Genomic DNA, 72,089 nt, shown 5'->3' on the forward strand with positions numbered 1-72,089 from the left:
TCCAAACCCCTGGTGGCTCAGGCCCAATCACAACAGCGGGAGCCTGACAAGATGTGAACTCACAAATATCTCAAGAATATATTTCTTGTGGCATCAACTACCATGAAGATACACAACTTGACCTTTTTGTAGAGCATTCCAGACAAAACATTACATTATGGAGACAAGCAAGATGGAAGTACCTCCATAAAAAAAAATAAAAAAATAAAAAAATACAGAGTGACACTTTATTGTAAATATTTTTTAAATACAAACAGTGATAATGTATGTATTCACTTTCTGTCGGTGCAGTGAGGACACAAGAGCATTATTTAAAGAAGCCCTCCTGACTGTGTCTGATCCTTTGTTGTTGTGCCTGGCGTGATTAGCTCAAAATAGATTCAGAATCACAAAAGCAGCTTCAGAGCGGAGTAAACTACAAATGGCCTAAAGCACAGAGGGATATTAACACCGCAGGCCACATCTCATCCCCCTTCTCATTATTTCTATTTGTGATGCATCCAATAGCAAAGAGCTTAGGATACAAATATACCAAATAGCTATACCATTATACACAATAGGCAAGGTGAGATGAGGCTAAGAGGAGATAGAAGTGAACAGAAGGAACTCTCTCTTTATTAGTAATACTGAAGGATTGAAACGTGTAGGGTTATTGTTTGTAAATGATTCTACTATATATTGCAATTACTGCTATTAGTATTTAATATGCTTTTTGTCCCATGTTTACCTCAAATGTCATATTTGTCACAGCATTTACAGCTGAATCAGTTCACATCATTTTCATTAGCAGGCCTGTCGACAGAGGTTTGTGGGCCCAGGTCAAGAAACCTCCCCCACCCCTCCAATATAAATTAATAGGAAGAGGATTCTATTCTGGGCCCCTAAGACCCTGGGCCCTGGACAACATACTCTTTTACCCCCCTGCCGACTCATATAGGAGAGACGATGGGGGGTAAAGGAGCCTGAGTTACAATTAAATGACACAAAAAACACAAAATGACAAATTTGCCTTAAAGTTGCACTGTGTAAATCTTCTGGTGTAAATCTGACATTTTCTTGTTTCTTGTTTACCTGGAACGTTTCACAGTATGGCATTAACTTCATCTACCTTGCATCCCCTCTCCACAGATCTAATCTCTATTGAGATAGATTAGTTGAATGCCTTATAATGGAATGTTTGAGGCAAAGCAATAACATCAGATCAGACTTAAGTTATTACTATTGTTTAGCCCTTTCCTTTACTTTTTATAATGACAAAGAAGCATAATAAGCTTACAAGCCCCATATTATGTTTTTTGATCCATATTATAATGTTGTTTCCACATCACAAACATACCTGGAGTTGTGTTTTGTTTCATTCACATGTTTAACACACAAATCCTGCATTGAGCCATGCGATTCCAGCTTCCACACAAGAAAGATGGCGCCAGAGTGAGTGAGTAGGTCATGTCACATAAAACTGTCTCTCCATTCACCAACTATACCCACTACTCTGATCGCACTGACTGCACTTCAGTACTTGGATTAAAAGACGAAAATGCCAAACACAAAACTAGTGCGAATTGATCGTGAAGTAACAGAAGGCAGCACGGACAGCAAAGAGTATTTCTACGGCTGTGGCGGAGGAAGGGATGTGCATTCAAAAGGCCATGAAAGAGTCTTTTGATGAGTTTGAGTCTAAGGTGAACAATAAGCTGGATGGCCTCATAAAGCACATTGATGAAGTTGCCAAAATAACTGAGTCACTCATGGCTCGCCAAATCAAGTCCAAGACATGTATCTCTGGGCTAGAAGATGACATCGCACCGATAAAAAAGCGAGTGGATGAACTGGAAAAATTTAACAAGGAGCTAATGGAAAAAGTACTGGACTTGGAGGGGCGATCCCATTATACATTATTTGAATTTGAAGAACAAAATACCTGACCTATGCACAAAGAGAAAAGTGAAGGTTCTAAACAACAAAACACTTGCAAATCTGATTCTGCATCTTCAAATTAAAAGGTGGGACTCAGTATTCAATACCTCAGACCCCAACTGTGCATATAATTCATTAATTTCTGAAATAACAGATACTGTTACTAAAACTATTCCGGAAAAGATAATTAAACAGCATAGTACACATGCTAAACCACGGATAACAAAAGGAATTTAAAAGTCTATAAAAAAGAAAATGAAATTATATAAGCAGTATGTTAAAAATCCTAACACTCAAAAGAAAATGTTATATACTAAATACAAAAATAAATTGACAAAAATAATAAGAACAAGCAAACAAATGTATTTTACTGTCAAATTCAATAATGCTCTTGGGAATCAAAAGGAATCTTGGAAGGTGTTAAATGAGATCCTCAGCCGCACACAAAAACCTTCAGTCCTTCCTGACACTGTGGTGCAAAATGAACTAAATGGAAATACTAACTTATCTAATATCTTTAATAATTACTTTGCCTCTGTTGGTAAACAACTTTCTAAAAATATATGTCAACTAGGGGGCGCCCACTATGAGCATTATCTTCAGGGCTCCTATTCTAACTCACTCTTTTTCAAACCTACCTGTAAAGTAGAAGTTATCAACATCATAAACAAGCTAAAGTCTTCACATACTACTGGTGCTGATAACATCTGTAGCATAATCATTAAAGCCATAGTAAATGAAATTGCTGAGCCTCTTTCCTACACTATCAATCTTTCATTAGCACAAGGCATTGTGCCAAAATTAACCAAGATGGCAAAAATAATACCCATATACAAGTCTGGGGATAAAAATGACACTCAAAATTACAGACCTATATCCATCCTGCCAACTCTCTCTAAAGTATTAGAATGAGTAGTATACTCCAGACTTGTAGAATATTTGGATAAGTATAACATATTAGTACCCTCACAATATGGCTTTAGGAAAAACAGCACCACATGCATGGCTATTTTAGATCTTGTTGAGAAAATTAACGATGCTTTTGAAAAAGGAGATTACATATTAGATATTGGGGTGTTTCTAGATCTTTCAAAGGCATTTGATACCATAGATCATGAAACTGATGAGGAGTCCCACAAGGATCCATTATGGGGCCACTCTTATTTATTGTTTATATAAATGATTTTGTCTTTTGTTCCAACAACAATCATAAAGTACTATTTGCTGATGACACGAATCTGTTTATATCACATAAAAACCTGGATCAATTAGGGAAACTTCTAAATGAACATCTCGTAAAGGTAAATACCTGGTTCAAATGCAACAAACTGTCTTTAAATATTAACAAAACCTTCTTTATTGTCTTCCTGCCAAACAGACATAAATCCTGTGATGGGGACATATGCATAAAAATAGACGGCCAAGTTATCCAACAAGTTGATTCCACTAAATTCTTGGGAGTGTATATTGATAAATCTTTAAATTTCAAAAAACACATTGATGAGCTGGTTAAAAAATTATCCAAAATTGTTGGCCTACTGTTTAAAATAAGACATGTACTTCCATCAGAAACACTGCTGACACTGTATAGATCCTTGTTTGAGAAGCACCTGAATTATTGCAATGTGATATGGTGTAACACCTATCCCACTTACACTGCTAAACTCCAGATATTACAAAAAAAAAGCCATAAGGGCGATCACCTGGTCCTTGTCAAACTCCCCAACAAATCCACTCTTCCACAGATATGGCCTTCTAAAGCTATGTGAAAGTAACATATATCACAATGCTTGTACAATGTACAGTGTGGTTCACAAACTAAACAGTCGATTGTGTGACCTTATCCCGCTGCAATCATCCTCTCATCAGCACAACACAAGGAAAAAATGTATATTAAAAGGAAAATTTAGGAAATTAAAATGTACCAGCTTTAGTGTCTGCTATAGAGGTCCACAGATATGGAATGAATTAAGCATTGACATTAAACAGTCTCCCTCATTACATATATTTAAAAGAAATCTAAATGCAAACTACTGGGGAGCTATAGTGCCTGACCTACTTAGTGCGGCTCAAGTTCTGCATGCATTGGGTCTTCTCTCTGCTCATAACAGGTGTGTATGTAAACGTATGTGGATGTGTGTGTATTATACATATATTTATATGTGTGTGCAGTTGCATGTATATATGTATGCTATGCATGTGTCATTGTATATGTTGTATAGATCATATGTATGATGTATAGGTTGTGTATGTATATTGTGTGTATACATGTATGTATGTATATATATTATATATATATATATATATATATATATATATATATACACACACACACAATATATGGGTGTATATATGTATATATATATGTATGTGTTGGTGTGTGTATATGTGTATGTATGTGTGTATGTATATATATATAGATAGATATGTATATATATATATATATGTGTGTGTGTGTGTGTGTGTGTGTGTGTGTGTGTGTGTGTGTGTGTGTAGAGCAAAGTAAAAAGAAAAGAAAAACTTGCCAAGCCATCATTGGTGTTTCGCAGAGGGTGATGGACCCCATTACATAAGCTTTACAGCTTCTTGGGGTTCCATGTTTTTCACAGGGTCAACTGGGAATAGGTGAACGATATACACTTCCATATGTAGCATGTAAACGCAGAATTGTAGATGAGTATGTTGCTACGTGTGTGTATGTTGCTACATGTGTGTATTTATGTGCCTTACTAAACTTTGACCATTGTGAAAAATAAAATTGAATTGAATTGAATAATTCGACTAAGTTCGATAAAACAGAAAACACCCTGTTCCACCTTGTGATGTCATGTGGTAATACAGGAAGTGTGCCACTGTGTTTTTAAACTTTTTTAAACTCTAAACATTTGGGTAATTTCAGCCCTTGAATTTCAGCCCTAAACTTTTTTTTATTTTTTATTAAAGGTAAAAGGACAGTTAACTTGAAAAATACTCTGAGCTTTGAAGATGTAGACAGACTAATAATGCATTACTCAAACATGTGTGAATGAAACAAAACACAACTCCAGGTGTGTTTTTGAGGAAGTTACAGGATTCTACCATGGCTTAAAGCCCACATGTTTTGCATAACATAGTACATTTAATGTAATTATACTGATATAAAGAGGAGATGGTGAATTGCCCAGACAGGGTTTAACTGCATATGTGAATTATATATGATCACTTTACACTAAAATACGCTAGATGGCTCTGAAGGGAATACAGCAACCAAAAAAGCAAGATTTGTAATAAGCCTTGGACAACTCCAGTTCAGGGCCTATATATAAATGCATTTTTATCATTATATAGGAGGGTGAAATAGGGGTAAGAGGAGCTAAAAGGTAGTAAACAGCTGAATCCAAGGCGCAGACACTCGACGCTCATTAACAGGAGAAATGCTGTCACGGCTCACACTCCCACACAGGTGATCGCTGTCAGGTGCTCACTGAATCGGTGCTTATTGCAACCAGATTACATCAAAATTGTTCAACAAAGATTTCAAAGAGGAAACAGACAGCTGGATCTGACGAGCCCAAACAAGCAAAGATGATGCAGTGGCTAAAGACAAATTTCCATTCCAAAGTAAAGCTCACCCTTTCAAAGTTTGCAAAAAGATAAAGAAAATACAGTAAACATGTGAAGTGCATTTCTGTCATTGTTTCAGCAATACGCTACAATGACCTATGCTATCGAGATGCTATCATTTCTATTGACAACAGATTGAAGTGCAGTGTTAAAGGCCTATATGTTAAATGCATTCTGAGGCATTTATCCATGACTTATGATTTTACATTTTTATTAGATTTTTGATGTAATTTTATTTCATATGAAGCATTGATTTTCAACTAGTGTGCTGAGGAACTAGTGTGCCTTCAGGAATTCTCAGGTGCTCACATGCATTTAAATTAATAATCTACCACTTATGCAACTTCTAAACCAATTCAGAAAGCAAAACAATAGTCATTGCCAAAAAGAAAGAACCAGACCCAGGGGCAATGAAAAGATTTGCACCGTTTTTTAGAAATAAATTATGCAATTTGGTATTTTTTAGTGGGTGAAGTGCCATGTAATCTTTTGAATCAAAATAGTGTGTGACCCAAAAAGGTTGAAAATTATTGCGATAAACCAACTAAACTTCATAAATAAACTTTTGCAAATGTTTTCAAAAAGAAAACATAAATTGCAAATTGTATTTAACACATCTTAAAGAAGACTTATTGTACTTGTGTCTGTTCTAAATCTAAACATTAAAATATATATTCATCTAAAACCACTTAATGAAAGAAACACATCCACTGAAAACTACTCTGCCTAATGGGAGCTAATGTCATCAATTAAATTAAATTAAATTCATTTATTTTTGTAACGCCCAAAATCACAACAACAGTTGTCTCGAAGGGCGTTCATGTTTTGGTTGATGGGGGAAACCGGAGTACCCGGAAGAAACCCATCCAGACACGGGGAGAAACATGAAAAACTCCACACAGAAAGGCCTGGGCGACCCGGGGATCAAACCAAACCCTCTTGCTGTGAGGCATGAGTGTTGCCACTCAGCCACCGTGCTGCCTACACACAAAAACGCAACAAATCGCAACAAAGAGTCGGCACCTCCGATGGATAGCTGCAGATCACTCTAGCAAGTAGCAGATTTTTTTTCATTTGTATCAAAATTACTATGCAACGCTGCTGTGCACGTATCACCATTTAAGAAAATAAAATTGAAGTACAGAGCAGTGGGCATATAGCAGTGGAGGTGACAACAGGCACTGACCGGCAATATGACGTCTTGAAAAAAAGTGATTAAAGATTGCTCAAACATGCACAAACTCCAATACAATTCTGGGAGAGTAAATGGCGAAGGAAACAACTAACATGGTTAAAAGCTCAAAAAGTCGATGTTGCTTTAATAAGTGACTTCCTTTTAAAAGCTGCAGAAAATTATTCTCTGCTGCTGTCTGTGGAAATTACTCAAACATTTATCAATCAATGTAAAACTCCTGACAAACTTCGGTCAATTGTGCATATGTTTCCTTTAAAGGTGTACTTTGTACCTTTTCTCATTAGGGTCTGTCACCTGCTTGTCTCCATGTTGAGATGAGATGTTAGTGCTTTCCCTGGAATATATGGCATATCTTGCATTTATTCAATTACAGGTGTTTGAGTGTTAAAAGAAAATACCGTAGAAAAACATATATTCTGACTCTAAGGACATAAGTTTGATGCCATGCTGTGGAACATTCTAAGCAAATTACATCTTAATGGAGACAAGCAGGTGATGGACCCTCCATCAGAAAAATGACACAGTCCACCTTTAAGCTTATCTACAAAAACACACAATATCCAAATGTTAAAGCAGACCTGTTATGCAAAATGGACTTTTCAGAGGTTTTATCCCTGTTATAGTTGTTTCCCCTTCTTATTTCACCTCTCAAAGTTGTATATGGAGTGATTCATGCCTGTTTGAGCAATCTTGAATTGCTTATTTTCAAGATGCCATATTGCCGATCAGTCCCCAGTTTCACCGCCACTGGCCACAGCTCTGCCCTTACTTTGTTCTAGTATGATCTGTAGCTATCCATAGGAGGGGCTGACAATGGACTTGCTTTTTATGAAGTCGTTTTACATGAAAATTGCGATTTAAAAAGTACAAATTATAACATAAAGATGTACGGGTGTAATAGATTATAGCTATATAGCAGACACAAGTTCAATATGTCTTCTTTATGTCTTTTAGGGACCATGTTGTTGTGAGTCATCAGTCCTAACCCCTGGCACCTCACGTCTGCGCTGGCTTTTCTTCAGGATCAAGTCTAAACTGCTATAAAATGTGCGGTTAATTACAGGCTCAGAAAATGCTCGCTCATAACAAACTCGACAGTGACATTCAGGTTGTTTAAAGAGAGACGGAGGAGCCATCTATCACAGTTAAAATAATGTCCTCTCAGACTCTTCTCTCTGCCAACTCATCTCGTACTAGAACGAGGCAATATTCAAACGGACTGCCTCAGAGTACTATTCAAGAGAAATAAGCGATTTCCAAACAGCTTTCCGTGGCCGTATTTTCATAGCACAGTCGTCTGAAAGAACACATTGAAGCCTTGGGGAGGTACATTGAAGGATATGGATTATTTGAGCAACGTTGTGCTGCATAGACAGTGTAGTACTGCTCTCTGGCTTGTCTCCAGAGAGCAGTACTCGTCTGGAGCACTCCCCATAGGCTGTCGTCTTCTGCAAGTCTAAAACATATAAGACAAGAGAGAGTGAACAAGTGCAAATGTAGCCCGGCAGTACAGTGCCTGAGGAAACAGAGCACACTGGTGTAAGAATGTGAGAATAGAAATGGGGAAATGTGGTTTATATTGTGTAAAGTCTAGACATTTGAGGAGGTGCTCAGTCATAGGAGGGATTATTAACAAATAAATAAATTGTCTGTCTCAAATTTAGTCTTAAATCAAAAATTAATTTAAATTTGGCCCTTTGGAGGCTCTACTCCCTCTCCAGTGTCTGCATTCATGGTTTTGTAGACTGGGCCTGGTCTGATTACTGTTAAATCTAGATGTACACTTGGTTTAATCCTGTTCTAGACCTGCTTTTGTCCTATTCTAGTTTTAGTTTAGTCCTGGGTTTAATACTAATTTGACCTACAAGAACTATTATCATTACCATGTACTTTTTACAGACATTTATGCTTATGCAGATCATAGAAAAATGAGTGATGCATGAGAAAATGAATACCATTTTTCCTAAAGTGGCATTACAATTAGATTACAGTTTTGTATCTACATTTCACACACTATCCCAACTTGTTTAGTATTGTGACATGGGGAAACAGTTGTGATTAAAAAGGCGCTGTAACTTATTAATAGTGTATATCTATATCACAAAATCAGTTTTTAGAGTAAAAAGAAGACCACCAGTGTTTTTGTCATCTGCAAACTAGTAGACCTAAGTCAGGTTGCTGCACTGTTAGCATGCAAAGTTGTAGTTAGCAGTAGAATGGCGGTACACTCAGTTCAGGTCTTTGAATTTTGTGAAACATACTTATAAACTCCTTGCAGTGAAAAATTAAGATGCTAGGAATGCAGTAACAACTGGACAACTGGAAACCATCTAAAATGAACTAGCTCAGTTTTTCACGTTTTTTCAGACAGTAAAAATCATATACAGTGCCTTTAATACTAGATTTGTGGACTACTTAAGACCATACTTTCCAGATTGTGTAGCAGATTTATCAAAGGTTATGTTACAGCCAATTGAATAAGACTTTATGTGATAGTAGTATCGTGACTGCTGGCAGTACACACAACAAGTATACAATACCTCTCCTCGGCCCGGGTGCGCTGTACACATCACTTTCTTTATGTTGCTTGTAAAAGACCCATTTATAACTGTGAAATTCACTCAATACATTCTGCTGCCCTCTGCGGCCTCTCCTCCCTCAGTGGAACACATCACAAAATGTCACCAACAAACACTGGCTGAATATGCCTCCGAAACCTGCAATATCCAAACAAGTGGTAACATAAGTCACACTGCAAACACCTTGGGCCTTTTTTACACAATAGAATCATGCATTTTCCTCCTGGATCTAGGCAAGGCAAAGCAAGGCAAGTTTATTTGTATAGCACAATTCAAGTGTTTTACAGAATACGAAAGACATTAAAATCACAACACAAGCAACTCAAAATATAAATAATCATTATAAAATTAACATTAACAGTGAACAGTGCAGATAAAAAACTTTCAGCCGCATGCACAGCTAAACAGAACTGTTTTGAGCCTGGATTTAAACATTGTCAAAGTAGAGGCCTGTCTCACATCTGGAGGAGGCTATTCCAGGTTTTAGCTGCATAAAACTGGAATGCTGATTTCCCACGTTTAGTCCTGCACCAGCAGGAGGCCGATCCCTGAGGTCCCCGTGAGGTTCATATGGCACTAACATGTCGGAGCTATATTTTAGTATTAGGCCATGGGGAGACTTAGAGACAGTACACAAGTAGAGCTGCTTTATAATCTATTCTATGAACCACAGGGAGCCAGTGCAGAGACCTGAGCACAGGACTTATGTGCTGGTACTTCCTGGTTCTAGTCAGAACCTGAGCAGCAGCGTTTTGGATGTACTGCAGCTGATTTAACGCTCATTTGGAAAGACCAGTGACCAGGCCGTTACAGTAGTCTAACCTATTGCAAGTCTGGTTTAGACAGTATGCCTTTGATTTTTGCAATATATTTTAGATGATTAAAAGCTGCAGATGTTATTGATGTTGCTGTTAAAGTTTATGTTGGAGTCCATTATCACCCCTATAGATTTCTAGCCTGATTTGAAGGTTTTACTGACTGGAGGTGACTGCTGTTTATCTGAGTTTAGCTGGATAAAGTTGATCTGTTATATGCAGTAGTAGTGAATCCACTGGTCCATATCCACCTGATGCCAGTGACTGTCTTGTATTGGCCCCATTTTTACTCACTTGAAACCTATAGCTATTTACCATAAGATTTGTTTATCTGTTTTATTATTTATTATCTTTTTTGAAGGTGTACTAGCCTTTCTGGTTGGGTGTCTGCCATGGAAATGTATTAGAATGGAATAATCCACAATATGGCATTAAACTACTCAAGCTTGTATTGAATCAACTACAGATGTTTTATTGCTGAAAAACATGCTTTCTGACTATGAGCTGGATCACCTCTCCATAGATCTAACCTGTAAGCTTTGGAATCCTACCATTTCATTATAAAACATGAAAATCTAATTGAGGCCTCCACAAAGCTGGATGCATCCCTGTCTGTTTAGTCGTGAGCTAAAGTTGAGGTTTTGTCGGTGACTCCCCATCTCCTCCTCCACAACGCACAGGTTCAATAGGGTTTATGATGTGCTGACTTCACCCTTGACTGGTTTCATGAGGTATGGAGGTGACCGGGTCACCATATACAGGAAAGGTCTAAGGTACAGAGAGGGAGAGAAGTGCAGAATCAGCTGTAGTCACTGTGCGTTCTGTGACCCACTCATTCTTTATGGGCTGTACTGTTTTGTCCTGAAAATATAGAAGGAGGGATTCTGCTCAGTGCCTTTGAAATATGGCCATGCGCTTTAAACATTCTTTCCTATTCATTTTGGCTAAGTTTATTTGCAAATATCATTTTATTTTGGTTAGGTTGTCTAGCTTTTACATTATGAAGTTATGACATATGGTGTTAGCTATATGGACTCATCACCTAAATTAATGGTGTCCACTAGTTGACTCAAACTTTGCAACATTTCCACAACTATGTAATATATTGAACTTGTTTGTAGAACCTTATCAAATTAGCTGAAAATGGCTTGCTAACATGCTAATATTGTCTTGTTAGAATCTTCTTATTGGTTTTATTACTGGCATTTGGTGTTTTTTACTGTAAAGTCTATGGGACAAGTATTCAGTTATGTTTTCTTAACATTATCTGCAGTTACACAGGGATAAACATAACAGGATATCCATCCATCCATCCATTTTCTTCCGCTTATCCGGGGCCGGGTCGCGGGGGCAGCAGTCTAAGCAGGGACTCCCAGACTTCCCTCACCCCGGACACGTCCTCCAGCTCCTCCGGTGGGACCCCAAGGCGTTCCCAGGCCAGCCGAGAGACATAGTCCCTCCAGCGTGTCCTGGGTCTTCCCCGGGGCCTCCTCCCGGTGGGACATGCCCAGAACACCTCCCTAGGGAGGCGTCCAGGAGGCATCCTGAGCAGATGCCCGAGCCACCTCAGCTGGTTCCTCTCAACGTGTAGGAGCAGCGGCTCTACTCCGAGCTCCTCTCGTGTGACCGAGCTCCTCACCCTATCCCTAAGGGTGCGCCCGGCCACTCTGCGGAGGAAACCCATTTCAGCCGCTTGTATCCGCGATCTTGTCCTTTCGGTCATTACCCAAAGCTCATGACCATAGGTGAGGGTAGGAACGTAGATTGACCGGTAAATCGAGAGCTTCGCCTTCCGGCTCAGCTCCTTCTTTACCACAACGGACCGATACAGCGACCGCATCACTGCAGACGCTGCACCGATCCGCCTGTCAATCTCACGCTCCATCCTTCCCTCACTCGTGAACAAGACCCCGAGATACTTGAACTCCTCCACTTGGGGCAGAGACTCACCACCCACCCGGAGGGAGCAAACCACCTTTTTCCGGTCGAGAACCATGGCCTCGGATTTGGAGGAGCTGATTCTCATCCCAGCCGCTTCACACTCGGCTGCAAACCGCCCCAGTGCCTGCTGCAGGTCCTGGCTCGAAGAAGCCATCAGGACAACATCATCTGCAAACAGCAGAGATGAAATCCTGTGGTTCCCAAACCAGGCCCCCTCCGGCCCCTGACTGCGCCTAGAAATTCTGTCCATAAATATAATGAACAGAACCGGTGACAAAGGGCAGCCCTGGCGGAGTCCAACATGCACTGGGAACAGGTCTGACTTACTGCCGGCAATGCGAACACAGCTCCTGCTCCGGTCATACAGGGACCGGACAGCCCTTAGCAAAGAGCCCCGGACCCCATACTCCCAGAGCACCCCCCAAAGGACACCACGAGGGACACGGTCGAATGCCTTCTCCAGATCCACAAAACACATGTGGACTGGTTGGGCATACTCCCATGAGCCCTCGAGGACCCGATGGAGAGTATAGAGCTGGTCCAGTGTTCCACGACCAGGACGAAAACCACACTGCTCCTCCTGAATCCGAGGTTCGACTATCGGTCGGATTCTCCTCTCCAGCACCCTGGAATAGACCTTACCGGGAAGGCTGAGGAGTGTGATTCCCCTGTAATTGGAACACACCCTCCGGTCCCCCTTTTTATACAGAGGGACCACCACCCCGGTCTGCCATTCCACAGGTACTGTCCCCGACCGCCACGCGATGTTGCAGAGACGTGTCAGCCAAGACAGTCCCACAACATCCAGAGACTTGAGGTACTCAGGACGGATCTCATCCACCCCCGGAGCCTTGCCACCGAGGAGCTTGCCAACCACCTCAGTGACTTCAGCCAGGGTGATGGACGAGTCCGCCTCTGGGTCCCCATAACAGGATAGTCAAAGTTAAACAGAGCATTGGGAAGTAAAGTGAGTTTCCATGTTTCTGTCAACATCTGCAGCCGCAGCGTAGGCCCAGGTGTACACAAGCTGCACTTTTACTCTGCATAACTAATACATGAATACAAATACTGCACATCACCAGCCATTTTGTTTTATCGCAGTAATAAATAGATTTGCATACAAAGTATGACTATGCATACAAAATATGTTTTTCATAAAATATTAACTGGAAAATTAGACCTTGATAAATGTAACCTTAACTGTTACTGCAGTAAAGATTTTAGGCAGCCCCCAGTTAGAAAAGTTACATAGTGCATGTTTAAGTTGTCAAGAAATTATGATGGTTTACCCAACCAAAGGCCAGGGTGTGTGTGTGTGTGTGTGTGGGGGGGGGGGGGGGGGGGGGGGGGGGAGTGCGTTGGTGTGTGTGTGTGTGTGCAGGGGTGTGTGTGCAAGTGTGTTAAATATCTGTAAAATAAAGTCACTAAACAAAGAAAGGATGGAGGATAGAGATACTTACTCAATGATTTTAAGCGTTTTAAGAGTAATCATTGCTAAGTATTTGTTAGTTAACATAATTTAAGAGAACCTGTGTACTAACTCTGTGGATTATTAAGGTTACGTAATCCCTGTGTTACTAAGGTCAATTAGGGCAATATGTTTTCCCGAGTTTTACTTAGCAGTGATACTAATCAGGTAGAGAGGGTTTCAGCTGTGGTCATCTGGACACTGTTTTTCTAGAGGGTTCTGCTGCCATGCAGAAGCAGTTTTCAATTTGAAGCTCTGAGCTTTACTCTACTCTGAGTTAACAAAGTCCAGTCCCTCAGGGAGGAGTTTTAGAGAGAAACTGCCTTACCCTTGTGTACTGGCTAACATGATTATCAGCGGTTATGACCCTTTGTTTATTGGCTCACCTTCAGCATATTTAAGTACCTGACCATTTGGTTGGCTTGTTGGGGTTTTATTTGCACACTGTGACACATTTTTTCCGTGTCTGAGAGCATGTGCGTGTGTGCATGTGTGCATGTGAGGGATCTTTGGTGCTCACAGGTATCAATAGTGCAGACCCTTCTGTTCATCTACCCCAGGGCAGCTGTGGCAACAGAAGTAGTTCATCACAGGCTGTGCTGAGACTGGCGCTGAGGAAGAATAAATAAATTGCATTGTTTAAAAGTAAGGGAACACAAAATTGGGCTACAATCCAACACAATGAAGCAGGCTATAACGAGTTATCAAATAGGTCGTATGGAGTGACATATAGTATGTACAGATATGCACAAATGGACCATCTGGAATCTGTGTAATTACAGAAAAAAGCAAGAAAATTGTAAGCTCTGGGTCAGCAGACAATAATGGTGCATGGATATGGATTTGGCCAACACCAAGCTAGTTAACAAATGTGAATGTTATAGCACTTAGTCAATTTAAAATCCATTTACTGTTTCTTAAATACAGTAATGTTAAGTATTAATTGTCCATAAGAACATTCAACACAGCATATTGCGTAAGGAAGCGATTAAACATGCCCAGGCGATTTCTTAAGTATGCAATGACTCTTTCCAATTGCTTCATACAGACAAATAGTTGTTTTGCAGCAGTAGGCTTCAGGTTTAATAGCCCAAAACAGCTTTCAAAGGGCAACCAGTACATAAATAAAACCTTTGCATTCCAAATTCACGAAAAGGTTTATGCTGAATGCCTAACAAGCAAAGCAGAAGAAAATATGAAAAGTTAAAAAATATAAAGTTTGAACACCTGGGGCTTACTGCATCCAATTAAGCCCCTAAACAGGGCTGTGGCTCTGCATTTATTCATAATGGGCTCAGTTATAAGAGTCATAAGACATTTATTTATTTCTTCTTCGAGATCCAGAAAACATTCAACATGATGTAGATGGGAATAGAGATCTACCAATGTTTTTTTGGGGTTTTTTTGGCCGATGTTGATACCAGTTGTTCAGAATCCAGAGAAACTAATGGCCAATAAGCTAAGATATTTTTGGGCCAATATCTAAAGCCAATTTTGATCATTTTCCTTAAATTATGTAATTTAAATTCACCAAACTCACTCACAGCCCTTTTTTAGCACAGACAGATAAGAGCTGTGTACTGTGTGTCACATTGTGTGTGTTTTGTGTGTTCACCAGAACCAGACCAGATGGCTGGTCGAAACAAAAAAGAAAAAGCTGTTTCTGATGAACATTTCAGGCCACTAACTGATAAGTTATATATATTAGAGTCTATTTTTAGTGTATTTTTTAAGTCTATATATTTTTTTAATTATTTTAAGCTATATGTCTATTATCTTGTTTTATTGCATGTACCATTTTCCTTCTGTTCTAACTGCACGGTGCAATATTGGCATTTCTCCGCTGGCATTTTATTGGCATATATATATATATATATATATATATATATATATATATATATATATATATATATATAATCTAGGAATGAGTTAACGCCCTAATTCAAAAGTTCAGGATTTAACCACTGTTTGTTTTGTTTGACTGCCTTGGTCAGGCATTCATTTGTTACCCTGGAAACAGGAAAAGCATGGGAGGGTTTTGAACTTTAAAAATTAAATCAAGAACTAATAAGAAATAACTCTTCAAATCTGAACCTTTTTGACTTCTGTGTGCTTTTAATGTTGACAGCAAGACAGTCAGAAACACATGTCTATTCTTTGTACCATACAGCACCTAATATAATCTAGCATTTCATTATAATTTGAATATATTATCTTTTTGTGGAAGAATGGATGTTTTTCTTTATTTGAATTATGTATTTCTTCATATTTTTTCTATTTCAGTTTTATTTTAATAAGTGAACACACTCTAGACAGGCTACTTTATACCAAGACCATGTATTTACATTGTAATTAATTATTTATTTTATGGATTATTCTTTATATCACACTGTTGAGCAATGCCAATTTACAGTGACATCATAATTCAATTTTTATGCTAACCTTGCCTGAGATCCTTAATACACACTTCTCCTATACTTTAATAAAATGTAAGTACATCCATATCAAAACAAATGTGGCTGCTTACAAAATAAAAAAAATAAAATAAAATAAAACAAGAAAGGAAAGAAAACACAGGGGACTGGAAATCATAGTGGATTTTTGCAGAATCTACGAGCGAAGCATTACAGTCTGTCAGTAAAAGGTGAAAGACGTTTGTATTTGCTCGTTAATGTAGGTGACCAATGAGCTCCTTTGTTTCACATGCCTCCCTCTGCCTGTTAGATCTTTTCAGTGTTTAATGCAGCTTAAGACTAGAATGAAAACCCAATTCTTTTTCCTGGCGTTTTGTTATTGTACTTTTCCTACATCATGTTATCTGTATATATATATATTTTTTTTCCGTTACTTTTATTTGAAGCACTTTGGTCAGCTAAAGTTGTTTTAAATGTGATTTATATATATATATATATATATATATATATATATATATATATATATATATATATATATATATATATATATATATATATATATATATATATATATATATATAATATATGTTCTCCCACTTAGAAATCATGGAGGGTCTGAAATTTGTGAGAGACATAATCTAAAAAAAAATATCTGGAAATCACATTGTATGATTTTTAAATATTTTATTTGTGTGTTACTGCTGCAAATAAGTACTTGAACACCTGAGAAAATCAAATGTTTGCAATTGCAGAGGTCAAATGTTTCCTGTAGTTTTTCACCAGGTTTGCACACACTGCAGGCGGGATTTTGGCCCACTCCTCCACACAGATCTTCTCTAGATCAGTCAGGTTTCTGGAGTTTGAGCTCCCTCCAAAGATTTTCTATTGGGTTTTGGTCTGGAGACTGGCTAGGCCACTCCAGAACCTTGATATGCTTCTTATGGAGCCACTCCTTGGTTATCCTGGTTGTGTGCTTCGGATCATTGTCATGTTGAAAGACCCAGCCACGACCCATCTTCAATGCTCTAACTGAGGGAAGGAGGTTGTTCCCCAAAATCTCGCAATACATGGCCCCGGTCATCCTCTCCTTAATACAGTGCAGTCGTCCTGTCCCATGTGCAGAAAAACACCCCAAAGCATGGTGTTTCCACCCCCATGCTTCACAGTAGGGATGGTGTTCTTTGGATGGCACTCATCATTCTTCTTCTTCCAAACACGACGAGTGGAATTAAGACCAATAAGTTCAAGACCAAGGTTTCATTTGACCATAGGACTTTCTCCCATGATTCCTCTGGATCAACCAAATGGTCATTGGCAAACTCAAGACGGGTCTGGACATGTGCTGGTTTAAGCAGGGGAACCTTCCGTGCCATGCATGATTTTAATCCATTACGTCTTAGTGAATTACTAACAGTAACCTTGGAAACGGTGGTCCCAGCTCTTTTCAGGTCATTGACCAGCTCCTCCCGTGTAGTTCTGGGTTGATTCCTCACCTTTCTTAGGATCATTGAGACCCCACGGGGTGAGATCTTGCATGAAGCCCCAGTCTGAGGGAGATTGACAGTCATGTTTAGCTTCCATTTTCTAATAATTGCTCAGTGGACAGTGGATCTTTTTTCACCAAGCTGCTTGGCAATTGCTCCATAGCCCTTTCCAGCCTTGGTGAGGTCTACAATTTTGTCTCTTGTGCATTTTGACAGTTCTTTGGTCTTGGCCATGTTAGTAGTTGGAGTCTTACTGATTGTATGGGGTGGACAGGTGTCTTTATGCAGTTGACGACCTCAAACAGGTGCTTCTAATTTAGGATAATAAGTGGAGTGGAGGTGGACTTTTTAAAGGTGGACTAACAGGCCTTTGAGAGTCAGAATTCTAGCTGATAGACAGGTGTTCAAATACTTAGCAGTAACATACACATAAATTGTTTTAAAAATCATACAATGTGATTTCCAGATTTTTAGATTATGTCTCTCACAGTGGACATGCACCTAAGATGAACATTTCAGACCCCTCCATGATTTCTAAGAGGGAGAACTTGCAAAATCACAGGGTGTTCAAATACTTATTTGCCTCACTGTATATATACATATATACTGATTCAGAGCACACATGGAGATAAAGGCACAATGAGGAAGGTTTCTGCCAGACAAATACATCAGATTAAAAGAGCAGCTGCTAAAATGCCATCACAAAGAAGCAAACAGGTATTTGAAGCTACTGGTGGCTCTGGAGTCCTGCGAACATCAAGGTGTAGGATTCTCCAGAAGCTTTCAGTTATGCATAAACCTTCTATTCTGCCACCCTTAACCAATGCTCACGAGCAAAAATGGCACCAGTTGGCCCAGAAGTACATGAAGACTAATTTTCAAATAGTTTTATTCACTGATGAGTGCCGTGCAACCCTGGATGGTCCTGATGGATATAGTGGTGGAAGGTTGGTGGACGGCCACCATGTCCCAACAAGTCTGCAGCGTCAGCAAGGGGGTGGTGTAATCATGTTTTGGGCCGGAATCATGGGGAGAGAACTGACTGGCCCCTTTAGGGTCCCTTAAGGTGTGAAAATTATCTCTGTAAAGTATGTGGAGTTTCTGACTGACCACGTTGTTCCACAAAAAGAAGAACAGTGCTTTTTAGCAAAATCACCTTCATGTACATGTGTTGCAAGGAATACATCTGCATCATTGGCTGCTATGGGCAGAAAATAAGAAAAAGTCAAGGTGTGGCCCCCATCCTCCCCTGACCTCAACCCTACTGAAAACCTCTGAAGCATCCTCATGCGATAGTTCTATGAGGGCAGGAGGCAGTTCACATCCAAACAGCAGCTCTGGGAGGCTATTCTGACATCCTGCAAAAAAAATTCAAGCAGAAACTCTCCACAAACTCACAAGTTAAATGGATGTGAAGAATTGTGAAGCTCCTATCAAATAAAGAGTTCTACGTTAAAATGTAACTTCATCTGTTAAAATGTTTTAATGAAATAGCTTTTGATTTCAGTAATATGCAAATGCTTCTAAATGAAAAATAAACAAATGACCATTTTTAGTTCTTTACAACAGTAACATGGTTTGAAACTCTTGTGTGCGTAATAATTTGGAACAGTGCATTTTGAGTTTTCATTTTTGAAAACATACTGTTATCATTGGGAGGTTTGCTCAATAACATTTGAATTGTACTGTAAAGGTTGATGACTTGAAAATTATGATGACTGTCATTTATACTGACAATTTGGCAAAATCGGAGAAAAATATAATTTGCATAATAATATGGTCTGCAGTTTCCTCCGCAGAGTGGCTGGGCGCACCCTTAGGGATAGGGTGAGGAGCTCAGTCACACAGGAGGAGCTCGGACTAGAGCCGCTGCTCCTACACGTTGAGAGGAGCCAGCTGAGGTGGCTCGGGCATCTGCTCAGGATGCCTCCTGGACGCCTCCCTAGGGAGGTGTTCTGGGCATGTCCCACCGGGAGGAGGCCCCAGGGAAGACCCAGGACACGCTGGAGGGACTATGTCTCTTGGCTGGCCGGGGAACACCTTGGGATCCCACCGGAGGAGCTGGAGGACGTGTCTGGGGTGAGGGAAGTTTGGGAGTCCCTGCTTAGACTGCTGCCCCCACGACCCGGCTCCGGATAAGCGGAAGAAAATAGATGGATGGATGGATGGATAATAATTTGGAACACAGTGTAGATGATATCATGCACACCATAAGATCCTCTAATCACTGTATCAGGGTGTACTGTATACTGTTCTCCTGCATGGACCTGAGTGGAGCTGAGGAACAGTCGGAGCAGTTTGGACCACAGGCCTGCACGCTGACAGATGAGGTATGGCTCTATCCCGCAGACTGTGGATAACCCCGACCGACCTGCAGGAACATCAGTTTGTAGAACATTGTGTTAGAGAATCCTCCCGGGAGCCGAGAGGGAGCTCAGCAGCTAATAGGTACAGATATCCATTTTCTTCTCTGGCTGCACCCGCGCTCTCATTCCACCACACTGCAAAAAATGTCCATCTTCAAGCTGACAGCAACACATGGGAAGTGGCATCTGGACCAAATCATGTGTGGTTTTACTGGGTATTACTATACAAAAAATAGAGAAATTTAGTTTATCTAATCTTCCTCCAGTACAGCTAAATGAGACATAAATAAACAATAAACAGATAAGTGGAAGGAATGAAAATTTATTGTAAACATAAGTGCGACTTCATTAGTATTAAAGTATAGTCATTATTCATTCACTTTGCACTGAAGACACAGCTGCCCTAGGTTGACTGCTAGAAATGTGGCTGCCAATCTGTGCCAATGGTCTCTCCAACCACCATCAATTCCTCATTAATTCACAAAGACAGAATCGATAACTTGTCTTGCTCAAGGACAACAATATAATGGTTGGGCCTAGAACTGACTGTTTGTGGGTGACAGTAACTCAGTTGGTAGAGTGTTTATCCACTGATCTGAAGGCTGGTGGTTAGAAACCTGCTTCCACAGATGATTGCTGTTTTTGTGTCCTTGATGTAATGCGCTTTGAGTATATAGAAGGTATATAAGCTATATAACAAAGTGACCATGGCCATTTATTGTAATCTGCATTACTGTTACTTGTATTCTTCATGAATATATTTGTTACTACATTCATTTCATATTTATATTTCTACCATGTCAGCACACACCCTTTCAGTTCCGTGGAAAATCTGCCCATCTTAAAGCCTTACTATGTGGAGGGTCCAGCAGCTGTTATGTCGTTGTTTGTGCTTTTTCTAGAATGGTCCGCAGTATGGCATTAAGTGTATCTATCTTCATGGAGACCAGCAGGTTGTGCCACCAGGTCTATTGATTACAGGTCAGGAACCACTCACCCATTCACACACACATTCATACACCAGTGTACGCAGACTCTGGTGTCTTCATGCATTCATCTGTGGGAGCTGGAATCGCATCATGGAATCACATCTGTAGTTCAGTGGATCTGACTACTCTACAAATGATGTTTATGTCAAGAGTGGGATTTGAACCGCCAACCTTCAGATTAGAGAACATTCTACCAACTGAGCTACTGTCACCCAAACCCACCCATCCTCAGCAAGGCATTAATATCTCCATCTCCAAGCAACAAGTCTACGCTGTATAGATCCCACTCTCGTTGCACTGATTGAGGCTAATCATTATGAAGTGTTAGGTTGGCATTTGGGGTTCATGTGGGTAATGTAATGGGATTAAAAGCACTGTAAACGAAATAGCTCTGATGCTGCACATTAAATAGAAACTTATGCAAATTAGCACAAGGTGAGATTAAGTACACTGGTCTACTGAGGCTTGTGGGAGGGTTCACAACTCAAGCTTTTAATGCTCTCAATATCTTCTGTTAAACAAGGTTGTTATTACAGTGAGTTAGAACCTTAGTGCCTGTTAAGTCTGGTTAGACTCCACCACAAAAGGCTTGCACACACTTTAGTATAGAGCTCTAAAAAGCTATGTGATCAGAATGTTCAACATTCTCAAAAGTCAACTACATTTTCAGTGATTACCTGACATCAAATGCTACAATTTTTGAAATTTTAGCATAGAAATGTCAGTTATTTTGCTTCTCTATATTACAAGTGACAGACAAATACTGTTTTCTAGCCTAAAACATTATTTCAGCTTTGCAAAAAGTATAATTTGGTGTGAAGGATGTTACAAAACTTTAGACAGAGTGAAAAGCTATTTCTATAAGTTATCATCCAGTCAAAAATCAACAGTTTGCCATCATCAAAAAATGGTAAGTGATTAAAATAATTATGAATGCACTAATCCAAGTATCTGCTAGTATAAGTTAAATATATTTAATGATACCAGGACAAAGACTGAAAATAGAATGTATTTCCTTTAAACACAAACATGCATAATGTAAAACTGTAACTGTTGTAACTGTTATTTGTAAAGTAGCTATTATTATTATTATTATTATTATTATTATTATTATTATTATTATTATTATTATTATTATTATTATTATTGTTATTGTTATTGTTATTATTATATGTTTGGGGCCAACATGGACCAGTATATCATCTTATTACACCAGTTTATAGACCAAACTTTAGTATTGACTCACACTTTCTTCCACCAACATTTTCAATATTGGCACCAATATCAGATACCAGTATCATATCAGTGCATTGCGAAAAAATAATCACCTATTCAATAAACCAATAATGAAAATATACAGGCTCTGGTAATGCTTTCTAACTATTCTCTGATATCACTCACATGTGATTGGTTTAAATCAGAACAATCTTTATTTTTCACATTTTTACGGTATTCTGCAACTAATCCCAATTTCTCTATTGAAATTACATTATGTTCCAATTTTCCCTTCTGTTGGATCCATTCCAGACTTTAGAATAGGTTTGATCTATATAAATGAGTGCACAATGGATCCAGATGGCTTGCTGGTGGTCCAGAGTGAGCCTTGGACAGTCCCTATATTCAGTCACAGAGCGGGCACAGATACACTCTGGTTCTGAATGTGAGAAGCAGATTCCATCTAATCGAGCTATACATCTGAGCAGGAGTCACAGCACTGATGCTGGTCAGAGCTGCCACCTCATCCATCTTGTGGTCCAACACTTTGGCTGGTCTAACATTTTCTCTCATCCTCCTACAAAACATAGTAAGTGAAACTCGTTTGATTTGGAGCATTCTCAAAGTTTATTTACATAGAAAAAAAAACAAAAAAACAAAACAAAAAACAAACATTCTTGTGAATTCTGTCAAACCAGTATGATAGTTCTCAAGTGAAGTGAATTATGGATTATAATACACTGTGTAATAGGAAAGCTGGGTAACAGTATGTAGGTGACTGTAACATGTATTATCTGTAGTTAAATTGCTATGAAGGCACCATTTATAAACTAAGGACTGCTTCAGGGGTGTCCCATTTACAAAATGTATTCACTTAAAGATACACAAAACTGGTTCTTTTTTTTCTTTTTTTTTTAGCTTTATGGCAAAACACATCAACACAACAACTCAAAACATTTTGAGTCTTTGTATTTTGTTTTATTCACACGTGTTTGAGTAATTCTTGATTATTAGTCTGTCTACATCTCCAAAGCTCAAAATGTTCTGTTCCACATGTAGTGGTAATTTTCAAGTTAACAACTACCTTTTACCTTTAGTTCAGTAGAGATTGGCAATTCCTCAGTTATCCCAATGATTCTAGTGAAGGTGTATGGGAGTGTAAAAACACAGTGGAGCACTTCCTGTATTACCACATGACATTGCAAAATGGAACAGAGTGTTTTCTGTTCGTGAGAAGAACTCTAAATAGAACTACAAAAATCAAAGCCTAAATATGCAGTGTTTGTGTTAAACAGGTGCGCATCAAACAAAACACAACTCCAGGTATGTTTGTAATAAGGAAACAACATTATAGAATAGATCAGAAAACAGCATAGTAAGGGCCCTTTAAAATCATTATAAATACATTGATAAGTAAATCATTTAGAACACAATCTCTTGGTCTTTATATATAGGCATAGGTTTTCTTTGTTTTCTTGCATTAATTCCATCATCACAGCTGTACGGGCCCACGTGTAAATTGGGAGAGACACTGGATTTTCAATAAAGACCTGAAAACTCGCCTAATGTTTATAAAGGGGGGCATTTTTGCAGCGTGCATCACCTCGCCTGGAAGAAGCCACAGACGGGAGACTGTTTGTGGGATATGATTGGCGTTTCGCATCGACCAATCAGAGGCTGGATGCTGCGCGCACCTCGCACGCTTCTCGCTCTCTATTGGCTGTTCTAGGCAGAGTCGGGGGTTGTTCTGATATTAATGACTGCTGAGGAGACGGCGGTGCATCTATGTGGTCCGCCTGACACTTGATCGAGGGAGAGATGCGTCCTTAACAGCCGCTGTGAAGACGGGAAGGGAAGGGCACAGGGAACACATGCATCTGTCCTCGCGCTCCAGCCGCACTCTGCTCTTGGACTTGCTTGACTATTTTTGAGCTGTATTTCAGCGTTTTACTGGGGAAGAAACTGATTTCTGGTCAACTGTAAAAATCTGACGAGCACACGTTGGTGACTGGTTGTATGTTGAGCGCGGTGTCTCGTCGTTGGAGCGGCGAACTTGATGGGATTATAGCAAACAACACTGCGTCGTTGGATAAAAAGCTAATATTTGGTAAGTGCAATGTATTTAGCGCTGGATTGCTCTTCATTTCATTTGAATTGATCCACAACACCGAGACAAAAATGCGCAAGTTAATGAAAAGCAGACGAAATGGTTTCACGGCTATTGGCTGTTTTTTGAAACAAGTACAGTTTTATACCCCTAAAATCTATTGATCATAGCGGAATACAAACCTGTCGTGTATTTAATGTAGAACAATACGTTTTTAGTGGCCTTATCTTTACTTGGTGATGATAAGCGCTTTTGCGCAACTATGCAGCTTATGACTTGACCGCAAATAATTGGCGCAGGTATTAGCCTATTTAAGTATGACCAGGGTAATTTTGGTCAAATCATCCATCTAGGGCGTGCGCGCGCGTGTGTGGACTGTTGGACTGACAGGCTGCGTCCCCAGGTCCTGCTTAGTGTGCGCACACCAGACACGGCTCCAAGAAATCCACAGAATGGTGGCCACCCCTCCCCTCTCTATCGCTCCCTCTCCTCTTCTTTCAAACCTTCCTGTTGCAAACACAAAGTGGCTACTGACCCGCGCAGCCAGAGCACGTTTAGACTCTATTTAAACACGCCAGCTCACTCGTTAATGTCGCAGTGCCCGCTTTCATTGGAACGGCCATGTCGTAACGCTGCATCCAGATTTAACGTAATTATCAGCGAGGCTTGTACAGCAGCATCTCTTCACCTGCCGTACGCCCCCACACTGGCCATGTTGTGGATAAGGACAGAGAAAAGCTAGTCACTAATCTCTAAGTACATTGTGCTGGCTCTCCATCTCCCTCCTCTGTGCCGCTCTTTCATAGCTCAGCCTAAAACGTGTCATCTGCCAAATGGATTCCTCGTGAATATTTCAGAGGCAGATAAACGGATAATGAGCAGTAATGACACATGTGATTTTCACCGATGGAGCCGCTGAATGTGAGGGCTGTAATCTTTTATGGGACGTGTTTACCAATTGTCCAGTGTTTCTGTGGAAAGGCACAGGTACAATAGTGGGCTCAGTGAGCCATGACTCACCCAAAGCAGCTGTAAATTCAGTCAAACACAGTGAAATGCCACAGGAGGGCTATCAGAGCCGCTTTTACATCAGCCTCAGCGGCCCACACAATATGTATTGTTCCTGCTCTATTCCAATAATCCCACTACCTGCTGATGCAGCCATGATCAAGCATTAGGAACACTGAAAAGACAGAAAAAGTGACTAGTGAAGTAAATATATTTTCTAATAAATACAAAAGTGTGCACAAACTAGGTGTGTTCAGAAGCAACAACAGCCCAGTGAGTTTACATTATGCATCATTATCTCACAACAATCTATAGCACTGTCCCATGGTGATAAAAAAAAAAAAAAAAAAAGCTTCTTCATTAATTTTGGCACATTTGTTCAAAACAAATCAATATTACATATCTACACCAAGTTATACACTTAACGTGAGTGGCTTTGCAGATTGCCTATTGATCTATGTGTGAAAATAGAGGGAGGGGAGGAGTGTGCCTGCAGTGGCCTTGTGGAGGCTGGGGAGGCATGACAGTAGTGTATGGGAGTTCCTTAGTCATTGCTCTACAGACAGGAGGCAGGTGTCTCTGAAGTGATGTGGAGGGGCAAAACTCAGTTAGATATGACGCTGGTACTAAATATATTTCGTCACTGACAAATTAATGTGCGAATTTATTCTCACTTTCCATAATGATATTAAAGAGGCGCCCCAGGATCTGCGGCTGCTCCTTACTGAAATACATGTAAACATATTCAAAGCCGGCTGCAGGAGGAGGCTGCGCAGCGAGGCATGCGCTCTGTGATAGCATCCTGCTCTATACACACACACAGATACACACATGCACACATGCACTCACAAGGACACACATGCACCCCTCGACAGAGGGCAACAGGGCTTTACTTTCTTATCTGGTGAAGCTATTGTTAAAATCAAATTAAAATAGAATGAAATGCAGAGCGAAGAGGAGCTGAAGAACAGAACCGGCCTCTATAGCGTCATGACATTTCTGTTGTTTCTGTCCATATCAAAGGTCAGGTGAGATGTGCCCTAACTCCTTTGCACGCTTTGACATTTACTATCGTCTTTTGCATTGTAGATTTTCTACCTTTACATCCATATGTTTTAAATGACACAACTACTTATACAAGGAGTAAGACAACAGGACCTTTTCTGGTACGGGGTAGGGCTGGAAGATTAAGCACAATCTAATTGAAAATCGTAATTTGAATGGACGCAAATGGCAAAGGCTGCGATATTTGAAGTACCATAAATTCTGTGTAAAAAACTGCTGACCCTGTAGTTTAGATCTGTACAAACATGTTCTGAAATGTGATTCTTGTTCATATTTATCTCAGTTCATATTTCAGTCTTTTAGTCAATTCTTCTGGATGCGTTTAAAATGTGAACTTTAAAACTAATCTAATTACAATGCTTGCCAGAGAAGCTGTTTAATAATCTTCCTTATTGTGTGGTGTTTTTTAATAGTTTTGATCACAAATTCAGCATATGCAGTTGTTTAGTTCTGCATGCACAGATTAGAGTTGGACATATGGTTGCATTTCAGAAAGCAAATGGAGGATGGTCTCTACGTGATCATTCAGAAAAACCTCAGAGTAGGGCTGTGTATATATATCACAATCAAATCTAAATCACTATTTCAGTTGGATAATTAAATCACAGTTATTTATATAAAAGAATGTCCTAAAATCCTAAATATGCATGTCTTTATGTAGAAAAAATCTTGTATGGAGTTCTTATATTAGTTTATCCTTTCATATTTCAGTTTTCAGTTCACTTTCAAATGTTAAAGAAGACCTGTTGTGTCTGTTATATAGTTATACTCTATGATACCCGTAGAGTATGGACCAATTTTTAAATCACAATGTTCATTTTAATGATTTAATAAAAGAAACAAGTCCACTGACTTCCGCATTAGAAAACTGCGGTGCCCAATGGGAGCTGACGTCACCATAAACGTCATCACAACAAAGAGCCATGGAGCTGTTCGCCCCTCCTATGGACAGCTGCAGATCGCACTAGCAAGCAGCAGATTTTTATTCATTTATTTATTTATTTTTTCATTTGTATTAAAATGACTACATGACGCTGCCGAATCCTACACATATCATTGATTAAAAATAAAATTGAAGAAAGAAGTAAGTGGGGTGTTGAGAACAGAAAGAACGGGGATTAATCGGCAATATGGCGTCTTAAAAATAAGCAATGAAAGATTGTTCAAACATGCACAAATCACTCCAAAAACAGCTTTGAGGGGGAAAATGAGAGAGGGAAACACCTATAACATGGTTCAAGCTCTAAAAAGTTTAATTTGCATAATAGATCTGCTTTAAAACACGTGTTTTGTTTTGTTTGTTTTTTTATGTGCGCTCCGAACAGAATATTACATTTTAAACATAAATCGCAATTCTAATTTTTTTTTTTTTTTTTTTTTTTTTTACTTAATTGTCCCGTGCTTACCATAATACACCTTCTGTGCTGTTGACAGTGTGTAAAACATGCACATACCAAAACTCTGAATCATGTCAGTGGATGCATTTATAACAGGGCATAGCAGGATACCATCACAGCTTCCACCAGTCGTTGTGCGATTTCCATGTGCTAGCTATTCATCTGTTTTAGCAACAGTGGGAGCGAGTGAAAACAGAAGAAGAAATCTATATTGAACCCCATGAAATGATAATAGAGAGGTCCGAGCCTGCGATAAATGCATTTCTGTGGCACATAATGATTGATTTTGTCTGCCGTAGCTCCGTATTCCCTGCGGCACGTGGCCCCTTGACCACTCATATATTATTCATATAAATATAGATAGCTGCGCATCTCCAGGCCAGCGCATATGCCACATTTGCACCTGCAGATTCAATTTATGCCTGACTTTGAGGGATATGGCACTGGCTCCCTCCTCTCTCTCTCCACTCTCTCCTCAATCTTTCTTCCCTCTCTCTCCCTCTCACCTCCCCTCTCTCCTCACTTCCCCTCCTCTCTCTCTCCAACTCTCCCTCATCTCAGTCTTTCTTCCTCCCTCTATCTCTCATCTCTCCCCTTCCTCTTCCCTTCCTCTCTCCCTCTTAACCCCCATCTCTCTCTTCTCTCCTCACTCCTCTCTTTTTCCTCCCTCTAGCCCTCACCTCTACTCCCTCTTTCCTCCCTCTCTCCCCCTCCTCTCTCCCTCCAACTCTCCCTACCCTCTCTTCTCTTTCTTTCTCCTTCCTCTCTCTATCCCTCTCTCTCCTTTACCCTCCTCTCACCTCCCTCTTCTTGCCCTCTCTTACTTCCTCCTCTCTCTCTACCCCCCCCCCCCCCGCTCTCTCCAACTCTCCCTACGCTCTCTTTCTTTCTCTCTCACTCCTCTCTCTCCCCCTTCCTCTCTCCAACTCTCCCTCCTCTCTCTTTCTCTCTCTCCTCCCTCTCCTCACACCTCCTTCTTTCATTCTGGCTAGCAGCTACGCACGCTACATTATGCAGATTTTGGTCAAGAGTGAGTGCGATTATGTGGAGGTAGAAATGAGTGTTGGAATGTTCGCTACGCCTTTGACCTTATCAGCCGCTGCCTTAAAGCGGGATACCTTGGCTTAATTCTAATAGATGCAGCACAATGCAAATTAGACAAGGGGGGCTAGCTGTGATCTTTGACGGTGTGCGGTGCCGTGCATTCATTAGGCCAATGAGTAAGAAGGTTTTGTTTTCACTTTTACTATAACAACAGAGAAATACCATGTGTCTGCAAAAGTACATGTTCTGGTATGGCAGTGCAATTAATCACATTTTAAGATTTTTTTGATTCATCAATAATACTCTAATGTCTTTTTAATGGAGAGGTCTACTACCAATCTTTTGCTAATAAACACATGTGGTTTGCAGCAGAGTTTAGAGTTTAGGAAGAATGCATTTCACAGTGAATGTTTAGTAAATTAATATTGAAAGCCTTTTTTTGTTTGTTTTAATGAGACCAAATCCAAATAAATCCGAAATTGTGATCTATCAATATGAGGAAAAATGGATTAAAGATACACTATGTAACATTTGCAGTGGAGGGTATACCGCCTGCACGTCTCCATGAATTTCAATTTTCAGTTTTCTGTTAACAGGCCTAGACACACTTAAAGAGTTTCACTTTGTTTAAATATATGTGGTTTGATTGCTCAAGTGTACCTTGAAAAACATGAATTCTTACTGTGCGCAGGCTCACTTCTCCACAGATCTGATCTGTAATATGGTCAGATAATGTCACCTGCTTATCTCCATGGAGTTCTATGCCATATTGTGGAACATTTGAGGTAAAACAATAACATGTGCATCCAGACAATTGAAAAGTTAATATAGTGGAGCACTTCCCGTATTACCACATCACAAGGTGGAACAGAGCGTTATCTATTTGAGAGAAGAACTCAACTTAAATATGTAGGATTTGTGTGCAAATGGAGCAAAACAGAACTCTGGGTTTTTTTTATACATTAAAATACATCAGAAAATAGCATAATAAGTGTCAGTACTGCTTGTGACCCACCTCTAAGCCCAAGGGCAGGTGTGTCCAGAAAAAGGCTGAAATCCCCAGAATCAGGTTCACTGGTTAATTTGGAGCATTGATTTCACATTAACAACCGTCTAGCCTCTGATTCATGGCTTTACAACTGCAGACGTAAGGGGAGAGTTTGGCACCCGCTCACACATGTAAAACCACACAAATGCACAGAATAGCCACATTACGCATACGCACTGCACGCTGGTTCACTTTAATGGACTCTCTTGTATCTTGGAGAATGTATAATAGTAAATCAATGAGGTGAAAGGCAGAAGGAGGGACTGAAGTGTCTTTCAAAGCACCGCCACATGCAGAAGCTTACCCACAATGCCGTTCAGTCCAAGCATTATAACTGTGGCAGGTTGTACAGTGCTGTTACTACGTATCAACCACTATTCCACTCATCCACTGGTCCCTGTTTCATTCCATGTTTTATTAGTTTGACTCAGAGACGGTATATATAAATGAATATAGCTAACCTGCTAGCCAGCTCCATCAACTCTGGCTCCAATTCACTTTACATTGAAAAATTGCCACCCCTCTTCGTAACTGCTGCAGTGAGCCTCATCATTTTGGTCTTAAATTGTTCATATTAATCCGCTCTACATGATCCTGGCAACTTTATTTCACTATTTTGTCCATTAATCAAGATATGAACATTAATAACATACAAATCAGGCGCCTTCTTTCCCTGAAGTCATTCTCGCTAGTGTTAGCAACAGGTTTGATTGACAGCATTGCTAAGTGCCCGCTCCCTGCTAAACCAGTAGTGGGGGCGAGAAGGGCATTACCTTCAACAGCCTGGCTCCAGATTAGCTCTTCGGTTGCTATGATATTATATATATATACTCGGTTCAAAATCCCCTGTAACTACTAGCCTCGATCAGCCGAACACGATGGGTCACACACACTTAGTCTACTCCTTTATACAACATCACATTAAAGAGTTATTAACATCTTAAAGAGTAATTAATTAATCATGAGGACGTATGAGACAATTTAGCAAGATAAGGCAAACCGTAGACAGCCATTTTCTGTAGTAATTCTGTGGAGGGGAAAAAAAGTTAAAATGAAAAGAAGTTCTGTGTAAATATGGGAAAAAGTGAAATAGTTGGAGTTTACTTTATATCTAAAGACTAGTGCTGTCACAATGCTAAAATTGGAAATTCGATAATAAGGAAAAGCTTAATTCTCTCTATATATAATTTGATACCACAATGATAATAAAAAGTACTCTTAAAAATCAAATGTAACAAAAAAAAATAGTAATTTATTTAATATGTCCATGTGGTTGTATACTAGTTTTGATGCTGGTTCGAATCTCGCTCTCGGCATAAACATCACTGGTTGAGCGGGCAGATCCACTGTGTCCTTGGGCAAGACACTAGTATATGAATGTGTGTGGAAATGGGTGAGTGGTTCCTTGATGTAAAGTACTCTGAGTGACTTGAAGGTGTTTAAGTGCTGTATATGTATATGAGACCATTTACCATTTACTACTACTACTACTACTACTACTACTACTACTACTACTACTACTACTACTACTACTACTACTACTACTAATAATAATAATAATAATAATAATAATAATATAAAATTAACATGCTGCTGGGTTAATGGTGCACTGCCTAAATATTGTTGTATTGTTGGATGTATGGAATTAAACTTATCTCAGATCTGTGGAGACATAATAATGGTTTAATCCCATACTGTGGAAAATTCTAGACAAATGATTAACCTTTTCATGAAAAGTAGCAGGTGGCGTAACATGCATCAAAAAAGATGCATAGTACAGACTGCCCTTTGTCGTGATGTGTTTTGAGTAATAATATGAACGTATTCTATTTGTTGCCGGCTTTGTAATACCGAACATCACAAAAACAGGATACAAATGAATAAAAATTAGATACCGTAAGTAGTTTTGAAAAGGTGGATTTATAAGTGAGAGTCCAGAGTTTGAATATGAAGAGGGAGTATGTTTTCGAGTCTGGATGCTGTGCGACTGAAGGCTCGAGCTCCCATTGTTCTGAGTCTGGAGTGTGTGGAGAGCAGAGCAGCAGATGAGTTGTGTGTGGTTGAATCAGGTTGGAGTCATGGAATACTTTTGTTGATCATCAGAAGAAGTTTGAACTGAATACACTGCTGGATCGGGAGCCTGGACGAGGACTGAGTGATGTGAACAGAGTTTGTGGGAGTGATAAATCGAGCAACAGCGATGTGTTGAAGGTGGTGGAGAAGTTTCTGAAGTAGACCAGTGAGTAGTGAACAGCGTTAGTCTAGGCTGGATGTTACCAGGGTATTTTAGTGGAGTGCTGGGTGAGGGAAGGGAAATATTGTGAAGATGGAAAAAGGCTGTAATGTTGTTGATGTGGGATGTAGCGCTGTCAGAAAAAAAAATTATATCGACTTATCATTTAATATATGAAAACTGAAACAATGCATTTTGGGGTTTAATATTTATTGTGTGTATATATGTTTTGCAATATTGGGGTGATGTTTTTGTTATTTTTGTTGTAATACAATAAGACTTGCTGCGGAGGGTGAAAAAAGTAACTTTTTTGGGTACTTATTGCTTAATATGCTATTTATTTGTTGCAGCACATGTCTTTTAATGATGTTGTCTACTGAAAAATCGTTTATTGGGATTATTTTGCTTTTTTATTGTGTCAGTGGCATAAAGCAATTTCAATATTATTGTTTATCACATATTTCTATGTAGTGATATATCGCGCTTCAAAATTTATTACCGTGACAGGCCTAGTGGGATGAAAATCAGAGAGTACTGTCCAAAATAACACCAAGATTTGACATGCAGTGAAGCAGGGACCAAGCAGCCGCAGAGAGGACGTTGAGATGGTGGTTTTAGATCAAATGAGTAGCATTTTACTTTTATTGCAATTGAATTGGAATTTGTTGTGTGAAACTCATGTGTGAGAATGCTGGGGGGGGGGGGGGGGGTAAAGTACAGCAGCTGTCTGGTTTCTTTCTTTAAAGAGGACATGTTGTGCTTGTGTCTACTTGTGACACCTGTGGATCATTATGTTATAATTTGCACATTTTAAATTGCAGAATTCATCTAAAATTACGTAATAAGAGAAACAAGCCCACTCACTTCTGCATTAGAAAACTGTGGTGCTCAGAGCTGACGTCGCCATAAACATCATGGCAGCAAAGAGTCATAGAGCTGTCGACCCCTCCTATTGATAACTGCAGATCACATTAACAAGCAGCAGAGTTCTAAAAATTTGTACCAAAATGACTACACAATGTTGCTGAATCCCACACATATCATTGATTAATAATATAAAATTGAAGAACGATGTAAGTACAGAGCAGTGGGCGTATGCCAGTGGCTGTGAAAATGGCGGGGATTTGAAACAACTTTGCGAGCTGAAATGGGAAGGAGAAACAACTATAACATGATCAAAAGCTCTGAAAAGTCAATTTTGCAGAATAGGTCTGCTTTAAAATAACTGCAAATCATAGGTAATCACAAAAAATATGTATAATTTCTGTTCTGCATAGTTATGTTTTATTGACCCCTACTGAAAATATTGATAGATAATTAGTCAAAAAGTGCCCAAAATTCTTCCACTGTTTTCTGTGAAGCCACTGCTAAGCAAACATACACACATAGGCGTAGAGAGTGAGAAAAAAAACAAAAACAAAAAAACATAGCAGAACAGATGGTGGTTCAGGTATCCAGGAAGACAGATTTGGCTCAGCAGGAGACGGGAATGCGCAAGGCAATTTGGCAATGATGGCACTGCAATATCAGGAAAAACAAAGCTGGGCCCAAACACACGGGATTGGCGTGATGATCGCTGATTACTACTACTTTAAAATCCCACTGAACCTTAGAACAATGCACCTTCAGCAAATCAAGTGTGGCCTACTTTCCACATACACATGACCTTTAGATCTCCCTCCTAGTTATACCAGCAGCCAGAGTGCGTTTCATACCTGCAGATGCAATACACGCTTGTTAAACTGTCTGTATATCATAATATTCTCCCCAAGGGGCCAATATGTTCCCACAAAAACCTAAACAAAGGCTTGGTTTCTCCACTTAGATAAGACAAATTCAGGCGGTTAGCTTGCCATTACACTAGCTGTGTTTTGTACAGAAAATGGAAACGGAGGTCAAGCAGAGGCTAATGTTGTCTAACCTGAAACAGAGCAATCATGGCTACTCCACTAAACGCAAGTCCTCTCCAGCAAACCACGGCATTGTATGTTTGTTTTTTTTTTGTCAAATGTGTTATAAGCACAGCCCGGACAAACTCTTCTCCCAGTGAGGAGGTTGTTGTTGTGGAAACTAAAGATCCTGCACAGTTGAAATGCTAACTTTTTAATTAGTGAGGTGGGTTCTTAGTTTAATTTACTTAAGTAACCTCTCTGACTAGTTTTCAGACACCATACTTTTTTTTGACATTGTAACAGTACTCTCACCTGAGTAAAAATGTGGGTCACTTTTCCCATTCTGAGTAGGTTATTAGTAACACAAAGCATTATCTTGACCATTTTAAATGATTGAAAAATTGTATTTCTTGTACTGCTCCTTCAGATATGATCTCTTTCCCCCCTAATTCTGTAGTCTATACTTCTAAAATACCAGAGTTTGTGCATTATTTTAGGTTTAGTTTTTTGTCCAATTACATTAACTTCAAATTATATATATATATATATATATATATATATATATATATTTATATATATATAAATAAAAATAAAAAAAGACTGTAGTTTCCTCAAGTACTTTTTACTTTTACTTCAGTAATGTCTAATACATCTCCAAATAATTTTGATCTCCACCCACCTCGGGTACAGTAATTTTTATCATATTTTAAGAGAAAGTAATTACTGGTAGATGTGCACTACGTAACTTGTTGAATAGAACTCCACCAGCTTGTTTCTATGAAGATCCCATAGCCTTCACTGGAATGTTCTACTGTATGGCATTAAACTTATCCATTTGAAGATGTTCATGCTAATACAAAAACATGCATTCCTACTATGACTGGCGTCGCCTCTCCACAGATCTAACCAAACCGTTCGAACTCTGCTCCAAACCACATGCTTTTACCGACAGAGGATTGGCTATGGATCTTGTGGTAAAAAAGCATATTATTGTCAATTTGCAATGACTGCATCTCAATTCCAATGGTATCTGATAAATTGCATAACCCTAATATAAAAGCCCTATAACATATTTGACAAGCTGTGTAAGGCATCAAGGATTTCTGATACAAAATGGTATCACAATCTTGTCTGCATGTTCCCGTTCATTGTTTATATTCTGGTATTCACGCTTGTTATGTTGTGTTCTGATAAATACCAATGAAGGTCAAGCGGCTAGAAAGACCAGCAATCATCTCTTCCCACTAAATCCTCGGTAGCGATAGTTTAGATTAAAAATTCATTTTATCAAACTGGATAAAACAAACAAGTCTATCTGCCATGCCCACTTGGCTCGGGCTGGCCTGAATAATCCATAAGGACTTTACCCATAATCCTCTGCTGTGCATACTCATTTATTTAAAAATGGTCATATCTCGCTGGTCTCTAATCAAACAGTTTTTTTGCCATAATTGTCCTGAGCAGGCGCAGTGTCCTGTAATGGAGGATGCCACAGGGGGACGTGCTGAGAGCTGCTGCCAACATCTGAATAGGGAGCTTTCACCTTGACAGCTGGTGAACATCTGAAACCTGGCCCAGTCCAAATTTAGATTTAGATCATTAGCCCGGTGCTATCGGGAGATTAAGAAAATGACGACAACTTTTAAAGCAGAGTCGACACCTAGCGGTAACATCTGATTAATATAGACAACTATGCAAAGTTACAGAGTACATTTTATACTTTACTATGTAACTTTTATGGTGGATGGTTCCCCTATGTTATGGTTTTGCCTTATGGAACATTCTGTGGAACATTTTGGGCAATGCAGTAACATGAAGTTGACAAGCATTCCACCTGATAAATTACATAGTGCACCTTACTAGCCACGTATTCAGGTAGTTTCCAACATTCAGCTCTCCACCATATATGTAAAGGGCCCATATTACGCTTTTTTATAAACATCTATATTATAATCTACCTTATACTGTTGTTTCCTCATCACAAACATACCTGGAGTTTCATTCATACATGTTTAACACACAATCTCTGCATATTTAGGCTGAAGTCTCTCACTGTTCCACCGTGTGATGTCATGTGATAGTACAGGAAGTGCTCCATTGTGTTTTTAAACTCCACTAGAATAATTTGGATAATTCCAGACACTTCTGAATAAAAGGTAAAAGGCAGCTGTTAACTTGAAAACTACTGTTACATGGACATCAGAAGGTGGAACAGAACATTTAGTTACTCAGACATGTGTGAATGAAACAAAACTCAACTCCAGGTATGTTTTTGATGAGGTAACAACATCATGACTTGGCTTAAAACTCACAAGTGTCCATTTTATGTAATATAGGACCTTTAAGTGAAACATCCCCATCATTTATTCATTGCATTTGCTAATAGGGTTTTAAACATCCTAAGCTCGTCAGTTTGTATCATTAACAAAGGTCATTTTGGTATACTTCTTTATCACTGTAGTAAAACATTTTTTACAGGACCATAAACTTCTTGGATTTACTTTTTAATTGTCTATTTTCAGTTTGCACCTCTAACAGCATCAACTGGATTTTAGGATACAATAATAGTAATAATAATAATAATAATAACAATAATAATAATAATAATAATAATAATAATAATAATAATAATAATAATAATAATAATAATAATAATAATAATAATAATAATAATAATTGGGGAGAGCTTTTCTTGACACACTTCAAACAGTTCAAGACAAAACACAAATGAAAGAATCAGATAAAAAAAAGGAGATGGTGAATATGGATGAGCCTCTGTTAGTAAACCTTAAATGCACGTATGCTACATAGGCATTATTAATTTTAATGACTTGTTGCTGTACATCAATTTAAATGTCTATGCATGGACTGTATATATAAATTAACATAGCTAGCTGCCACGTTCCAAATGGGAAGTGAGCATGGACGCGCTTCCGACTCCACCGACTCAAATTCACTTTACATTGAAAAACTGTCCCTCTCTTCATAACTGCTGCTGTCAGCCTCGTCATTTTGGTCTTAAAATGTTCCTATTAACCTGCTCTGCATGATCCTGTTTTTTTATTTTTTATTTCACTCTTATGGCTGTAAATCAAGATATGAAAACATTAACAACAGACAAATTTCGTGCGTGCATTCCCCGAGGTCGCAGGTTTGATTGACAGCTTTGCTAAGCATCCACTCCCTGCTAAACCAGTGCTGTGGGCAGGAATGGGCGTTTCTTTTAACAGCCTTGCTCCGGATTGGCTCTGATTGCTATGATAAACGCAGTCTGAATTCCAAATATGGAACTTGTCTTAAAATTAGCTGCCTTAATGAGCTTCATTTGGCTAAACACTATGGGTGGCGTCATACTCTCTTAGTCAACTTCTTTATACGATCTATGTATATTAGACCCACCTGTGCTCCTTCAAAATATACTAATATTTTGCATTGCATTGTCTATAATATTATCATATTATAGACAATGCAGTTATGGTTTTCCTGTGTATTCACTAGGACAGTCCAATAATATTCAACATTTTCTGACAGCCTCAAAGCATCGTTATAAATAAAATGATAAACATCTGGTTTCTGTATCTGCATATCGCTGACATATACCTAGCTTTCCACTCTGCCTCCTCTATTGCATCACCATTGGAAACAGACAAGGCTCTCATCCTTCTAGACATTTCACTCTTAATTAGGATAACATTTGGATGAAGACAAAAGTTATGTTGTCTCATTAAAGTACAGGGTCTATAGTTGCTAGGCACCAAAATCCCTTCTCATTTTAACCAAACATGCATGTATAGTTAAAAAAAAAGTCATCAGAAAGTAAATGGTAAATCAGAAAGAGCAATAATTTGAAAACTAGAAAATATGTGGGTTTGGGTTTATATCATGATCACTAGAAGTGCCTTTGCAGAGGTCTTTTAATGCTTCAAGAATTTCTGCACTTGTAGACTGTTTTTTCCTTTGCATTTGACCCATCAACCAGGTTTTTAAAATATTGACCTATAATATTGGTAAAAGTAATCTAGCTGAATATGTTATTGGTCATGTTTTGGATTGGGCTCCTGGACTTTAAAATGTTTTTATTTTTTTTTACACATACACAGTGCAATTTAATATTTAACTTGATATATGCTTTATTTTTTAAATTCATCAGTCCAATTCTTTTTTGTGTAGCACATGTCGCCACTTTATACCATTTTATAAAAACTACACTACCTTAACCAAGTATGAACAACACAATATTATGCACTGATGTGTCTTTAACAAATATAAATATTATCTACAATTGTAGATAGGAAACTGTACTTTATAAACTTCACCTCTGTTTCCAGTGAAGCGTTTAGGCACTGGAGCTTCTTCTGCTGTCAGCAATGGGAATGAACAATGAGAAAGTAAACAACAAGTCTCTATCCTCCATGAATGCTATACTAATAGAGTCATGCGTTAGAATGTGTCCAGTCATGGTTTATGGGCTTAAAAACTGCGCAAGTGAAGTCCGGAGTTTTATCTGTGATACAACTAGCGCAAGCTCAGAAATGTGGCCTGGCAAATCCAAAATGATATATATTTATTTATAAAGAGTGATATCAGTCTGGTCCCCATGTCCTCTGTTGTGTTTCAAGCCCAGTCAAAATTGATCGTACAATCAGATCCATTGTTTTTAGCAACGCATGTGAAACCAAGGAGCTCAGTTATGATTTATTAATCTTTCACTTCAGATTAACAGAGTTCAGTGCTTCGCTCATTGATTCTGCAGAAATCTACCGTGTTTTTCAGTCTCCTGTGATATTTTTTCCAATATGGAACGTACCATGCATGTCCCTGATTGGCTAATCCACATGTCAATCACGGCCATTTGAAAACAGGGCGTTTCACCTGTGACAAAACTCACATCTTCATAAAGTACTGAAAAAGTGTGTATTCTGGATCCCAGGCAATCGTAAAACTCCATTTAGGATAATCTGTGTTCTTAAGGGTATTAGAAGTGTAGTTATTAACCAAAATTGAGTGCATATTTTTTATTGCTCACCAAATCATCATTCTTCTAAACTTTGATCCTTGCACTGAGCTCATACAGGTCCATAATGTGATTCAGTTGCTGCAGTTGTCCTGAAATGAGCCAGTCTGCTGGAGATTGTTTGCTGTAATGTTCTTGGCCGGATTAACAGCGGTGCGAGCTCACAGACCCACAGGCCATACACTGTCAGCCTGTTACTGTAATGGAGGAGCTTTAGTGAGAAAGAGAGAGAACGAGAGCCCCCTCCCCTCCCCCCACCCCTCCACCCTATGCCCCTCCCCCCTCCTCCCTCCATCACTCCCCCGTTTCTGCTGACACCTGGGAACGCATGTTAGCTCCATGAGTGAACACCTCTCCCTGACCTATAAAAGAGTTTCATTTAGCTAGCGGAGGAAATGTCAGAGGATAAGCTTAATGTGGTAGTGCACTTATAGACATTAAGAGGTAGCAGACACCTCTTCCAGGCCTCCAGGTTGTGTGTATTAGCGAGTGGCATGCGGTTGATTGTGTGTACCTTTGCTGCCTAAATTTCCAAAGGGTTTACCAAGTCAGAGGAGATTATAGGCATCCATCTTGAAATTGCATTTGCCTCTGCAGTATTAACCGTATTTCTCTTTGTCACTAAATGGGAGTTATTGCCACCACAAACCAATGGATTCAGCAGCTTATAGTAAGAGAATAAAAGTACACAAAAAGTAAATGTTCCCGTCAACATTTTTGCTTTACTTATTGTATATTTAAATGCACACTATGTAACTTTTCTGATGGAGGCTTTGCCACCTGCTTGCATGACTATAGTTGCCTGGCAAATCCAGAATTGTATCTCTTTGTATTTTTTTATTTACAGATTGATTTCAGTGTGGTCCTCACATCCTCTGTTGAGTCTCAAACGTGATCGTACAGTCAGATACATTTTTTTCAGTGACATGTGAAACGAATGAGCTCATTGGTGATCTGTGATTTATAAACAAAGTAAAATTTATCTCACCTCAGATTAACAGAGTTTAGTGCTTTGCTAATGGATTCTGCAGACATCTGCAATGTTTTTCAGTGGTTTTCCCCTGTGATAGTTTTCCTTTTTTTTTTTTTTCTTTATGGATACGGATGGACGCGTCCCTGATTGGCTAATCCAACTGTCACGCTCATTTGAAAACAGGGAGATTCAGCGGTGACCAGACTGACATTTTTGTAATCCCAGGCACCATTGCCTGGGATTGCTTTTGCAGTATCAAATCTTCATGGTTAAAAGCAGGTGCCAAATTACTAGTCAGACCTACGGAGAGGTGGCCCCAACCACAGTAAAACAAATAAACAAACACAAAAAACACAAATAACTGAATTAATGCAAGTTTATGTTTAATGCCATACTGTGAAACATTCAAGGCACAAGTTATATAGGGTACCATTAACTGCACACACAAAAAAACATTTAACTATTGCAGTAGTAAAACCTTTAATAATCTCTTTTGTTTTCCAGATGCCCCTCTTGGGACAAACCTTCTATTTATTTTATTTGTTTGTCTGGCTGACAAAACCAAAAACTTGTCTACAACTATTGCCACTAAGATCTCTGCTTCTACTAAAACATGAACTGAAACCAATGTGATTTCATAGCGGCACAACCTACTAAGAGAAATGATTCAAGTATCAATCTTAAAAATGCATTTGAAAGTATAGTTTAAACATTAAGTAGCTCTCCAGAAAATGTCAGGGAAGATTTTAGTCAGCACAGCCTTTCTAAAATTAGCCGTAATGTTATTATACAACATCAGATTTCACAGATTTCAGTCAAATCTGCTCCAGTTTTGCTCCAATTTAGGCAGAAATTGAATCAATCTGCAGGAAATGCTTTAAGTACCATCTCTGTAATGGACAAAGTTGTGTTTCAATGCTAAACTGAGTCTTAAAGGGTCCATATTATGCTATTTTCTAATATGTTATAATGTTGTTTCCTCATTACAAACATACCTGGAGTGTTTTGTTTCATTCACACAAGTTTAAATCCTGCATACTTAGGCTCTTCTCTTTTAAAGAAGGTTTAAAGTTCACAAGAGTCAGTTTGGCACTCTATAGACCTTTAAGGGTGCAGTATGTAACTTTTCTGATGAGGGAATTCCACCTGTTGTCTCTGTGGATTTGCCTGGAATGCTAAACAATGCAGCATTAAATAAATTAATCTTGCATTTAGTTAATAACTTGTTTTTGTTGTAATAAAAATATGCCAAAAAATATGTAGTCTTATTATGGGAGGACTTGTCTCTCCACAGATCTGACCAGTAATTCAATAGTTTTATGCTATACTGAACATTTGAGGAAAATTAATAGCATTTCCATGGAAACCCTCCACTAGAAATACTACATAGTGCACCTTTAAATTGGATTTTGATGAAAACCTCTCTAATTCAAGCTCCAACCAAAAGGTGAATATTTCAGGAACTATTTCAGATGAGAATAAAACATGGTATTTCTTCTAAACTATGCTTAAAAATGCTGTACCTGATTTTATACCTGAACAGAACAATTTAATTTTAAACCATTTGCAATCGACCAAAGTTATTTCTTACTTAGCTCATGCATTCCAAATATCCTAATTATTCACCACTTTTCACCAGTTTATAAGCACTTTTCACAAGTTAACCATGACAGTATAGATGAAAACAACTAGTTTATAAATAGATGCAGATAGCAGACATATGTTGTCTCAAGAGCTACTAATAAAATATATCTGTACTGGGGCAAGACACATTTTGCTCAAATACATGGGAAAAATCAGATACAGTCTCTTTAATGAAATAACTTCAGTGATTTTCCACCCGAGCCTTGTACGAGCTTGTCCACTCAAGCCTCTCTTTCAGGGTTACCACCACCTACAATAACAATCTCCTTAGCTAAAGTAAAGGTTAACACACCAACGCTGATTCTATGACAAATTTCACTTCAGCGAGTCGCTTTAGTCCCCCTTTTTTATTCTTTCTGCTCCTCCTCTGTCCACCTCAATTACTTGCAGTGCAGCAATGCATGATGGGGAATTAGCTCTACATGGAAAAATGGGGTGCATGAGGGTGGGTGTTGGACTAATGGGTTAGTACAGTCTGTGTGGGGACTTCATAGTGAAAGCAGGCAGGCAGTCGGGAGAACCAATAGAAGACCTAATGAATATGAATAAGATAGAAATGGCCCATATCTGTCTGTAATATTTATGTAATGAAATGACACTATATTATGAGGCGACAGCTGCTGAGATTTGGGTGATAAAAAAATTTCTTACAACTATATATATTGCATTTTGATTTGTAAATTTGTATATCAAGGAATCAGCTCACATTGCACATTTTGAACACATCAGAGCATTAATAGTGTTGAGATTTTGAGTCCTGCATCTAGGCTAGTCTAGTATCTATATAGTTGCATTCTTTGTGCTAATTCATATTGTGATTTCACTTGATTATGCAGCTCTAACCTCCACCTCTCAGCTGTTTGAAAGGTGCTGTATCTGATTTTTACTTTCTTAAAAATGTGAAAAACAGAACTACTTCATATCAATCTGTAAAAACATACATTGAGATATCATTCTGGATTCAAGTGTACATAAATATTAGATGGTACAGTGTTTGCATCAGGTTCACCAAATATGTGATGATAACCCTATAGGAAAATGACAACAACAAAACAAAAACTTAAATTGCACAGTCATAGCCCTGTTAGCTCAATAGCTTTTGCACTAAAATACGGTGACAGTGTTGGACTGGAGGGTGAGCGTGCCTTTGGACTCACTGCGTTTGCTACTTGTGACATGTTGCCACACAAAATGTCACCTCAAATTTCAGTCAGCCTTCCCCAAAACCTCCCCTAATATTATCATTCATCATTCATCATTTTACTCCCAGTTTAGCTCAAATATTAGCAGATGTTAGATATTAGAGACTGAATCAAGCTAACTGCTACAGTTTTAAAATTGCAATTATTTCTTTATGTGTTTGACATAAATTTAAGCATGAAACAGATGGATGAATAGATGGATGCATGGATCATATTATAGATTCATTTTTCATTCTCATTTGATTCAGTCATTATGACATTAAACTTATCTCCGTGGAAACAAGCAAATGGCACCATAAGGCCAAGATACAGGTGACGGAATACGGTCACAAAATCGATCCATGTTCTGAGCAATAAAAACATCTGTAATTGAATAAATGCAGAATAGATAAGTTTAATGCTAAACTGTGGAACTTTCGAGGCAATAACATCTCTATGGAGACAAGTAAGTGGTGGACCCTCTCCAGAAAAGTTACAAAATCAAACTTTAGTAGAGATTTATAGACCAAATTAGTTCCATAACAATTGAGAATAGATATGCAAAGATGGCTAAATGCACCATTTTGCAGTTTGCCTGTAAAGCTTCCTTAATCTCTCCCTACGTTTTATCAATATGGCCAAGATAACATTACCATAAGACTAAAGACGAGCCCCAATCATCTTTCCCAATCTGTCTCGTCTGCTGTGTCCAAGATGTCCGCTCCCGATCCATCATCAGCCCTGCCAAAATCCAATAAAGTGCTACCTCATTTCAAATACGGGACTATTAGGCCTTGTCTGTTTGTTATTCTATGCCAGCCCCGGCTAGTCAGAGTATTTAGTGACCGGAAAATGGTGCTAAAAATACAGACACAACGGAACATGTTCAAAAGCAATGAGGCACCATTTTTCATCTTTTCTCTTAACATATATTCGCTTCTCTAAAATGCAGCTGAAATAGTATTCTTTGGTCAACATGTTTTTGTACAATAAGTCAGGATAACAAATTTTGTGCGATGTATTTCTGAAGAAAATAAAGATAATAAAAGATAATATTGAAACAAATTTATGGCACTGATGTGATAACCCTAAAGTAAAATCTTGAGAGTACAAGAGTACATTTTGCAAAACGGGGATTTTGTCTTTGCAGCACTAGTATAAAATAGTAGCAGCATCAGCAGGTGTATGAACAGTTCTACTAATTGTGCATTTTATGTTTCTGCATTTGCAAACAAATTATTTTGAGATGATGCAAAATAATCAAATTCTTCTGAACTGCTGCAGTAAAATGAAATCCAGATGACTGTTGGCTGTCTGAGGAACTAAATACACACAAATATAGAAAATCTGTAGTTGTTTTTTTTTCAACTAGGGTTGTCAGTATCAGTACTGGATACTAGTCCTGTCACCATAATTACTCTATTGACTTATCGTTCAATACATGGCAGATGAAACAATATTTTTTGGGGGTCAATAATTATTGTGTACTTTTTCTTTGTAGTAGTGGGAACATTTTGGTTATTTTTCTGTACTACGATGAGATTTGAGCTGAAGGTTAAATTATGAACTTCTATGACTTGTTATAGATGCAAAATAACTACTTAAGTGTGGCATTCTGTTATTTATTTATTGCAGCTCATATTTTTTTAACAATATTTTACATTTAGAAAGGTTTTTGGAGATATTTCTGCTTAATGGTTTAGTTTTGATTATCGTTTATTATCAATTATTGTTTATTGTCTATATTTACTTCAGAAACATATCGAATGTTCAAATTTGTTATCGTGACAGGCCCACCAAAGATGTACTCATTTATGCTGGTTTTGATTCTGAAAATATTACACAAAATTGGATCTTTTACCAAAACCAAGTTTTTCATGCCAACTAGTATAGGACCATATGATAAAATTCAAGAAAGTACAAATATTGTGTGCTGAAATTCATATTGTACTGTATGAAAAAAAAACATATTTCAATGTGATTGAAAACTGGTATTGCTTATTGAGCCTTTTTCGTTATAATTTAAAAAGAGCAATTTTAGTATTGTGAAAACATGGTTGTAGGCCTACATTTTACATCAACTTCAACCTTCAACATTACCTCCCAAACAAGAGGCTGTCTGGACTGCAGAGCATAGCCAAAGAATAGAAGCCTCAGTACCTGTCTCCCTTGGTGGTGCTGGTTGTGATTGCTACAGAAACGCAGGAGGCCAAGGAGCGCCAGGGATTGGGGCCATACAGACTGTGAGGTGCACAGAGAGGAGCTGAACTGCGGGACATAGGCTGAAGTCTGTTTATCAGAGCGCTCCTGGTGCTGCGGAGGATTATTAAAGTGCAGGTGTTTTGGAAAATAACACTCTGCCTTCTCCTCTTCCACTCGCCCCACAGTTACTCACCATTCTCCCAAATAAACCCCATTGTATTCAGCACTGCTCTAGCAAGAAAGGGGCAGACAATTAGGTTTACCTACTAGATGCAGAGTCTGAATTTAATATGGGTGGCTATAATTACCAAAACCCTCCAGCATCTGATATGTATTTTTAAATGGCTTAACACCCTGTCTACTGCCAGAAAAAATTATATATATAGGCTACATAAATGTACCCTATATATGTTTCAGCGATAAATGGTAATGTTGAAACTAATTTATGCCAATGAGCAGATTTAAAGCACAAAAACTTTTCTAAATTTACAATATTCTTACAAAACACAAAAACTATTCTAAATCTACAATATTCTTACAAACCACATAAACTATTCTAAATCTACAATATTCTTACAAAATCATGAGCTGCAATAAATAAACAGCAGAGCGAAACATTTTAGTACTTAGTTTCTGTAATGAGTAATAGAAGTTATTAATTCAACCTTCTACAGTTTAAATCTTATCTTACAGACAAAAAATTACCAAAAATAACCTAGTACTCCAAAGAAACTTTACACATGATACATATTGACCCCCCAAAAATGTTCTTCCATCTAATATATATTGAATGATATAGTAATTATCATGACAGGCCTAAGCCTATAGACTCTTCCAGAACTGATGTTTTAAAATTGTTGCGCGCACAGCCTGGTACTAATATAAATGTTGTATTCCATTCATTTTAATGAGGCAGCAAAATAAACACATTCATTTTGACGTTTGTAGACAGCACAGACAAATCGTTGTTGTTTATTTGTTCATTAAATTTGCCAATGAGTAATACGAGTCAGTATCTAACTTCCAGCTCCATTGGATTTGTAATGCTTGATGAAATAAAACTAAAATTTCATTGTCAAATTGTTGTGGCCCCATTTGCTTCATTACTGTCTAGCATAACATTAGATCTAAGAAATGTTTATTACTTGTTTGTTAGCATTTATGTTTTCGGCCATATTTGCTCAAAAACATGTTTTTTGTGTTGTTTTTATTAACAAAGGTTCTGTGGGTCAGTCATCCAAAAAGCCCTGTTTTTCATAGTTTCATAATTTAGTGGCTAACGCTAACTCTCCCATTAAAAATGCATTGGAGCTAATGTATGGAACAGTAGCAGTCTTTCTGTTTACAAACACTAACGGTCCTTAAGCAATGCTACGTAGTTTAACCTAATGGAACACCATAGAAACAACTCACCGGGACGATGTAAAAATGCTTTTCTTTATGTCTTTTGCCCCACTTTCACACTAGCACATTCAACCTCGAAATTTTGACACTGTTCAAAATGAGACTACGATCCATATTAGGTTTTAAAAATCACTATGGGGATAAGTACAGTTAAACATGTTCAGTAGGTGGTGGGATTGTGCCTTGTGTTAAAGGGCTCTAAATTAACATGTTAAGTGAGCACCTATATTGAAAATCTTAGGACCCCTTTTCTCCTCCAACCAAAAATGTCTGGCAATACCCCTGGTCTCTGTAGTATCTAGATGAAGATCAAACCATGGCTAACCGTGGCCATGATGCTTTCCTGTGAGATTTTGTGGTCCAAAGTTCACACAAGTTTTGTGATATTTCTGAGTAGAATAGGGCCAAAATGTGGCACTAGTCCTCAGTCATTCTCATGTGAAGAGATTTCAGACCATGCTATGGAGTGAAACATTGTGGGGCAAACTGCTGTGTCTCTGCCGCCTTGACTTTATATTTATTTATTACATTCTCCATCTCCCTTGTGAGCGCTGAAGTGTGGAAGAAGTAAGATGAAATGAAACCATGGCCCCTTTTCTTCTCCTCCTCCTCCTCCTCTGCAGATCTACTCTGCCAGATTCTTTCCATTTGGTTCTGTCAGTCATGCCTTTTCCCATGATGCCATATATATCAAATCCTACAGGACTAAAATATCACACGGGACATCAAGCTTCACGCTTTCAGTAGAATGCAGTTACATGCGACAAATTACATGGCGAGAGTTCAGGCCGCAGCAGGAAGCAGTGGGGGCTATAATAATACAGTCTGCACAGAAAGCCTCATTGGCAGGTCATGCATAAGAAATACATTAATGCCACAGAAGATAAATATGGTCCAAACCAACATTACGCTCATATGCGCTTTGTACATATTTGACATTTGCCCTATTTGTTTAGTGGTTCTATTCCTACCTGCAATGTATATGTTCATAGCACATTGTCAACTGCACCATTCCGTGGAAATACAAACCATATTTTGGATTTTTGGACTTCTATGCCATACTGTGGAATATGGAAAGAAGTCATTTAAGGCCCTCTTCCATGCCAAATAAAAGTGAAACCCACTCGCGGTAGTTTTTTTTTTTTTTTTTTTCAGTGCAATAAAAACATTTTTAAAAACCCCATGCTTTTATTTTAGTCTTCTGGGGAAAAAAAAAGTTACATTGTAGGGCTTTAGGGTTTATACAAGTAAATTAAATGTTGTATATATGACTCTAATAATAACATTTTGTATTCTTCTGAGCTGAGTTAGCTTACTCATACATCATACATTTCCTGTCTCCACTTGCATTTTTAAGACAAACAGGTGCAAACTGCATCTGCACCGGCTGCTTATTTAGTGTACGTGTGCTCCTTATCAGCACCGCTCATGGCTCTTGTTGACTGGTTGCCATAGTGACTGGCATATTGCAGTGTATTAGAGAAGCTTACCCCAAAGGCTAATGCTTATGCCCCAGGATGTCTGCCATTTAAGAATCTCAATAAAGCTTTCTCTTTAAGCAATAATAGACTCACACCACTGCAATCGGGAGTGAATGACATATTGTGGGGCTGTGCAGTAAAGTCTACAAAATTAAGTTAAGAAGGTCAAGCACATATAAATCTACGCTTTTGAGTCTGGAAGGGGCCAGAATAAATGTCAACATGCATCTGTGTGGTAATTACAGAATGCAATATGTCCAGATCTCTCAAGGATAAAACATGCCCATCGAATAAAGTACCAACAAGCAAGATTGTAATGTTAAGAAATCTGATAAAATAACCACATGTATCATCACCCATTCTCGATCAGACATCAGCAATTGCATCAATGATTCCAATACAGGAGTCCACTTACAAATTAAAATTGATCTGTGTAACTTTTGTTTTTTTATGCATGTGTTCCCTTGTTCTACAGTATGCACACAAATGCACCAAATCTATATTTAGTTAATTGCAGGAGCTTTTGTTGCTTAATACATTTAACCACATGTACTCTAACTCTGACTGAGGCCTACCTTTTTGTCTACATGGAGATGGATACTTTTAATGCTGTAGTGCGGAACATTCCAGGAAAAACTGACAAAACACCATGAAGACAAGCAAGTGGTGAACACCCCAATAGAAAAGTTACATAGTGCAGCTTTCTGATGAGGTGACAAATAATGATGTGACATCTATAAAATGTGAAAAGATAACAAATAGAAATAATACAAGAAAAAGCATAACCATGAAAATAAATATTACTCAAATATAATCATGTAATAATTAATCATAATAATACATCATTGTGTATTATCTAATTGATAATTATTTGGTAATTACTTCTGCAGTCACTGTAAAGTAAAGTAACGCTCACATCTCTCTCTGTCTTGCAGGAAGGAATGGAGTGGTTTGCTGACTTTGGAAGGTAGTGGCAACAATCAATGAGGACATCTATCTCCATTAGATCAAGAAAGAACTATTTTGGTCAAGGACACCTTTTTCTGTGATTTTTCTCTTTCTAGCTTTTTTCCCCCTCCTCCTCCTCCTCCTCCCACCATCTTGGATATCTAGCCTTGTTCCCCAGGGCAACACTGACTGATTGGTCATTACACCAAGGTGCGCCTACATAACAGGAAGACACAACGTGGAGTTAGAAGCTGTGGGAATAAGGTGGTGAGTCAGCCACCTTAGGAAGTACAACAGATGACACATTTCTGTTCAAATTACCCCCCATACTGATAACTATACAAGGACCATTTTTACTGGAGGGAATCGTTTCAATATGAAGGAGGTGTCTTTTGTGGATTGCCTTTTTCTCGGCTTGGCTATGGCCTCTTTTGCAGCCGGCACAGAGGATAAGTCCGATTGCCCCAAGTTGTGTGTTTGCGAAATGCGACCCTGGTTTTCCCCAAGTTCAGTGTACATGGAATCGCTCACAATTGACTGCAACGACTTGGGACTATTCAGCCTCCCAGAGAAACTACCATTGGCGACACAGGTACTGCTACTGCAAACAAACAATATTGTGAAAGTTGACATGCCATTGGAATACTTGGCAAACATCACAGAAATTGATCTATCGCAAAATAATGTTGCATCACTTAACGATGTTCACTTGGGGAGTCTTGCTCAGCTTCTGTCACTTCATTTGGAGGAGAATTTGATACAAGAGTTGCCCGAAAGGTGTTTGTCGGAGCTAGCTAACCTCCAAGAGCTGTACATGAATCACAACCTTATCTCGTTCATCTCCCCATTGGCTTTCCAGGGTCTGAGAAGTCTTGTACGTCTTCACCTCAATTCGAACAAGCTCAAAACCATTAATAAAGAATGGTTTGAAGCCATGCCGAACCTCGAGATTCTGATGATTGGAGAAAATCCTGTTGTTTCGATTGAGAATATGAATTTCAAACCTCTCAGTAACCTTCGCAGTCTTGTCCTTACCAGAATGAATCTCTCCCAGCTCCCCGAAGACGCACTAACCGGCCTTGAAAATTTAGAAAGTATTTCGTTCTATGATAATATCTTTCCGGAGGTGCCGCATTCAGCCCTGAAAAATGTGAAAAATCTCAAGTTTTTGGATCTTAACAAAAACCCAATTAGTAGAATACAGAGAGGCGATTTTGTGGATATGTTTCATTTAAAAGAGCTGGGTATTAATAGCATGCCAGAGCTAGTGTCAATCGACAGTTTTGCACTTAGTAACCTCCCGGAGTTGACCAAAATAGAAGCCACCAACAACCCCAAACTGTCCTATATCCACCCTAATGCTTTCTACAAACTCCCACGGCTTGAAACGTTAATGCTAAATGGCAACGCACTCAGCGCCCTACACAGGATCACAGTGGAGTCCCTTCCAAATCTTAGAGAGGTTAGCATGCACAGTAATCCTATTAGATGTGACTGCGTGGTGCGCTGGATGAACATGAATAAGACTAACATTAGATTTATGGAGCCAGATTCGCTGTACTGTGTTGAACCACCCGAGTATGAGGGCCAGCATGTTCGCCAGGTGCACTTCAGGGAGATGATGGAAATCTGCTTGCCTCTCATTTCTCCTGAAAGTATGCCCGGACGCATCAAGACACAAAATGGCAGTTCGGTGTCGCTCCACTGCCGCGCCTTTGCCGAACCTGAGCCAGAAATTTACTGGATCACGCCCTCCGGTATGCGAATCCTGCCCAATACTGTGTCTGACAAGTACTACATGCACCCAGAGGGGACTTTTGACATCTACGATATTACTGAGAATGAAGCAGGACTTTACACATGTGTCGCCCATAACCTTGTTGGCGCAGACCTCAAATCCGTCTCCGTTGAAGTGAATGGATATTTCCCGGAGCCTATGAATGGCTCTTTGAATGTCATAATCAACTCTGTGGAGACAAACTCTGTATTGCTTTCCTGGAAGGCTGGCCCTGGGACACTGGCTCCTAATATTAAATGGTACACCATGAGCGAGATAGACCACCCCAGAACCGCATTCACCACAAGGGTCCCATCTGATATCCGAGCCTATAACCTCACGCACCTCAGCCCGGCGACGCAATATAAAGTTTGTGTAGAGGTCCACGGCATCCATTATAACCACGAAACCAAATGTCTGGATGTCACCACTAAAGGCATAGAGCTAGCCGTGAGAGACACAGAGAAATGGGATGCAGCTGTGATAACTATCTTTGGTGTGCTTTTGGCAACAACATCAGTGGCATGTCTGCTTATTTATGTGTCGCTAAGGAACCACCATCTTTATGGGCAGATTAGAAAGTGCGAATCAAAGGTAGCGCTGATGCCCGCAGAGGAAAAAAGTATGAACTTTCCTTTCTTTACAAAGCTGTGGTTTGCTGGTAAAGGACTACCAAGCGGGGTGGAAGTTAAAGCAACCGTCATAAATGTTTCTGACAATGCCTTTTAAAGAAGCTGGACTTTCAAGTTTGACATGAATAAACTGACAATGGGTACACAGAACAATAATGATTACCCATAGCTGGACACAATAAACTCTGGGATTGAACATTTGTCAAAACGTCTACATGCTCTCCCGGTTTGAAACTTTGAGCAGACACCGTGGCAAGCTACGAAATACACTGCAAAAAGTTAGGTTCCCATTCCCACCAAAAATGCAGGCCAATAGGAGAGCAGGTTTCAGATGATGTTGATGGGGTCAACTCTCTTGTAATTGACTGTTAAATGTGTTCAGAGTTGTGGAACTGTCCGTGTGGTCCCCCCCAAGCAATACCGTCTGTGCTTTGTCCTAACACCCATAGACGAGTTAGCGAAACACTAATAACACCTGAATATATCGGGAAGGCAGATTTTAGTAGTGCGTAGACCTACAACAGTGACTATGGTGTATGACTTTTGATGAAATATACCCCAGTTTTCTATTTAAAAATGGATTCTTGATTTTTCATGGAGATATTGTTATATATATATTCTATTATGTTGATGTAATGACAAATCCTCTGTATCAGAACAGCTTAAATGGGTTTTTAATGACGGCGAGCGGCAGACTACTTTTGATTACAACGTCACATTAAGCTTAATGAAATTGTGCTTCAAAATGAGTATCTCGAGAGGGACATTTGCCAAATGGTTGTTTATGCTGTGTAGTTCTCCTTGCATCAGCTCCTGGGACAAATGTGTTGGACAGAAACAAATATAACAGGTCAATTAAAGCTGAGATGACCAATGCGCCATCTCCTGGTAAGTGCCTACAACAAGAAATACATGAAGTGAACAGAGAAGAAGAGAGAGCGCAAAACCAGACCATCACATCACCGCGGAAACACAGGCTACCCCCAGTAATTTTAGTGGAAATACTTTTTAGCATACATATTTTAAGATAAACATTTTGTTGTTGCTTTGGGTGTAAAGTTAAAAGCCATTTTTATATTTACTGTATTATATGTGATCAATGGGCACAACAGACTAATTATGAAATGTGCTACGAAAAAATAATAAATGTCATTGTTTCTTTTCCAAACAAAATTGGGAATATTGTTTTTGTGTGTCATTTGATGCCAAACAGCACAAGTGTATGACACAAGCTGCTTGACAAGTCCAGAATGATATCGCTCTCTCTCCATCTGTACTTTTTATACAGAGGGATATCAGTCTGGCCAACATTCCCTTTGTTGCATCTTGAAACATGGCCCTGCAATCAGATTTATTTATTTCAGCGACACATGTGAAACAAAGGAACTCATTTGTCAGAAATCTATAATGTTTTTCAGTTCCCTGTGATATTTTTTCCCCTTTCTTTCTCCTCATAAACAGCCATATTTATTTTGATACACACTGACCCCGCATCTCCCTAAGTGGATAATCCACCTGTCAATCATACCTTTCTGAACTTGTGGAAATTCAGCAGTGACCAGACATCTCTGTAAAGTATTGGAGAAGTGTTTATTCTGTATCCCAGGCGACTGAGATGGTACTGCACTGTAACTGTAAAGATGAAACAATAAGCAAAAGCAGAGGGGCTGAGAGCAGAGCCTGGGAGGAGGAGAGAGAGTGAAAAGTACAATAGAGAAGTCATTAGTCGCCTCATTAAGATCACGTTCGTCCTTCAGTGGCTCTGGATATAACCACAGTCTCTGCTCCAGCTGGTCAGATAGGGACAAACCATACCCAGAACAAAGAGGAGAGTGCTAGGCCTGTCATGATAATCACCATATGGACTTATTGTTCATTAATGATAGCTTTAGCTCTCTGCAAAAGTGGGAAGATTTTTTTTATTTCTTTTATTCTTTTTTTTTCTTTCATTCTTATTTCTGATAATACAAAAAGAGTCACAATAAATACTCATTATCATCAAATTAACTACGGAACAGGGTTGAATATGTAACTGCTAAGGCTAATAGGCTCTGTGCACAGCAGCATGCTAGCTAGCTCATTGTGTCGCTAGCTAGCTCATTGTGTCTCAAAGCTACCACTTTACCTCTGGTGAAGTATTCATTTTATTTATGTAGTGTTTAACATGTTGTCAGTGACATCCATACACAGCTTCCTGTCCACTGCCTAAACTTTTAAGATTTATTTATTTCAGCGTGACTCTGCAAACTTCATAGAGATAAAAGTGTACAGGAAGTAGTGACGCTAACAGTGAGGTTGCCGGGTGCTATTGTGCACAGAGTTCATTGGTTCATTTATTGTAGCAGGTCATGGCTTTTAATGATACTGTACATTTAGCTTAAAGGCACTACACCTGATATTTACTGTCTATATTATATATATTATCATGTTTTCCTATATTTACTTATATAACAATATATCACATTTCAAAATGTGTTATTGTGACAGGCCTATCGTTTATAGTTATATCTCTGTATATTGTGCTTAAAAATGTGTTGTCGTGACAGGCCTATAGAATACAGTGAAGAGAGTTTTATTTATCTTAGTGAATTATCAAGCACAGCGAGTATTTCACATAAGAACGCGAGTATGATAAATGGTCGTCAGACAGAGAGTGACATGGTGGATTTATCAAACAGGCTGTGACGCTCATACATCAGGCAGACTTCAGCACCACGGACAGAGGCTTTTAGAGCCAGGCCATCTGTCAAAGACAAAGGGAGTTAAAATATGATGCGGCGCGCTCCTCAGGTAATGCTCAGGTCAGACTGAGGCTGTCTGTGCTAAAGCTGCACTGAATACAAATGCATAAGCAGCATGAGATACACACGCAGGGGGGAGGAGAGAGGAGAGAGGGGAAGAGAGGGACAGGAGAGGGGTAAAAGAGGTGAGGGAGAGAAGAAGAGGGTAAGGTCAGTGGAAGTGGGGAGAGAGGTGAAGCAGAGGAGAGAGGAGAGGCACAAGACAGGGAAGGGGGGAGGAGAGGGAGAAGAGGGGGAGGGCAGATGACAAGTGAGAGAAAGAAGGGGGAGCAGGGAGGAGAGGGAGAGGAGGGGAAGAAATATAGAGGAATAGAGATGGAGATATAGAGCAAGGAGGTGGGGAGGGAGAGGAGGGCGAGGAGGGCCGAGGGAGAGAAAGGGAGAGTAGAATGAGGGGGAGGAGAGGAAAATGAGAGGAAAGGGAGATGGAGGAAGAGATCTGGGAAGGTAAAGAAAGGGAAGAGCGAGAGAAAAGAAAGAGAGCTCAAGGGAGAGGAGAAGAAGAAGAGTAGGAGGAGGGGGAGACAAGGGGAGGAGGAGAAGGAAGGAAAAAGGAGAGAACAGGAGAGGACAGGGGAAGGTAGAGTGGGGAGATCTAGGGAGAGCCCAAGGTCACAGATTGGAACCCAGAGGAACCCATAAATACAAGGACCAGGACGTATTCTCATGTAAACTGCACACGTACAAATCCACACATGAGGCACTTTTCATCCCCGGGGGTGCTGCAGATGAGATGCTGAGCCGGTGTTTGTGAAGAAACACAACATGACAGCCACAGAAGAAGCTAAATGAGTTCAGTGGACAAACATGTTCTTGGAGATTAGAGCTGTTCCCGGTATTTCTTTGTTTTCCATTTTCATATTACATATATTTGATTACATACTTGAGTGAGTAAGCAGAGTGTTATGTGTAAACTCATCTCTGCTGTCTGTCTCGATATAATGTATTTTCACTATGTCTCTCTCATGGTACCTCCTCCCTGTGCCAGTACCGACACGAGCCAGGAGGGAGCTTTTTGAAATGGTACATTCAAAGCATCCTATATTAAAATAGACTTTTGGACTGAAGCTATATCCCACATGAAAAGACCCAGTGGGCTGTCACCATTCAATCCACCGCCAGGAAAGAAAAGGAACGGTTTCTTGCTGAATCTTCAAATTTTTCTAATATTAAAATCACCTTGTTCCTTTCCGAAAGCCATCTGCAGCAGCAGATACTGAGACATGCTCTGTGAGGTGTTAGCACAGGCTGCTCCTGCTGGGTACAGATTCGTTTTCATTTAGCCTGGATCATTGTCCTGCAGTCGTAAAGTTAATACAGAATCTACTGGTGAAGGTGGATGTTTAAAAGCTTTTAGGCTGTTGTATTTATTTCATTTTCACCATAAAAAAAATGTTAAGTCAGCAGGCAGCTCTCTGAAAAGTCATGTATTAACAAATTTTGAAGCACGATATGTTGCTACAGAGAAATACTGCGATAAATGATAATACTGAACTACTTTATGACACAAAAGCAGTAAAGCAGGATTATCCCAGTAAAGTAATAATGATATATATAGTATCATTAAAAGGCCTGAGCAAGAGCTCATAAATAGCAGAATGATGCCAAAAATAGTTAGCCAAAGAATTTATTTATTCAACCCTTTTTTCAGATCTTTTTGTGTTACATGAAAAACAACAAAAAAAATCTCCCAACCATTGTAAAGACATTGTGTCAGCGATAAATATTGAGCCCAAAATATATTAATCCAGCTCCAGTCAATATTGTAATTATCCTCACAGGGCTAGTTGTAGCAGTTGTAGAAGTATTGTAAGCATTGTCCACCATAGAATTTTTCAAGCTGCTTTTTCATATCCCCAAAACAGGAACTGCTAAAAGAGAGTCCATGTGAGATGTAGGGAGCCTTTCCCATGCAGTTTGAGTATGTGCATTTACTCGGTGTTTGCAGTATACACATGGGTATTCTGGTGCTCTTTTGACCTTGTCCTGTTTCAGACAAAGCATGTCTGACATCTGTCCCAACAGATTTGAGAAAGCCGTCACAGCAGTATTTTACATGCACAATTATTTTGAGGTTAGCTTTCAGCATTAATATATGCCTTCAACTGCTTCCCACAGACATGCAAAAACATTTTTTAAGGTAAGTTGTATGGGCAATAAGCTTGTTCAGATATGTCAGAATTTTATTTTGGTGCCCCAGTAAAAACTATTACACTGGCACCTTCAATTATGCTATAAAATGTCATAATCCATTGCAGGTCTATACATTGACATACAGTATGGTGTTTGACTTGGATCTTAACTACGCTAGCAACTGCTCAATTGCTGTATGCTGTGGATTTGATTAAATACAAACTTAATACTTCATAAATTATTGTCTAAAGGCCATCTCTAGTAGTTCAAATGGTACAATTATATAAACAATATCCGAACTTACAAAATGCAAGGTATAATTTGTATCTTTTTGGTCACAACACGTCACCTGCATGTCTCCATGGAAACAAAGTTCTAACTATGCTTTGGAACAATCTTCACTTAGGTAGATACATTGTGTGCTAGACTGCGAAATATTATCACCAAAGCAATAACATTTCCCTGGTGACAAAAAGGTGGAGGCTCCCATCCAGGCCACATCTGAGTTAGGTTTGTGGGGATGCAAGCTATATTGTAAGATTTTTCTGTGCAATAAAAACATTCATATTTGAGTTATTTTTTTGTGCTAAAAAGTTACATGATGGGGCTTTAAAGGGCCTATATTACACTATTTTCTGATCTATGTCATAATGTTGTTTCCTCATTAAAAATATACCTGGAGTTGTGTTTAGTTTTATTCACATATGTTTAACACCCATATCGTGCATATTTAGTTCTTCTCTCAAACAGAAAATATTTTGTTGCACCTTGTGATGTCATGTGGTAATACAGACATTGCTCCTCTGTGTTTTTAAACTTACTAAACTCATTGGGATAATTTCAGCCCTGAAATTATCAACCTCTACTGAACAAAGGGTAAAAAGGAGCTGTTAACTTGAAAACTACCACTTCATGACATCAGAAGGTGGAACAGAGCATTTTGAGCTTTGGAGATGTAACAAACTAATAATAAATGGTTACTTAAATATGGGTGAATGAAGGAACACACAACTCCGGATATGTTTTTGATGACATAACAACATTTTAACACAGCTCCTCACAAGAGTCAATTTTGCATAATATAAGGTATAATATAAGGCTTTAATAAAAGGTAAGTAATATCATCATCCATTTTTTTTTTTTTTCAACTAAGTAGCCTTTGTTGTTGTCGTGTTTTGAGTTGTTTCACTGTAGTATGATGTTAGCTTTCCTGACAGGAGAATGTTAGCATATGTACCACCAGTGAGCATGAATTTCACCCTGCTATTCCCAACATGCATCAGTGTGCGCCTCTTCAAAACTACAGCCCGGGTTGTCACAGCACATTTGGCACGGCTCGTCAAAAAAACATTTGTGTTCACACGCTCTTCTCCTCTTCCTCTCTTTCTTCTCGTCTTCATTTTCATCACCATCATTTCTGACGTTTTTGACACTCGGCTGAAAATGAGGTGATTTTTTTCCCCCTTCCTCGCTCGCACCAAGCAATCACAGGCGTAATCACATAAGAATCGCACACATCCACATCCGAAGCAATTCAATAAGGCTACAGGCAACGCACGCTGCCAAAACAGCTGCTATTAGTCATTCCCATTTTGAACCGGAATGAACTGGAGTGGAGGGGACGCGGGCTCTCGCACATTTACATATTCTTTCTCTGATTCACAATTTGTAGTGGCACGTTGATAGCTTAGCTCGCGGACAGCGTGACAAGACTGACACTTTGCATGTAAAATAGGAGCTTCGTAAATCCACGGTGGATACGGTCCCCACAGGAATCATTTGGCACGCGGGCTGAATTGTTTTTGCATACCATCACATTTTTCACAAGTTCATTCCCTTTATTTTGTTGGAAAATGCCAGGATGTGCTCAATTTACAGGCACAGTAATGGTACCCACCGCTCGCCATTCATTTTAGATGTCATTTTTATATTCCAAACAAGACAGGAAAGATGCTGTGATTTATAATGTGGCGCAAAAATGTTTTGAGTTTGTGGTCTTGCAAACAAAGGAAGTAGTTAATATTTACAATGCCCTTCTATGTTTGTCAGGCTTTGAAAATGTACCATTCTAATCGGACAACTGTGAACTATGAAAAAAACAAATACACAGCATTTTTGGAGTCTGCCTTTTTTTAATTCACTTTTAAGTAACAAAACACATTAAAAACCATTTTCCAACACTTTAGTTGAACCTATTCCACACTATATGCATACATTTTGGTTGAGCATCTGATGGTCTATTTTGACTTTTTGACATTTCTAAGATTCAGAATGATGAAAAGTTATGGCCACTGCTATAATAACTAACAATTTAAATTTATTTTATTATATACATTTTTTGGAATGTTGAAAACTCCTTAAAATGTTAGAGGAAGCTGAGACAGAGCTCAGTGCATTTGTAGTCTGGACACCAACCCACAAACTGCAGGTGAGTTTTCATCATATCAAATAAGCAACATAATGTAGCTCACTCTTCTAAAATGAATAGTGGATTATGATTTTTTTTTTTTTTTATGCTGCATTCAGATCGCGGCGTCAGGGTGTATGGGGGATGCATTTAGGCTGGTCCAGTGTTTCAGTGGTGCAATTCAAGTGTTTGACACAGCACATCTTCAATTCATATGACACACAGGCAAAGAATAATAAAACAATATTACACCAACAGTAATAGAACATCAAGATATCCTGTCCAGCTAGTACTAAATGCCAGGGAGAGGAGGTGGGTTTTCAGTCTGTCTTAAAGACTTGATTTAAATGCCATGGTCTGAACGTAACATCGGAGTCCTGCTCTATACTGGACTGTCCACATATTTGTCCTCTGCATTTGACCTGTCATTGGATAACTTGTTGAGAGCAGTGGGTGCCACAGTGCAGCGCTCAGGGACCCATCTCCAGATCTTGAGCTTGTCTTGGTCAGGACTACTTAGATGCAGGATTTATTGCGCATGCAGTTGATGGGGGAAACTGTAGTGGGTAGAGGAAACCCACAGAGACAAAGAGAGAACATGCAAACTCCACTCAGCAGGGCTCATAGACTGTATAAAGAAGTGGACTAAGGGAGTGTCAAATGGATCTTATCGAGTTTGGTGGTTAAAGGGGTAATGAAGGTAATGTCCCTTTCCGCTGGCACCACTGGCTTATCAATAACCAAGTGCATAGCAATGCTCTCAATCAAACTTGTTGGCACCTGACTTGTCTGTTATTGTCTGTTATTAATGTTCACATATTGATTTACAAAGATAATAGGCAAGGCAAGTTTATTTGTGTAGCACAATTCGTGCACAAAGTAATTCTTTACAGAATAAGAAAGACAATAAAACAAATCAAAATGTAAAATAATCACAAATAATCATCATAAAATTAACATTAAAAGAGAAAAGTGCAGAATAAAAACCTTTCAGTCATTTGCACAGCTAACCAGAACCGTTTTGAGCCTGGATTTTAGCATTGTCAAATTAGAGGCCTGTCTCACATCTTCAGGAAGACTGTTCGTGAAATGCTGATTCCCCATGTTTAGTTCTGACTCTGAGCACCAGCAGGAGGCTGGTCCCTGAAGTCTTCAGAGTGCGAAATAGTTCATATGAAGACAGTTTTGTTTTTTTAATGCAAAGTGAATTGGAGCCAGAGTCTGTGGAGCCGGAGTCAGTGGAGCCGGAAGCGTGCTCATGCTCACGTCCTATTTGGAAGATGGCGGCTAATGGGTTAGCTATGTCCATTTATATATACAGTCTATCATAAGGTCCCCCCCCCCCCACCTTAATTGTACACCCTCTTTTACGTATTGATGATTGGTTTCTTCCTGTGCTTTGATTGATGGCTGCCTTCGCCTGTCTGTCGGCTGCTTCCTTTGTATAGTGCAAGTGCCGCCCTGCTTTAGTGAGATCAATGCCTGCCTAATGAGTTATTCACATTAATGATGGATTAGACACCAAATAAGGATCACTGGACCTAACAAGGAGCACATAGGACACACAGGAATGCTCTTTTCTCATGGCAGATTGCACATGGCACTGACAGCCCACAGCAAAGATGCACCAGTGGTTAGCATCTGATTCATTAGCGCAGTGTCAGAGTCAATATCCATAGTGCTCCACATAAATCATGGGGTTATATTAAAAGCCGGTAGTTGAATGCTGAAAAGGCTACTTACAATTACAGCCTCTATGTATCAGCAGCACAGCGGTGAAGTGATTAGTTCATCCACACAGCAAGAAAGTCCACAGTTTGCATCTCTATCAACCTGAATACATTTACAACATGCAGCGAGTTAGTTCTCACGCGTAATTGGAAATCAGCATCTGGAGGAGGGTCCAAGGTTAGTTAGTTGCTCCTAAGAATTTAATGAAAGGTCAAAAATGGGGAAAGTTTCAAGAAAAGTACATTACTTTGAGCTTAAATGCATTTTTTGTGTGTCCCAAACCTCCTTGACAAAACCTGATCTCATAAGCTAAACAGGGCTGGACCTGGTTAGTGCTATTGTGGCAAAATAGAATAAACAAAAAATATATATATATATTGTGTAAGTATGTCCTTTGGCAAGTCACTTTAACTTCACATTATAGTATGAATGAGTCTAAATGAGTTTGAATGTGGTGTGTGCATGAGTGTTGGTGGTCGGAGGGGCTGATGGCACAGACTGGCAGCCTCACTTCTGTTACTCTGCCTCAGGGCTGGTTGTAGTTAAAATAGTAGCTTACCAAAACATGCATTCTTACTGTGAGAGGAATCGACTCTCCGCACATTTGACCTGTAACTCACCTGCTGGTCTCCACGGAGATATGAAAGTTGAATGCCATAGTGTGGAACATTCCAGGTAAGGCAATAACAAGCAAGCGGTGTCTATCTTCTCAATGCACTTGTCAATACTAGAATCAATATATGTGGATGATTGATGCATATGCTTTTTATGTAAAATCGATTGTTTTGAACATTAAATTAGTCTGACTGTCTGTAAATATATATGATCTAATGTAGACTTTTAATAAGATAACGGAGCGAACATGCATCAAAATTCCTAATATCCCCATCAATCCTGGCAATGTTGAACAATGGCGCTGTGAAAAGCAGATGGGCACAGTACAGAAAATGTAGTTTGCATCAGACATGTTCATTTGTTATGTGGTAATATAGTGAGAGAATAACCAATATTAGCCAATGTGAGCGGACTGGCTGTAATTATCAAGGGCACACTTGACATCGTATCAGTATTAGCTGCTTCCATTTGTCATAACTGCAAGTTGTGGGTGGAAACGAAATGGAAAACGACAGGCATGTTGACATAACTCATTATCTGATAAAGTTATTTCAATTGGAAAAAAAAGGAAATATCTTATAGAGATTGTGTTGTTTTTTGTTTTGTAAATCTTAATTTTTACTTCAAAAAAATATATTATATTTTAATATATATTTCAAAATAAATATATATTTACAAAGCACACACTGCAAACAGTGAACAAACACACACAAACTTCAAAATGTAAACAAACACACACATCTACACATGATACACATTTGACCCACAATTAAGTCAATAGCAGAATAAACCACGCTTACCGATCAGGAACAGCATCCAGTCCATGAAAACATAAGGTCCTCTGCTCCTGACTCCACCATGAGATCTTCATTCGGTTCCACGAAGCGCTCCGGGTCCACAGTGTCCTCGGTCGCGTACTTCCTTTGTTTTGTCCGTTTAGTCATGTTTAAAAGGCAAAACTGCTGCGTAAAATTACGCAATTACGCGCAGATCTTTGTATCCAGTCTCCTCCTTTTACGCGCGCAGCAAACTCCGTCTGTTTACAGTAAACCACTGCATGTCACGCATGCAGTGACTGTTCATGGGCGAGACAAGAAGAAAGCAGACCCTCCACCGGAAAAGTCACGCAATACCCTTTTAAATTAATTAAATAATACATAAATTGAATCCATTTTTACAACATTTCTACCATACTGACACTTATACACAAAACTTGGAAAGACAAATGAGTGAGGTGTTTTAGTATTTAATTTATATATAAAAAAAAAAAAAAAATACATGAGAAAAAAATGTAGGGTGATGGATTCTGTCACAGCTTCTCCTGTCACTGGAGGCAAACAGCTGATCCTTTGTCCTTTTTAAAATGGTCTGTTAAGCAAAAGTGCTCCCCAAAGCATCAGTGAAAAACAATATCCTAAAGGGACTAGGCACATCTGGGTCTGCTCTCCATCTGCTGTGAACATGGGATGGGCAAGAATACACATATTGGTATGGCTAAGTCCTGAATCCTTTGAATTTTTGTCATCATTAATATCAGTTATAAAAGACCACACAAAGGTTAGAAGAATTAGGTCAGCAAAGAATGGATTTAAATTTTTTGGGGTAAATAGCTGCCATTATGGTTTTTGAAACCAAAAACGTGAATGTAATATACAGTATACTGTGTGTTTAAAGGGCCCACATTACACTATTTTCTGATCTATGTTATAATGTGTGTGTGTGTGTATATATATATATATATATATATATATATATATATATATATATATATATATATATATATATATATATATATATATATATATATATATATATATATAGAGAGAGAGAGAGAGAGAGAGAGAGAGAGAGAGAGAGAGAGAGAGAGAGCTTGTTTTGCTTGCTTGCTTTTACAGTTGTATTCAATTATAGGTGTTATTAATGCTTTAACCATTGAATTAAACTAATAATAATAATAATAATAATAATAATAATAATAATAATAATAATAATAACAATAACTAAGGATAAGTTTGGATATACACAAGAGCACAAAAGAGGTGAGCCTGAAAGCACTGCTGATATTATTTACCCACAATGCAGTTCCCAGGCCTATATTAAACATGTGCCTCTGTCATGGTAGCGTGTGGCCTCTTTCTGTGATGTATTGATAGTGGCACAGCGGTGGGGCGGAGGGATAGATTTTATTAGACGGGTCAAGGCTCGTGAGGCCTGTTCAGAAGAGAACACCTGCAGAGCCAGCACAGGCAATCAGCACAGATAAAGTGGTGGTTCCAAACAACTTCTTACAGACACAAGGAGGTACACATGGATGTAGTACAGTATTAATACACACACTTTTCAATATTCTGCTCACCTAAAGCCGGGTATCCACTGCACGATTTTGGCCACCTGCAAAAAAAGATTTATGATTGTGGGGAAAATCTTGAGTCCTAGCTAAAAATCATAGACCGTAGGTCTCAGAGTGAGACCAGGACAAAGATTACATTTAGAACCGTCGCTCAACCAAAGACGAGCTGAGACTGACATCAAGTATGTCTGATATTTTGGAATCTTGGTGGCAGAGTAAGCCGTCCTCTTGCCATGTCTGCTATCAATCTCTGTGACCAACAGTAAACAAAAGCACTCTGCCATGAATGGGGCCATCTCTCCCTGTTTCTCTTTTATTTACTAACCTTTACAAACACGCAAAACAACTCTAGCATGTAACATTATCACAAACTATCAGAAATAAAAATACAGAACGAAATTTAAGACTTTGCACTGGAATGTTTATTAATGGCCTTCTGGATGCCCTCCCTCGCGCTTGCTCCCTCTCTCTATATTGGCCCAGCCTGCCTCTATTGTTTGGTTTAATCTGGAGCTGTACTTACAAAAGATGCTGCATATGAGGCAAAAGTTTGTGACTTACCCTGTCTGCAACTGCAGTGTTGGATTTTCTCACATGTTCAACTTTGGTTAGTTCATAAATATAGTCACTATCAGAACTCTCCCTCTGAATAGAGATGGGAACAGTGGCACTGGATCAGGCCTGTGCATTGATTGACAGTTCGGGGTTGTGACAGAGCAGAGCAGAGGAGAGTCCCACATGTTTGGAGCTGCTCTCTGAGCATCTCTCTCAGCATTTAGAAACAGGAGGAAAGGAGTGAGAGTGACTATCATGCATTTAGACTTGCAAATTTCATTGACTTCTTAAAAAACATGCTTTGCTTTCCAATTAAAGAGCAATTCTTTGTTTTACGTAATGGTCGGCCCTCAGCTAAACTTTGCAATTACGGAGACATTCCCACATGGAGCTAGAGCCTGAGATTCTCTCAAACAAACAACTGATCATGTGTACCATCACACAGTGTGTCTGTGCCATAAGATTTAAACACCTCATGTTGATTAGCGTAAAATCCAACAATCTTTCTGTGTCACAGAGTGCATAGAACCCACCTTACAAAAGACAAAATCACATTTTATCCATTTGCAGAATGTTCCATGATTTGTTCCATGAAGGGTTTTGCATTCCTCAGTAAGCGGCAGGTGCCTTAGAGAACAGCAGATAATTATATTTTAGTTAAGTCATCATAAAGTTGTCATCAGATGAAGGGCAGTCGACTGAAACACTAAACAGTGAAAAAATGGTGAGACAATGTGTGGGGTTTTCTTCCTCTACAGGTTAAGTAGCAGAATGTTACATGAAAAACAAACCACAAAATGCATGTATGCTTCTCTGTGCATGATATTCAAAGAAAGGCACAATTCTAATGGGTAGATCAGTGGCAAGAAACTGACATTTTGATGTTGACAAGGTGTCATGGGAAAGTATGTGTATCCATGTTGCAAAGCAAATATTCATAGGTCTTTGTGCAAATGCATTTAATCTGTGTCAGTCTGTCAGATGCAGACCAGACATTAACATTTACCTGTCTTCAATTGTATAAGTTGATTAAATCATGGCTGTGAAGCAAAAGTTACCCTGCTTTGATATGTATATAGCTTTGTAATTCTGGCATAAATACTCAGATAGCTCAGATGCTCTGAGAGAGACTCTGGGAAAGAAAGATTGAGGAGAGACTGGCTTGGGATGGCGCTGGCAGTCTGTGGCCAGGTTAGGCCCTGTCCTATCCTTTGTTACAAAGAATAACCCTTTTTGTATTTCATAACTCACCAAGGTTTCACAAATGGATCATCATCAATACAATCTTTCCACAACACAAGGTATTCAAAGCATTACCCAGGGGAAACTAACAGTACTTAAATCATATTTTTTTAAATTAATTAATACAATTTTCCATATTTTTTCACTCAGTTCAAGTAGATGAGGAGCAAAAGAGAAGACAGTCCCAAGCCTCCTCTGGCAGATTTATATAATACACTACAGTATACAGTGTACAGTACAGAGAAGAGAGCACATTTCATTACACGCTTCCCTGAAAACAATACTATCCTCTTCTTTATCTCCATTATCCATCCTCTGTTCTTTAATATTAGCTACCTGCCCTCTTTCAAACAGATCTGATTTGTGATTTATACTCTCAGATAAGAATACCACGCTTTACATTTCACCATGAATGGAGTACATGCCCATTTTGTACAGATTATAACAGTGTGCAACATAAATTATGCCTCCAGATTTTGTGCAGTTGAAATGATGGGAGAAGGATGTTTAAGTGTCTGGCAATGCGCGGTAGTTTATAATGTACGCATGCACCGTGGTATTTCTGCTGACGGAGAGCTGCTCGTCTATGAAATAATGGTCTGACCTATTAATGTATTATGTTAATGGTAGAATTAACAGCAGGCGGTGGAATAGCACACATTCATTAAGAGTGTGATAACAGATTATTCAGTCATGATGTGCTGTGGCTACATTTCTCTCTGTGGAGTAAAAATTATACCATCACTTCAGTCTTGCACAATGGACTGATTTGAGTATATTTTTTTCAGAGATTTAAGTATGGAAGATGTTCAACAGGAATAAAAAGGTTATAGTCTAATTACATTTGTACATGGTAGATACAGAACATGCTTTATAGTGTGTTTAAACTTTGACAAATGCTACTTTTATACAACTAAATGGTAAAAATTGTCAACTTTATATAGCGCTTTTCAACGAGCTTTACATCAAGGAGCCACTCATTCACATATTCATACACCAGTGTAGGCAGACACTGAGAGCGAGGTGGGTTAAGTGTCCTGCCCAAGTTGTGGCCAACGATAAAATAAAACTTGTTACTTTAGAAACAATATTTGTTTTGATAGGGACTGAGCATGCTTGTCCCTGATTGGCTAATCCACCTGTCCATCACTCCCATATAAACTTAGAGATATAAAACCAGTGTCCAGACTATTGAGCCTATGTGGTAGATGTACTCTGTTCTTCTGCACTTTCTAGCTCCAGACAAACAATGTACCCAGTGCTAAAACCAATTCATTTTATGTTGACATGAATGTTAACCAGTGACGTGCAGTTAGGGGAGTCATCACAGGGAAAAAATAAATGAAATGGTTATATTTATCCAATGATTTGTACTATAAAGTTATTTTCCATTTAACTTTGCAATTTTATTGATTTTTTAATTCAAAATCACAGAATCTTTACTTTTACTGTTCAAATACTGAGAAGAGACGTGCGGAGAGGCACCAGCCACTCGTGCCTCACCATGAACTGACAGCTGACAGCTACTGCTTTAAGCGGCTGTGGAAAGTCACCTGGCCTCATGGTAGGGAGCCCAGGGATTCTTGCAACTCCTGTGGCAGCAGAATAGTGACAGCAAGCTACAATTTAGAGTTAGCAGGTCAAGTTTAGCAGTTCACTTTTTTCTTCTTATCTGGCCCTACTTTTTAAATGGAGGAAGATTACATATTAAAGCTCAAGCAGTTTTCTAAACTGGACTTTTGGTCGAAGCAGGAGGTTATAATTAAAAGAAGACCATCGCCGGAGCTAAAGGGTTTGCTCCAGACTACGGGACGAAAGACTTGCTCTTTTCAAACAGTGGTACACACAAAAAGGCTGGCAATGCAAAACCAGCTTGCTTTTTATTTCGTACTATTAGAGCTGTTTCATATTATTTTGAAATTCTTTTTTAATTCTGGCCCCAAGTCACTTACTGGGAAAGAAATTGGCCCGGGGCCAAATTTACTTGCTGACACCTGGTTTACATGTTTGTAAATCTGTAAATCTAATTGTGATGACATCAGAGCCTCACAAGCCATGAACCTCACCGCACATCACTGCTGTTAACATGTCAGAAAGGTGCAGAAGGCTGAAATTATATATACATACAAGTACATTTGCAAAAGCAGATTGACTTTTTCTTGTTTTGTTAAGTTATATATATATATATATATATATATATATATATATATATATATATATATATATATATATATATATATATATATATATATATATATATATATATATATATTTTATTAGGCCCAAGCCTGGGCCTAATAGAATAAACAAGTAGTAAACACGCCCCGACATGGCAGTGAGTGGCATCAAAAAATTGAACTCGACAAGCTTTAATTCTCACAAAAGACCCTGAGAAAAATAACGAAAGACGACTCGGTAGCGCCACCTCAAACTTTGATTTTCATAGGGCCAATGGGAGCCCGACTTGGAAAAAAGTCGACGTAAAAATCTGAAACTCACATCAAAAAATAGAACATGTCAGGACATCACAAAAATGACATTATGGCCCCGCCCTAAAATGTTCAGGAAGTCAGCCATATTGGATCAAACCCGGGAATGACAAAAGTACAAACCTCGCATTTAAGACATCTCCTCACACAGTTTTCATCACAAACACTTTAAGTTTGGCCAATTCCCACTAAACCCTTGTGCAAATAAAGATTATCAATTGCATTTTGAATATGACTTTGGTTGTGGTCATGGTGAATTTTCAACAAAATCGCACATTTTCTTTCACACTTTCTCTTATTTATTTATTTTTTTTTTTGGTTGGGAAAATGCTAGTACAGCGTTTATGCACATTTGTGAGCTGAACACAATGATATGCAAATCAAGGGACTCTCTCACAAAATGGCTCTCAAGCGCCCTTTTCAAATTTAATTTTCAAAAATTCTTAGAAGACAATTTCTCTTGGACTTGTGAAAAAATTCACAGAGGCCTTATTTGTGATGGGGCAGAATGTGAGAAAGTCACATGACTGTAGCTGTTATGGCTTGGGAGAAAAATAACGGGTGGAAAAAAAAATTCCATTATTATTCTTGTCGGATTTGTCATTTTTGACCCCTGAACATTAACGAAAAGTCAATTTTATTGCATCCAAAATTAAAGGTTGGTGAAAAATTCATTATTTTGATGTTCAAAAAAATCTACGTATCAAAATGACTCAATAGCGCCACCTCAAAAATCAAAATACATTACGGCAATGAGAGACCTTTTTCATCGTAGACAAATGAAATTTGCTACAAACATAGAACTTGTCAAGACAAGTAAAAAATTATATTATGACTCCACCCTAAACCCTACAGGAAGTCGGTCATTGTGGGCGGAACCCCATTTTTTTTTCTCTCACATTTTAATTTTTTGCGCCTTGGATTTTCATTCAAGAAACATGCAAATTGGTCAAAATGAACTAGATCCATGTGGGATTATAGGCTACTCCTAAATTTTTTTAAGTTATAAAATGTGGGTGTGGCCAGCCTGCAAAGAAAAAAGACGTTTTTTGAAATTTCAAATTGCTCGTAACTCAGACATGCAGTTTTCTATTTCCCGGCTTTAATATACGTTTTGTTCAAAATCTTGATTTGAATGCATAGATATCCAATTTACATATGTCAAACATTACATTGCTCCATGAAAAGAAACAAACGAAACGCAGGATCTTCATGAGGCATTAAGCCCGCGGTCGCAAGGGGTGGCGAGAGCCTTTATCACTGCTTGCAGTTTTAATTTATTTTATTTTTTTTCAGTGGTGTTGTTGATTTTATTTATTTAATTTAGCATTGAAGCCAGCCAGTGTAGGCACTATTCAGATCCCATCTTGACGTGACTCGATCACCTCCATCTATGAAGTCCCCAGTGATGAGCAGCCTGGCCTTGGATCTTAGTTATTTTATTACAGCGCAGCTCATGAAAAAACAACTTCCTCTGCACTCTTCCCCAAAATCTGATTTGGATTGATTAAATGCCACTGTTGGAAGGTAGCATCATCAGATTTGACCGACAGTCTCTCTGCGTTTTTGCGCTGCTCCAAACAGACTTCCAGTTCTGAGAAAGACCAGTCGAGATAGTTTAGATGACTGGGATGGATGTGTAGAGCAATGCAGTCAGATAGTAGGAAGCAAAGTGCAGTGGAGGATGCTGGGAAAAAAGAGGGGGAGGAGGGGATGACGGATTACAGGCGAGGAGTGTCTAGTGAAGAAAAAGTGTGATGGAGAACGATCGGCAGCATAATAATGGGCAGAGTCTGGGCTTGGCGCTAAAGAGATTGTTAAAGAAATAGTATTACACATGGAATATTAACTGATACCACACAACACATTTAGATCACCATGTTACCTTTTACTGTTTTGAAAATGCTATATTCTCTGAAAACAATATATTAAAATGTTGCTCTGAAAACGTCCCTGCTCTCTTTGCTCTCTCTGCTAAGACACTCTCCCTTCAGAGCGCTATCACAACACAATCAGCATGCACTACACTAATGAAACTACTGCACATCAGGTTTGTGAAGCTGTAATGTATTGTTTTGTATCATCCTTTCCTATATTTATGGAAAATTGCCCTGCAGAAGCATAGGTGGTGTAGGCTTATTGGCTGAGTCTTGGGCAGGACCCTCCTTCTGCTAACTGTAAGGAGGATCTGAATTGTGTGGGAAAGACTGCAAGATAACTCAAACATGCATGCATGAAATATAAAACCTCTTCAACATTGTAACATGGTAGAGAGTGCCAAAAAGTCAATTTTGCATAATATACTTCCTTTAAAAATAACACAGGGTCATCCAGGCTCACCGTGCCACCGTGCCTTGCCCCCTGTCACTCTGTTTGGATAAATTACCTCAGCCCCACTCGCAGTGAAAACAGCCAGATTGACCCTCAATGTGCAAGAGTCAAGAAGTTTCAGGTCAGTGAAATGAAATGAAAAGGAAGGTAAGCCAGCAAGAATGAGTAGAGTCAAACTACTGAAGCGACAATGACCCTAGAGGAGATGTTAAGGTACGATCAGTGCTAGTTGCAAGTATAATGGCCTGCCTTACTTTTTCTAATTCAGGAAAACATATTTTACTCCACTGTAAAAACAGCTGTGGAAAAAAATGAGAGTGACATTGCCTATGTATTTTAAAGGTGTTTTGTTTAATAAGAATCATAAGAAAGCAAGTGCTAGGGACATATTTTATTTTGTTGTGTTGTTGAATGAGAGTTATGTGGCCACCTTTAACTATTACAGTTGTTTGTTTGTTTTTTTCTGTCATGGTTCAACATCAAAGTGAGATGTTAAAATCTACCATCTTTTACTAATGTTTATCTATGTGTGTAGTATGTATGTATGTATATATATATATATATATATATATATATATATATATATATATATATATATATATATATATATATATATATATATATATATATATATATATATATATATATATATATATATATATATATATATATATATATATATATATATATAGAGAGAGAGAGAGAGAGAGAGAGAGAGAGAGAGAGAGAGAGAGAGAGAGAGAGAGAGAGAGAGAGAGAGGGATTGATATCCATCTGCATGGAGACAAGCAGATGACATACTCTCTGCCAGAAAAAGGAATTTATTTAGGTATATATTTAGGTAAATGGTTGCATTTTTACAAAGTGCTTTTCCACCTTCAAGGCACTCAAAGTGCTTTACGTCAAGGAGCCACTCACCCATTCGCACATTCATACACCAGTGTTCACAGACACTGCCAACCTTCGGATCAGTGGACAAACAACCAACTGAGCTACTGTCACTTCAGGTACAATATTGTTTGGATGCTCAAATAAATACAAAAATAATAAATAGTTTAAAAAATGATGTTGATGGTGACTAAAAGGAACAGTTGAAATGTCCTTCCATGAGTTGATGTGTCCATGTGTCCACAGACTGAATGACGCAGACATGTGCTTTGCTCTGTTGTGTGCTCTGTGTTTCATATCTAACCTTGATGAACGATGGAGCGGTTGAAGGCTGCGCTGCATTGGAGGAGTGATTACTCGGTGTTGAGCTGAGGGATGAGAACCGACCGGCTATTTTATTTTGTCAATTGGTGTGTGCAAATGGAAATGTCAGAGCAGCCAGGAAAACTAATGAATCTGATAGGAGCAAAGCCACCTCTCGCTCGAAAGGCCTGATCAATCGCCATTGTCTTCTGCGGGCGCCGCTGTTGTGCTGTTGTTTTTTTTTTGTTTTTTTTTTTTTGTTTTCGGCGTGGCCCCGGCTGTCTGCGGTTAAGAATTTGATGGTGAACTTTTAGTCGCGGAAATAAAGGGATCGATCTCCAAGTCGGGAATCAATGCTTTCATCTGTTACTTACAAGTCAAGGCCGGGGAAAAGTGATTTGGGATCAGCTATCTCGCTCTGCAAAGTGAACATAAACAGAAAGGAGGGTATGCTGTGTGCTGATGCTCTGGTGCAATTTGTCACCGCCAGAAACGTCAATTTAGGCTTTGCATTTAGCACGAGATAAACTTCCAAACTGAATAGGCCCTAATGGCAAAAACAGAAAAGAAACTTTTTTTTATTTTTTATTTTTTTATTTTTTTTATTTTGAAGAACACCCAGTGACATAGAAACACATACAATATTTACAGCTTACTATTTACAGAGAAAGTTGTGTTGATGTGTAAAAGTGTTAGGAGGGGGGGGGGGTGGGGGGGGGGGGGAGTACAGTACGGTACCTGCATTATTCTGTCTTGGTTGGTTTTCTTTGTAAATATGCGTGTGTGTGTGTGTGTGGGGGGGGGGGGGGGGGTGTGAGTGTATGAGTGTGTGTGCGGAGATAAAGAAGTAATACTAATAATATTAATAATACAAGTAAAGATAACGATAACAGGTTTTATTATTGCTGTCATACTCAGTGTTGGTCAATATTGCTCTATGTTAGTTTTGTGGTCCTAATGGTGGTATTGGTTATTTAGATTTAAATGTAAAATGTGTGTGCATGCGTGTCCTGTACAATGCATTAAAAGAGGCAAGGTTTTGGTGAGCCCGCACTCAAGGGGCAGTACCCCCTAGCAACGCGCCCATTCCTTGCTAACCCTAATCTTTTTATGTATTTGTTGTCAATTATTATTATTATTGATTAATAATTAATTTATTATGATTAATAATTGTTATTATTGTGTATATATATATATATATATATATA

General features: G+C 38.8%; 1 protein-coding gene across 1 annotated transcript; it reads left to right on the forward strand.

Annotated features, from left to right (window-relative positions):
* Nucleotides 1-23,748: 23,748 nt before the first annotated feature.
* On the forward strand, nt 23,749-52,201 carry LOC117392158 (leucine-rich repeat neuronal protein 3). The gene is made up of 2 exons (XM_033990171.2): nt 23,749-24,093; nt 48,615-52,201. Exon 2 carries the CDS (start codon nt 49,004-49,006, stop codon nt 51,131-51,133), a length of 2,130 nt encoding a protein of 709 aa, XP_033846062.1. The 5' UTR covers nt 23,749-24,093; nt 48,615-49,003; the 3' UTR covers nt 51,134-52,201.
* Nucleotides 52,202-72,089: the final 19,888 nt, after the last annotated feature.

Source organism: Periophthalmus magnuspinnatus, chromosome 23, assembly GCF_009829125.3.
Source record: "Periophthalmus magnuspinnatus isolate fPerMag1 chromosome 23, fPerMag1.2.pri, whole genome shotgun sequence".
Lineage (NCBI taxonomy): Eukaryota > Metazoa > Chordata > Actinopteri > Gobiiformes > Gobiidae > Periophthalmus > Periophthalmus magnuspinnatus.

Bases quoted from the DNA above. Each gene is read 5' to 3' on its own strand.
- LOC117392158 (XM_033990171.2), top strand. From the start codon at position 49,004: ATGAAGGAGGTGTCTTTTGTGGATTGCCTTTTTCTCGGCTTGGCTATG.